The sequence below is a fragment of the Argentina silus genome (assembly GCF_951799395.1).
Source record: "Argentina silus genome assembly, chromosome: 5".
Taxonomy (NCBI): Eukaryota; Metazoa; Chordata; class Actinopteri; order Argentiniformes; family Argentinidae; genus Argentina; species Argentina silus.
Window position 1 is genome coordinate 5,627,993 of NC_139659.1, and position 69,996 is coordinate 5,697,988.

The window sequence follows — 69,996 nt, forward strand, 5'->3', positions numbered from 1 at the left end:
TATGTCTTTGATAGAGTATAAAATCAAATAGGAGAATATCTTAAACATTGTATAGTGTAGAACAGTAATTGCCAACCTGTGGGCCCCATAACTTATTGGTTACTGCAGATGGATTGCCAAATTATTGCGAAACATAGATTTTTTATAAAAATGAAAAATATTGATTTTTGAATTTTTTGATTTTAGATTTTAAGAAGTATTAAACAGATAGGCCTGTATATTTTTGACCAATATCAGCTTCATTGTTCAGAATTTCAAAGGAGTTTCGTCCTCCCTAAACTACTGAGAGCATGAGGGGAGGGGCTGGTCCTCACTCAAGCCCTTGCTCACATACACACACACACACACACACAGAGAGAGAGAGAGAGAGAGAGGCCGCAGAGTGGGGGAGAAGCGATCTTTCCTTTAATGTGCCAGTTCATTCATCCACTTTAGATTATGGATAATACAGTTGCTGAAGTGACTGAAGAAATCCTGTTTTTCCCAAGATCGTACCATGTCACCTACAGAAAATCTCCAGTTTCTACCTAACTATCGAACATGTTGGGCAGTTGTTTCTCCAGGGAAACTTGGCTAAGCCATCCAACTTGTTCCGAACTGTCCAACATTTTACCAAAATATTTGAAACATTTGTTAATCTGAGCGGCTATAGCTCAAGCATGGACTGTTAACTGATAGGGTGGTTTAATGGACTCTATTACGATAGATAGGAACCTATGTGACGACGTGCACCTGCACATCTTGAGGTGAACTTGTGGCGCCCAGGTGCTCTGTACCTCTCATTAGGTGAGTGATATGAAATTTGCGTCTGTCAGATGAAATTCACTATGAGTGTGTGCCAAAGTTCCTGAGTGAGAATGTGACATTTGGCTTATCATTACTTGCGGTCGGGGGTGTGTGATATTTTCAAGTGGGCGCTGCAAACACTTTTGATGTTTACAAGTAGGCCACGAGTCGGAAAAGGTTGGGAACCACTGCTGTAGATACTTGGAAAATATGCGTACCTACTTCATAATCATAGAAAATACGTTTGGAGAGCCTTTATGCACAAACTAAAGATGGTTGTTAGAATCATCCTGAAAGTTGTCAAATTCCACTTATTCAATCCATGGTAATATTGGGAGGTGAAGATCATATAAACTAGCATGCGATAGGCCTATGTAAGTCCACCTCCCACACTGCATGATCGTCCCTACTGATCATTGGAATCGTGTGCATCGCTGTCCGAACAGGTTTTAAACAATGCGCTACATAATGATTGCGCAATGTATTTATGTTTGTGTTGAATATTATCCACTATTGCCAGCTACCCCAAGTAGGCCTACTGGACAATAGGCTACTGTAGTAATAACCTACATTCCTGACGGCATTTACAAAGAGGAAACAAAAAGGTATGAAATTATATAAATAAATGCATGTAGGAAACTGTAAGACCACACTAACGTCGCAGTTAATTTTAGTTATGACTGGGGGTTGCTAGAGATAAAAGATAATTTCCTATTTATTTATCTTATGGAAAAGATAGCAGCTTGAATTTGGGATGCAACTGTAGGCTTGTTGAGTGCTTAGATTATGATATCATAGACACTTCAGCTCATGGTTACATGTGTTACACCCAGCCTCCCATGCTCCCTCCCTCCCTCTCTCTGTCCTTTCCCTTCCCTCCCTCCTTTCCTCTCTCACTCCATCCCTCTCTCCCATGTGCCTACTCTGTGCACTCTGCCCTGGGAGGTAGTGATGCCATATCCTGCCCAGGCTTTGTCTGTGGCTGTTGTCTGTGGCACAACTAGAGCGTCTTTAATGGTCAGGGTAACGGGAGGTCAGGGGGAAAGAGCCCACTGTCTGGAGCTAACCAGCCCAGAGAGGAGCACTGCTCCATGGGCACAGAGCAGGGAAGTGGTGGGTACTACTGCCACACATTGGTAGTGGATGAGGTGAGTGTGGTGAAACTGGGAGAAAGATAGGGATAGATTGGGAGAGAAAGAGAGAGAGATAGGAAGAGAAATAAAGAGAGAGAGAGACAGTCCAACAGAGAGTCCTAAAAGGTAATAGGCATAAGACAGGGAGAGAGACAGAGAGACAGACAGAGAGACAGACAGAGAGACTGGCGAAAAACAGAGAGAAAGACTGACAGGAACAGAGAGAAGACAGACAGACAGACAGAGAGACAGAGAGACAGAGAGACAGACAGTGAGACTGGCGACATGGGCATGTCTCTGATAACCTCTCCTTGGTAACCCAGTGCCTGGCTCCCAGTGCTAGTTTGTGTGCCAGCCCCTATTAGGACTAATAGCTGGTGCCAGTCTCACACACCACTGAGCCCAGACGACTGTAAGAGGGCACAGTCAGGTCACAGACACACACACAGACTACAGAGATAGCTGCAGACAACATGGCTGCCTTTCACAGACAAAACACACACACACACACACACACACACACACACACACACACTTTTACAGTACCAGACTACAGAGCCATCACTGCAGACAACATGACTGCCATTCATAATAGGAACACACTAGGAAGTTATGAGTTACTGAGAATAATTCATTCATGATAGTAAGGAATGTGGCCGTGGAAAACACAAATTAGGCCAAGCATGTTGATACAAACAATGGAACTCAAGCAGCACACTGTACTGTAAAAGTGTGGTACTGTCCCCCGATTTCTACCTCAAGCAGCCTGCTTTCATGTATGCCTTTAGTACCACACGTTTACAGTACAGTGACCTGCTTCACCACCCCCAACAGCAACTGTTCAATAAAGAACCAATCAACCAAGCATACAACCTGTCAGTGAAAGCCAACGGCAACCCAACAACCCCTTTGGGCGGCTGTGTTAGACAGTTGTATGTGTACTAGCTGCTGTATGTTCTTCAGAAGGCCGGGAGGCAGTAAACCGAGGCTAATGAGACCTCATACCCTGGTAACCAGTGGAGGCATCCATGTAAAACCCAATGCTATTTCATCAGCGCAACCCTGTCAAAACACACAATTTCTCTCTTGCTCGCTCACTGACTCTTTTCTCTTGCTTTCTCTCTCTCGTGCGCGCGCGCTCTCTCAGCTCAGAATCGCTCTGTTGCCTATGTCTCTGTTTACATTCTAAAGTTTGTGCCAGACAAGCATTTAAATTCTATTCCTGATCAAATGAATTGTTGATGTGTAAACTGTGGTGGCCATTGTCTGTAGATGAGGAAGGAGGCAACTAATGGATCGGGACTTACAGAGTTGTTCAACTATTTTTAAACGTTTTTAAACTTCAAGTTATAATTGCTGAGAAGGGCAGAAAAAGGCCTGTTTTCTTCTGGGAGGAGGCCAATTCTCTCCATTTTATCTAAAGGAACAAAGAAGAGATTTTATAAGAGACAAAGAGAGAGAGGGAGTGAATGAGAGAGGCAGGAGGTTATTTGCTTCTTTTCAGAAACTCAGAGACCCTTTTACTTGTAAATTATATATAACCCCCAAACTAATTTTCTAATCCAGTGATTCACCTGCTAAAATCACAATGGGCTTCTCAATGAAATACAATCACAGAGAGAAGAGACTTTCATTATCAGCTTCAATAGAAGAGCAAGGTGAACTGAGGTTAGCCTCACAACACAATCATCTTTTCCCTCTAACTCACGATATGGAACCAGGCTAGCTGTAGCTCCCTTGCCAGCGATTTGAGACACTATCACTTGTCTCAAATGGAACAGAAAGGAGGAGAAAACGACTATCGATTAGGAGGCATAAAAGAAGCTCCTCTCTCTCCCATCTATCTCGACTCTCTCCCTCCCCTCTCAACCATCTCTCTCTCAAGACATAAACATGGCACGACATAGGCGCTCGATGACTCAGCGACTTTTTTCCTGTAGCCAGTGGTGAGACAAGCCCAGCGGGGACTGAAGCTTGGAGACAAATCCTCCGCTGGTGAGCTAGCTATGCATTAATAAAACCACGTAAAAGGCTGATCACACTCTACAGATGAAATATTCCTCTAGAGACTCCACAGTAAAATATTCATGAAGCTTAGAGGGAATCAAAGCAACAACTCTCAATTAGTGGAAATCAACTATAGCAGGCCAGAGGAGTGTGGGTGTGTGTGGGGGGGAGAGAGGGAGAGAGGGGAGAGAGGAGGGAGATAGGGAGAGATGGAGAGAAGGAGAGAGGATAGAGAGGAGAGGAGGGAGAGACGGAGAGGGAGAGATGAGAGTAGGCATGGATGAGAGTGCTAAGAGAGGAAGGGAAAGGGAGGAAGAAAGAGGGGGGGGGATAAGTGAGAGATTTTTTAATATTGAGTGGGAAGGATGCATGAATAAGGCATCAATTTTATTTTAATCATAACAAAATTCAGCCGAGGGAGATGATGAAGAATGTTGAAATGCGCTTGCATACATACCCACAATACCCCCCCTCAACTCTTTTTCTCAAAAACTTGCTGTACTCTGCTGCAAACTCCAATTATACAACTTCTACCTTTGTAACTTCAGAAACACTATCTTAGTCTGTCTGCTTCTTCTTGGCTGTGCCTCTCTCTGTTTTGACATCACCCATTCCTTACAGGCTCTGTCTCTCTCTCCCTCCCTCCCTCCCCCTCTCCCTTTCTCCCCCTTCTCTCTCCCGTCATTACTCCCTCCATTGTATCATTCATGACTTCTTTCCTTCTTTTTCTCAGAGACAGCAAGAGGCAGCAGTAACTTCAGCACACAGAGCAGAGCCCCTACCTACATCAATCTACCCCAATGTTTCCCAGTCCTGTAGTCTGACAGCACTGCAACAGTCAGTTCTAAAGTGCCTCTCTAGGCAGAAGCCCACAGGCAGAGGAGAGTGTCAGTGGAACTGTTTTGAGTCCATATCCTAATAGGCAGCTCTCGCAGGGAAAAGCCAGAGAAAGGAAGCTTAAGAGGCACTTAATCTAGAAGGCCCGTTCAAGATCTGTCAAATTCAATTGCTGTTCCCAGCACATACTGACTTCCTGTTATGATTGGGTTGGGTAAAAAATAAATATGTGTGTGTCTCCCGGCTGGTACAAAAGTGTGTGTGTGTGTGTGTGTGTGTGTGTGTGTGTGTGTGTGTGTGTGTGTGTGTGTGTGTGTGTGTGAATTGTTTATAGGTTTAGTGAGAACACATTAAAGCTGTGGTTATTCATGGCATCCTCTGGAGATTGGACCAAGCAGTCAATTATGATGTCCTGTTGGGTAAAGTCAGCAAATAAAAGAGTGTGTCTGTGACAGTTTGCAGACGTGGGTGGTTACAACAGGCTACGACCTCGTTTCAGGTCAGTCTCATGTGGGCTTCTCTTGCATGACTTGCACCCCATCTGCCAGAATGAACAACAACGTTGATTCGGATTTCACCCGAAAGAAACTTGTACTCAGCACTGAGGCAGACTGTGTGTGTGTGTGTGTGTGTGTTTGTGTTTGTGTCTGTGTGTGGATGTGCGTGTGTGTGTGTGTGTGCGTGCATGTGCGCGTGCGTGTGTGTGTGTGCGTGTGCGTGTGCATGCATGTGTGTGAGGCAGAATTTCTTCCTCGTTGGACTTTAAAACCACAGGAGAATGCATTACTGGAGGCAGCCTGCAGACACGGCAGGCTGAGACCACGTAGAGTGCATAAGGCCAGCAGCTTTGTGGAGGATTTGGTCGTTTTATCATTCCTTTGTGTGTCATATCTACAAGTGAGAGGAAAGCAGCTGCTGCAGCAGAGTAATGACTCTCAGATATGTACTGCTATGATCCCTGTCAACCTCACGTTACTGGTGCACAGCTTCTCCAGGCCAAATAGACCCTTGAACAGGACATACCGCTGGTTAGTTTGAATGCTTACCAGGAATACAGAGGAATATAGAGGTTTTGATCTCATGAAATGCCATCGCTAAAGGGTGAAGGGATGATGAATTGAATTGCTGTACTGCAGCACTGTTCAAATGGTTTCAAAGCACCTCATAAAGTACATAACTCACACCCACTACTGATGTGTAGCACCCATAACCTGTGTTATAAGGGGTTCGTAAAAACTTAATGAAGAGGGGAAACATCATCTCTCTGTCATATGCTTCTCTATAACTTTTTCATAATGTTATGGTCTCAAGTGGAATTCATCGCTGAACCCCTTACCACTCCCCCCCCCCCCCCACCCCAACCCCCCTCCAGTCCCTTAATGCTCCTTGCATATTGATGGAGCAGGGCAGGTAGACATAGCTCTGGACCAGGGCTAAGGTAAACATTGCATTATTAATCAGCTTAGCCTTTTGAACGCAGGTGCATCCTCCTGTCTGTCTGATAGCCTATATGAATGATTTAGCATGCCACTAACAAGGGGGACCCTAATTACACCCCTAATGACGGTATGGTACACCTGAGGCCACTCGAGCGCCACAGCTAATCCACATCCGTCTCAGGTTCACCGTCCAGGTGGGCTGCTGCTGGAGCTTATGAGGCTGTCATGCTTGTATGATCACATTCCTGCAGTGGCAATATTAATGCTGGTACATTAGTGCAAAAGGATGAGGAGCAGGGATGAGGTCTTGGTTAGTTCTAAAGTTGCACTATGCAGAAATATACAGTAAAACCCGGAATAGAAAAGAGAATTGTCACTTGTCGCTCTGGAATTTACATATACTGTACTTAATGAGCAGAGAAAGAGACAGACAGAGAGAAAGAGAGAGAAAGAGAGAGATAGAGAGACAGAGAGAAATGTATGAACGAGAATGTGACTCAATCTCTGGAGCTGGAGCTGAGTCACCAGGAAGTTTACTGAACAGACACAACTGATTGGCTATTGCTATGCTACAGATGCACAATACAACACATACAAGCCCTTCATAACACATACAGGAAGCAATTTTGAATAAATTGTAAACCCTCCCTTGGAAGTAAGACAAAGGGAAACGCAGCACATTACTCACCGAAGGTTTTGAGAAGGAAGGAGGACTCTGTGGTGTTTTCAGATGGGTTGCCCAGGGAGACTCTGTGGTGTACACCAGGAGAGTCCATCCCTGAGTGACTCTACGGAGAGAAAGGGGGGTCAGAGGAACTGGGGAGAGGACAGAAACCTGACGCTAGAGAAGGAGAGGGGGAGAGAGAAGAGGGAGAGAGAAATGGGGGGAGAGAGTAGTGAGTAGAAAGTGAGAGAGACACAGAGAGAGAGAGAGCCGACTGAGAAGGATGGAAAGGGAGACTGAGAGGGTAGAGGAGAAAGAGAAGACAAGAGCAGACTGTGGGGAAGAAAAGAGTGAAATATATATATATATATATATAAAGAGAGAGAGAGAGAGAGAGAGAGAGAGAGAGAGAGAAGCAGCTATCCATGTCATGTCTACTTTAATCCTTTCTGCTTGACAGAGTAGACGAATCCTCCTCCAAGAGAGTGTGTCTGGTAGAGAGAGAGAGAGAAGGAGAGAGAGAGAAAAAAGTAAAGGGCAAGGCAATGCCCTTTGGACACCCAACCTGATGCATATCACTCTGATTCAATGATGGATACTTGTGATTGGTCAGGAAAAGCATTTGATTGAGGATATCAGGGGATGAGGGTGGTTCTAAAAAAAAGAGGCAGGGTCTAGTCAGTTGCTACAGGTGACAGTGGAACGACCAAGGCTTCCCAAACTACCAAAGTGTCACTTATAGCACTGTCACCATGATGGATTTGCACAGCCTACTCATGGGAGGGTGTAGCCTCATTAAGTCAGACTCTTTCTGGGATTCGGTGATTAAGGAGGCTGTTTTTTAAAGAGATTATAGTTTCTACACAGCTTAACACCTCATAGGTGAAACGTCAAGTAAAACAGTTGACTGTTGGTTTTGGCTACTGTTCCATGGGGTGTTATTTCCCCCCGATCTCCTAGTAAGACTAGTCTAGTAACCCAGAGATGACCTGCCCACTTTCTACAGGCCAGGCTGAGCTAGCAGGCCCCCTTAATCCTGATTACCACCCAGAAGGGGACCAAATAGAGCGCTTCATTTGGTACAGATGAACAGCTTTAACCCACAGTGAGAGGCTTAAAAAAATCCACTCACAATGCTACCCCCCACCCCCCTTTAGTAATATAGCACAACCTGAATATGTCATTTAATTTGGATAAATAACAAAACCCATGACTGTAAGCCATAAAGAACACTTACTGGCAGCTTCTTCCGTCTCCCCTCTCTCCTCTCTCCTCTCCCCTCTCTCCTCTCCCCTCCCTCCTCTCTCCTCTCCCCTCTCTCCTCTCCCCTCCCTCCTCTCTCCTCTCTCCTCTCTCCTCTCCCCTCCCTCCTCTCTCCTCTCTCCTCTCTCCACCAGGAATTCATCATCTTGATATTTGCATTATTTGTTTAAAAAAATAAAAAATTCTTTCACAGTCTTTTTCTCTACAATGGGCTCTTATTTATACACTATTTATCATTTCATCTCAAGAAAAAACAAAGCAGCACTTTGAAGCTCCTAGAATACTCCCTGTATGCCAGAGGGGAAGCTAGCAGAGATAAGGACAGGACAGCCAGCGTCTACTTCTGGGAATTGACCCAGACATCTCCCTGAGTCTAGCTGAGCAGGCACAACACACACACACACACACACACACACACACACCACACACACATATGCACACACATACACACACACACACACACACACACACACACACACACACACACACACACACACACACACACACACACACACATATGCACACACATACACACACACACACACACACACACACACACACACACACACACCACACACACATATGCACACACATATACACACACACACACACACACACACACACCACACATACACCACACACACACACACACACATACACCACACACACACACACACACACACACACCACACACACACATGCACACTCATACACACACACACACACACACACACACACACACACACACCACACACACACACACACACATACACCACACACACACACACACATACACCACACACACACACACACACACACACACACACACACACACACACACACACACACACACACACACACACATACACAGAGAGAGAGATACAGAGAGAGAGAGAGAGAGAGAGATACAGGATATCCCAACAACCATCTCAACTGATGTCAATGAATGGGAACAGAATTAGATAAGGAAGGACAGGACAATGGATGATGTCACCAATGTCAAGATGATTGTCAAACAAGAAATTCTAGCACTAGGGAACTGCACTGGATGACATGAGCCTCTGCCTCCCATACGTTCTATAGATACACACATGACCAGTACATGACCCTCTCAAGAGGCCCGCCAGCACAGAAAAGACGTCAAACAAAAATATGGAGAGTGAGGGAGAGATGACGTGATGGAATGATGGAGTGATGGAGTAATTGAGTGATGGAATGATTGAGTCATGGAGTGAGGTCCAGGATAATAGGGAGAGACAGTGGGGAGAGGGGTGAATTCACAGAGCTTTTCATGCAGACGGAGCAGTGGAGGCTGGCGGAGGTAGAAATCGGAGGACGGGCTCATTCTAATGCATGGAATGGAATGAGGAATGATATCAATATCATTCCATGCATAACAATGAGCCCGTCCTCCAATTTCTACCTCCACTAGCCTCCACTGAGACAGACAGAAAGAGGAGACAGAGAGAGACAGACAGAGACAGAGAGAGACAGAGAGAGTCCTCTGATATGAGTGTGGCAGGGTAGCGATGCTAACAGTGAACCTCTCTCTTTCTCTCTAGGTTAGCTTTAGCAGATGGCAGGACAGGTGCTATCTGGAAATGCTACAGTGAAACTGGCTGAACAAATGATTTAAATCTCAAGGGAATAAATAATATTGTAATAGAAAGTCCCTTTTCATCCCTTTTGAGATTATATGTGCTGAATCTTGTTTCTGGTGTTGTCAAACCTCATGTGTAGTAATTATGTTTACAATGAAGAGCAGAAGTTGACTCCCTGCAGGCCCACAACACCTACCACTGTGTACACACGCTTGCAAACAGTCATTATTAAAGACAAACAGTCCGGCAATATTACACACATACATACGCTAAGAATATACACACTTCCTCCCATATCCACACAGAACACAAAACAACAGCATGTGAGCATACACATGCACAAACACACACACACACACACACACACACACACACACACACACACACACACACAACACACACACACGACCACTTGCCAAAGGGGCTCCAAAAAAGTGACTTATCTAGGCCAAGAGAGAGAGAGAGACGGAGGAAGCAGAATAAAAACAAAACAGGATTCAAAACACCCCCCCCCCCCCCCCCCCCCAGCCTAACCTAAATCTAAAACCTAAAGCTTCCCAACCCCACTGAACCTGAGGTGTGAGAGGATGAGTCCTCGGCGAGGTGTGCCTGACGTTTATGACAGTGGGCCGGTCATGGCTGGGTCTGGCTCTGCACATCCACATGCTATGACATGATCTAATTAAGACACACACAGAGCATCTGAATTCAGAGGGTATTTCTGGAGATGGCCAGTGGACTGGCCTGTCTGTACTGTCTGTGGAAAATATGGGGTCTTTATGATGATTTTCTTTCCATAAAGAGATGGAGAGACTTCGTCACTCAGTTAGCCTCGGAGTCTGTAGTGGGAGAGAGGAGACTCTGATTTGACGGATTAAAGTGTGTCTGAAGGAGTGTCTGTTTGCTCCAGGCAGAGGAGCAGCAAACAAAAGCACTGCTACAAAAAAACAATTACATGTAGCTGCAACACAACTATACATATGACATAGCATGACATACACTTTTATGCATAACCTTTTTTGCCGATAATGGTAAAGCCAGTGGTCTAGAGGTAATTGAAGTTCACCTTCATCATTGTCAATCGTTCCAATTATGTGATAATGATAATATTGTTTTATGTATTATTGAGTGTGCTTCAGACTTCATTATCTAATGGCGATTATTCATTAATGTATTTAGGACATTGGACCAGATCATTCCCATGCAATGGCAGAATGACAATGAAACACAATCCTATCAATTGATGGCAACTAGACATACAGTTCAACTACGAGACGAGAATATCATGCCATGGAAAAACCATGCACTGACATAAAATGACATGGACAAAAAATATTTCTACAACAACAGAGACCCCGTGTGGTGATTCACCTTCAGCAAAGAGTGCACAGCCTCTATATTGATTATAAACCAACACAACCGATGCACACGCAGGGCCAAAACGTCGGTTGGATTGGGATCGGCAAAAACAGACGGTGCTTGTCAACAACCCACCCATTGATAGTGAAAGCTGAGGGCATGCTGTCCCGAAAAGAAGGGATAGTGAAAAGAAGGGATAGTGTCACAACACTCTATAAGACCCGTTAGCGTCCCTGCCAAGTGAGTTAACTCTCTTGGAGCAGTGGCTAGCGCGGCTGGTTGGCAAGAAACGAAAGTTGAAAGTTGAGTTTGATCCCCGTTTAAGGCAAGCTACTCAACCCTGCTGTTCAATATGTAAGGAAGAGGAAAGATTAATGTGAACATGACCGGAGAGCATACTGTATGTTATTCTTGTCAAAGGTATCATACTATGTAATGAACAATATATAGCTAACAGAAAATTTAAAAAAATGATTCATCATTCACCTTTAAAGTTGCCTGAAGTAAGGAAGTCATTGCATCATGCAGTGAAAGGGCATGTGTTCTTTGTTGACTGTATGTTTGAGCTGACATTTTTAACAAATGGAAATAAGCTAAACTTTCCTAAGACCAGGTGGATACTTTGGTCCTCTGTGTTTGAAATATTATCTAAAGTTCTTGATATAACAATACAACCTTGCCCCTTTCTTGCTATTTTTGGGGTGCTGGCTAATTCTCTTCCCTGGAATTCTGTTGGAACTGGTATTATTGCATCCACCACTCTTTTACCCTGTTTTGCCTGGACATCCCCTACTTCTCCTTCATTTTTGAGCTGGTTGAAAGGTTGTCTTTTTTAAGTTTACTCTCAGAGGGTCAAATGAAAGTTTATTTTTGAAACGGCAGCCTTTTATATCTTATTTAATAATGTCTGTGCTCTCTGACTAAGTGGTTTGCGCTACGTTGATTTTTTTTAGCACCTTTTTTTGATAGTTGTACGCACCAATAACATGTTTTTCTGATTATTCATGTTAAATGATCATTTTTTATTTATTTATGTTATAGCTGTGTGTTTAAAATGTTTAAATGGTAAAAAGAAAATTGGAGATGTAAAATGTGTAAACTTCAGATTTCTCCACCAATACACTGATCCTTCATGTCGTACCCCTTCTTATACCTTATTTGACTCTTTTGTTCCACTTAATTATTAATTAATTATTAATTATTTCTGGTGAAAAGCAGGTGCAAACTTTGTATGTAAATCTGGCCTTGAGTATTCTCTGTTACAAAATCACAGTAAGCACAGGGACCTATACACAGAATATTATAGTGAGTCTTCCTTGTCTCTCTGTCCATCAGTCATTATGTGTCACTCATCACTGTGCTTTTTCACACAGAAGTGAAGACAGGTCTCACTCAACAGCATTCCAGTGTTCAGCTCATTGAGGATCAGAGAGCAGTGGGGATTTCTTTTCTTATGCCTACAGGTGTGACAGTAGCCAGGTGTACGTAAATGTTAAGTGACATTGACATAAGACCTTACATCTTCCAGGCAGAAATGTTACCAAATGGGACCAAATGTTTGGTATTATTGATCTAATTTTGTTCATTCTTCATTAAGGATCTACTCATTATTAGATAGATTATTTGAATAGAAATGTAGCTTTTTCTTTCAAAAAGAGAGAGCATTTAAAAAAAAAATGTGTGTGTGAGGCAATGTGTGTATGTTGAATGGCTATAGAGCAGCCAAATGTAGGCAGTTGATGTTCAAAATCATGAGTTGCTCAGTTTGAGTTTCCCTCGGTTTTAGCCATCACTAGAGAGAGACGAGTTGTTCTCATCTCGGTGGACCTGACTAATGGTTTCTGTGCCGTACCTGCAGAATTTGAAAGAATGAAAGTTGGAATGGCACTATACTGTAGATCTACAGTATATTGTCTGAAGTCAATCCTTGTAGGAACATCCTATAGTATCTTGATCAGGTTTGTCTGTGAATAAAGGTTACGCAGCATTGTAATTGCACTGCAGAGGTATGTGTAGTCTAGGTTGAGACCAGATCACATGGTAAATAAATCCCCTATCATCCTCACCCAGGAACGTTGCAATGCAGGAACTGTCTTTCCAGGAAGCAAAATAAATAAAGACAGCAGACACTGTTTGTTAACTTAATGTTAATCCATGTTGTTCCAGTGCAATTAGAAGGGTGTGGAAGAGTGCTGCCGCCCTACTGATATACTGGCATATAGCTGGCATTTTGGTTAAAGCAAAGCAGCATGGTTAAAGCAGTGATTGGTTTACATCTGGGCAGGTCTGATGCAATGTGAATTGGCCTTAATATGCTGTTAATCAATAGATTATGACAATATCTTTTTTTTGGTGAAATATGTTGCTTGCACCTTTCCAGTGTTGTATGGTAGAGGGTTTAGCTTTGTTAACCCTCGTCGTAGACAATTCAACATCACAATGTCTTGAAATTGAATAAACCAGTGCCGCACACTAAGTGAGTGGAGGGGAAGCCAACGCTCATCAACTTCTAAGATACAGTTCCACACCTGCATAATACTAATTTACCTAGTTGACAAAAATAATACATGTTAGCGGGAAAGTGTATGGGGAAATTGAGTAAGAAGGAAATGTAGAATGCAATCTGGCTGTGGTGCATCAGTAGAATGAAGGAAACTATTTTCTCCCAACAAAATGGTATGCGGATGTGTGCCTATTTTTTAAGATCATGCTTTCAGTTGTAGACATTCTTCACAACATCTTAACATTGTATAAAACATAAGACTCAGGTCCAAGAATTAAGCATTCTACACTCTACCATCTTGACACATTTTAGAGAGCTAGAAATTGAGCCCTTTCTTTTTGTTCAGACTGTATCATTATTTATGACTTATATACACTCACTGAACACTTTATTAGGAACACCTCTACACCTTCTCATGGTGGAGGTGGTGTAATGGTGTGGAGAATGTTTTCTCGGCACACTTTGGGCCCGATAATACCAATCAATCATCGTTTGAATGCCACAGCCTATTTGAGTATTGTTGCTGACCATGTGCATCCCTTCATGGCCTCAATTTACCCATCTTCTAATGGCTACTTCCAGCATGATAATGCACCATGTCACAAAGCAAAAGTCATCTCAAACTGGTTTCATGAACATGACAGTTCAGTATTCTTCAGTGGCCTTCCCAGTCACTGGATCTGAATCCAATAGAACACCTTTGGGATGTGGTAGAACGGGAGATTAACAGCTTGAAAGTGCACCTGAGGGAGGTAAGGGTAAGGGAGGTAAGGGAGGTAAGGGAGGCCCTACCCAGTATTAGTGTAGTATTCCTAATAAAGTGTTCGATGAGTGGATATACTGAAGAATACTCTATGCTGTGGGTTTGGTAAACATTTAACTGTTGTTAAACAGTTGTCAGTTCAATGAATGAAACATTTGCAAATGAAGACCTAGAATTTGTATTTGTACTTCTTTTGAAACATGGGAGAGAGGACTGGGAGGTGAGCCTCGTACAACGGGAGACGATTTGGATTCACCAATTCAAAACTTTACGTCTCTCTGGCATGAAATTGGACTTTGATATTAGACCATTCCTGTAATGACTTTGATGTGCATACCTGACTGTGGTTTCTTCCTTGTATAATATGTATAATATATCTATATGTTTATCTGCATCCCTATGTGAGCACTGATGACTGATGGTGTTATTTCCGTCTTTAGATCCTGGGCCCCATATAGGCACATGGCCTTGTTCAAAGTTTTCCCATTGGATCCTGAAGCTATAACATATATACATATCGTGTGTTGTCATGTCCGTGAACTCACCTGACAAAGACTTCAGTTTGAAGTGAAAAAGTTGTTGTTTTGTTTGGTGCAGAATTAAAGGGGAGCATTGATATACCGTGTGCAGGCCTTTTCCTTTTCTACATAATATGTTTTACCTACCTTTTGCACCGAATATGAACGTTTTTTTTTGGTATGTGCATATTACCTCTACTCTTCATTCTTTTGAAACACAACATTATGGTTGTTGGTGCATTATGATATTCTAAACCATCCATCAAAGCTTTGCTGTGGTGACAGGATGGAGCCATTGTTGTGAACACAACCTGGAACGCAACCTCCCTCAATGGTTTGTTGCTCACGTAATCACAGAAAAAACTAACTGGAGAGACTACATGCCAGTGTAATTTGTTACCTCTAATGCTTTTTTTGGAAGGAGGAAAGCCCGTTTACTGTAATCCATGCAATATGTGACATAACAAGCTGATCAAGCTGATTAGTAATTTTGCTCACTTGTTTTTTAAATGCTCTCTCTTTTTGAAAGAAAAAGCTACATTTCTATTCAAATAATCTATCGAATAATAATTTAGTCAAAACAATTTTTTAAGAAAAGATAACATTAACATTTAGTAAATAAAACAAGTACAATTTCTCAAACATGCTCTCTTTTTATAAAAGTTATCGATGTTTATCTCTTTTTACAAACATTTTTTAACTGATTAGCAGGCCTGTGCATATGTGCTTCATTATAATGAACATGTATTTTATATAGGCTATGTTCTATTGTTGGGAGATCTCACCTCATGTTCAGAATATTTATTGATAAACTGTTGAATTATCACATCACACATGCCACATTACACATGTAGTGAATAATGTAGCTGTTGGGATTAAGACCTAATTTAATGGCACTGGAAAGTGAATTTTCCAGTAGCCTATGTAAAAGTGGAGATGGAACGCACTCAACCCATAGGCCTATTCCTCCCCCCCAAAAGACCCATAGGCCTATTCCTCCCCCCCAAAAGACCCATAGGCCTATTCCTCCCCCCCAAAAGACCCATAGGCCTATTCCTCCCCCCCAAAAGACCCATAGGCCTATTCCTCCCCCCCAAAAGACCCATATGTTTGAAGGGTGCTTGAAGCCCTAAGAATCCATAATCAAATGTAATACAAGAACCAATGCAGTCCTGTAGCCCTTCAGTCATGCCCATGGCTGGATTCGATACCATGTAAAATGATCAGTCATAGCTTACTGAAGAAGCAGCGTCACAAACATTATCCTATGAAGACCTAGGTGTTGGTTGAGTGAAAAGAAGTGATGAAATGTTATTGAAATATAGGGTTAGGGTTAGAGTCACTTAAAGAAAAACTGTATTTGACCCTCTGGACCACTTTGTGCTTTTAGTTCCCATTAAGGCGTTTTTCTCTTGTAGTTACGCAAAGCTCTCAGGGCACTATCTTGTCTTTGAATCAAATTATGAGGAAGTCTGGAACATAATGCATGTTGCCTTGGCTTCCTTGTACGATGCATGACTTGTAATGTTTCTAAAGAAGTTGTCATTGTCTAAAAAGATAAAAAAACAGAGATAGAATTGATGTATGGCACATTCTAATAGATTTGTTTGTTAACGTCATAGAATATAAAATATTCTTGAATATAAAAGTAACTACTGATAGAGGATTATTTATCAAACATACAATTTCAGTTGACGCAATATTGATTTATTTGATGGTGAATGCTTGATATTCTCAAAATGCTTGGTATTCCCTCTCAGCCCATGATCACCTACCAAACATGACAGACAACATATTTGTGGTAGGAGAGTGCGGACACTTCGTGTTAAAGGTTGTTGATAAAACAAAAGAGGAAACATCACCTAGAGCTTGTATGTTTTGTTCTTGCAAAAAGACAAAGCAAAGATGATTCAGGTGAGGAGGAGGAACCAGGAACAAGGAAACACATCCCATCGTAAGTGCACCTGAGAAGGTGACAGCTCAGGTACATAAGGGTTGAACAGACCAAAGAGAGGCACCCGGATCAATTTGGAGCTCGCAGGTAAACCCAAACACTCGCTCATCATCTCTCTTTGTGTCGTGCTTTTGTTGGATGTACCTTTTAATGTTCTGCTGTTTCGGCTGTAGTTGAGTGTCTTTCTTCTTGTAAGGCTATAATTTGTATTATCATTTTGATTTTGCTGATCTTGCAAATTGTGATGTGACTGGAGAGTAGACAGTCTTACCTGGCATCTATTTGGTTTATGTTAGAGTGAGTTAAAAGCTAGATATTGGACAAATCTGAACTGTGAGCTTCTTAGAAGTCTGGATTGGGACCCTGAGCTAGGTGCCTATGAGACTGAGTGATGATGTATCCTACATTGATATGCAAAGTGTACTAAGTGTTACCGATTTGTGTTGACAGCAAATCATTTTCACTTCCACTTTTTTAAAACCCTCAAGCTACATATTTTGCATACATTGTTTAACAACAACCCAAATTGATTTTTTCTTTTAAAAAAAGCCAGAATCTGTCAAAAAGGAATATTTTTCTTTCTTAATAATTGACAACAACAGAAAATGATTTGTTTTGCGAAAAAACCGGGGCCTAAATAGGGCCCATGATTTCGTATGCTCCAAATCTGTAAAATCACTTTGAAACTATTTTTATGACACAGGTAGTGTCATGACAAGTTGCACATGCCAAAATGTAATGTTAATCAAGACTTCACCTCCCATAGGCTGAATTGGGAGAACTGTGCCTTTTTCTGCTCACCTATAACATTTGTAATTTTAAAATTTGACACCATATAAAATAATTTAGAGTAGTTTTTCAGTTCAGAGCATTGTTTTTTTTTTTTTACCCTCAATGTACCACTTGGGGTCTGGCCAGACCCCTGTTGGTAGTTTTAGGGTTAACTTCTAAAATAAATCTTTAATGGGGATGAATATCACAGCAGAGTGTGTTGTTTTCATATTGCTGCTATATACACATATAAGTATTGCATGTTTGAACTGCTTATGATAAAAAACACTGTGTGTGTGTGTGTGTGTGTGTTTTCAGAGATGAAGTGTATTCTCTGCCTTCTGGCCTTGGGTCTGTACCTGTGCCTGATGAGCCAGGTTAATGCCGGTGAGTGACATTTTCCACATCACTTTTGTTCCTGAATGATCGAGCATGACTGCAGAGCTGTGCATTGTCAACAGAGAGGAGAGAGAACAGATGTAACAGATACATTGGTTAAGCGCTTTTGTTACGGTGCTCTCATCCATATTATCATATCATAATGTTATCATTAGATTAAATTAATTCAGATCATGTCTTTGTTCACGTTTTTTGTTATCACTATTTCAGTAAATTTGTTTTACAAGTTATTTAAATTAATATATTTAAATTTCAATGGCTGTGTTCCAAAAAATGCATTCTTGCACTCTATCTGGAGTGTATACCAAGTACGGTACTGTACAGTATATGCTGGAGATCGAGTGCCAGAACGCATTTTGGAACACAGCCAATTACTTTTGACAAATATACTAACAGTATTTTGCCCTTCAGTTATAGAAATTGAGAGAAGGTTGTTTATTTTCTCCCCAGAATCACACTTGGACAGGAATTTCATCCTTAATGCTGTGAATGAAGTCAAATTAAGAGTGGACAAGGACTATGAGTACTCCAGGAAAGAGTAAGTGTGCAAACCCTTTGACATTATCAATAGTAGCCTGCGGTATAGCACACGGCAATCATATACTTTTAATTGTACCAAAGATGTACGCATATCTATTTGAGTGTGTATTTACACATACTGTACCAGTTGTCTCCTTCACCATCTGTGTGTGTCATAACAGCCGTGTGTCTCATTAGGGGAGAGAGTAGAAGGGTGTGGTACTGTATCCTCATTTCCACTCTGCTGCAGGAGCTTAGCGCGAGTGAAGAAGAATGTAGACAATCCTTCAAACACCCTCCGGTTGCTGAAGCAGCCGACCGGGGACACCCGCACAGCGGTGCGTTCTGCAGACTACATGGAGAACACCATCAGACTGATCGAGGAGAGGTCGCTCCACAACCACCGCATTCAGAAACGCTCCCTCAACGCCACAGGTCTGTTGTTTCCCACACACACACAGTCACATCTCAGCTGCATCCGTTTCATCTCCACATCACACAGCTCACTTACTATTGACCTCCTACACAGATCTGATCTCTGCTGAGGATCTGGAGACTATTGCTGATCTGGTTGGCTGCTCTGGCAGGGCGCGCCCCCCTTCATGCTCCACCCTTGCCAATCTGAACATTTTCCGCACAGCCACCAGCGTCTGCAACAACAGGTGAGCCAGCCAAGCTACAGCCACACATACAGCACCAAGGCATGTCAAATGTAAAGATATTATCCTGTTACACCAAAATGCAATCAAGATAACAAAAACAAGGCAAATATCAATGCCCAAAACGTTAACATAATCCTTTATTAATATTCATAATAGAACAGGTTTTGACATTAGTCATTCATATCTGTTTTCCCTTCACCCCTCCCTAGAGAAAATACTCGCAAAGGCTCCTCCAACACCCCTTTTGTCCGCTGGCTACCTGCTGAGTACCAGGATGGCATCTCACTGGCCAAGGGCTGGGACCCTAAGCTGCAAGTCAATGGAAACATACTTCCTCTGGTAGGACAACAGTGCCATCATTAACTACCAAATATCACATGATTATCACTAACATCCTTGTCTTTATAAGTGGTAGTTGAAGTATCCACTTTCTACTTGTTCTCGTGAAGAGATAAGCCTTAGTGGTGCATGTAATATTTTCATCACTCTCACCAGTGTGATCCCTTTCCCCATCTCTCCAGGTGAGGGAAGTGTCCAACCGTATCCTGGCCACAGCCAACGAAGATGTGGAGAATGATAACCTCTTCACCCACCTGGTGACCATCTTTGGCCAGTGGACTGACCATGACCTGACCTTCACCCCCCACTCCCCCAGCATCCGCTCCTTCAATGACGGCATCAACTGTGACGAAAGCTGTGATCGCACTGAGCCCTGCTTCCCCATCACGGTCAGTTTCTTCTCCTAGACACACGCATGCACGCTCGCACACACATGCACTCTCATTACCCTGGACTCTACAGTAGAGTAACATTACATGTTCATTTTAAATGGCTTAGTACAAATGTATTGTATTTACTTGTATTGACTTTTCTCCTGAAAACAAAATGGCACTACCTTTTTGAGAAACCAATGTCCTAACTACTCCCCTTCTCCTCTGAAACAGATCCCAGAGAATGACTCTCGTTTCCGCAAGGAGGAGTGTATACCCTTCTTTCGCTCTGCCCCAGCCTGCGGCACAGGCACCACTGGCTTCTTCTTTGGCAGCAGCAACGTGCGTCAGCAGATGAACTCTCTGACAGCCTTCATCGACGTGGGCCAGGTGTACGGCTCTGAGGAGGTTCTGGCCCGTAGCCTGCGAGACCTTACCAATGAGAAGGGCCTGATGAGGGTCAACACCCGCTACACCGACAATGGACGTGAGCTCCTGCCCTTCTCCACCATGGAAGCCAACATGTGTGCCAACCGCGCCCGCATCACCAATGACAGCAATGCAGAGGAGGTGCCCTGCTTCGTGGCAGGTGAGTGAAAACATAACATTCCATACATAAACTTAATACACACCATTATTTCTGTTAGCAAGCCACTCAGGCCATTACTCATGTGTGATGTACAGTAGTTAGCATTCCCATACACACAGATCCAGGTGGTGTGGATTTCAAGTTGGATTCATCCTTGGTTAAACATCCTTCAAAAGTCCTAAATAAAGATAAAACATTTTCTTGTTGTGTCCCAGGTGATGAGCGTGTAAATGAGAATATTGCACTGACCTCCATCCACACACTGATGGTGCGTGAGCACAACCGCCTGGCACGCGCCCTTGCCAAGCTCAACCCCAAGTGGACTGGAGAGAGACTCTACCAGGAGTCCCGCAAGATCATGGGTGCCTACTTCCAGGTGAGCTCAATGAGATGATAATATAACGCATGTGGTAGCCACAATCACACCATTATGGTGTTGTGAGACACATGTACACACATGGCTACCTGTTGGCTGATTGGGTAATTGAAGTGTCGCCCTCCCCCTCTCTCATAGGTCATCACATTCAGAGACTACCTGTTGCACATTGTGGGCCCAGACTTCGTTGCCAAGCAGCTGTCAACCTACCCTGGCTATGATGAGAATGTGGACCCCAGCATCTCCAATGTGTTTGCTACTGCCGCTTACCGTTTCGCTCACTTGGCTATTCAGCCATTCTTTTTCCGACTGGATGAGGAGTACGCAGAGAGCACCAAGTACCCCAGCCAACTGCTGCACAGGGCCTTCTTCACCCCCTGGAGGATTGTCTTTGAAGGTACAACTCTCAGTGGCATTCACCTTCAGTTAACTTTTACATGGCAAAGTGTAGACCCAAAATATGTGGTGAATATTATAAAATGAGAACTATATGGATATATACACCTTGACAACTTGTGTCTGCTTATATCTGCAGGTGGTTTGGACCCAGTTTTGAGGGGGCTGGCGGGTCGCCAGGCCAAGTTGAACAGACAGGACCAAATGATGCCCGACGAGCTGAGAGAGCGTCTGTTTCAGTTTGCCAGTGACTTGGCTCTAGACCTGGCCGCTCTCAACCTGCAACGTGGCCGTGACCACGGACTCCCTGGTAGGACCCTCTGTCTCAGTCTCTCTCTCTTTCTTGCTTTATCTGACTCATCTAAAACCTCTCATTTTTAGGGGTCTTTTAATTCATAAAATGAACATGAACCTTTTTTTTATTCTACAAATGTAAAAACTACAAAATCATTTTAGCTGGAAGTGATGATGGGACGGGTAAAACTAGCTGGGCTGGGTCAGGTACAACTATTTCACCCAGGCCTGTATTAGGATGACTGTCTATATTTGATTTTCCATTTCCAAATCAATTAGCCTGATACAGCAGCCTATTGGTGAACCACCACAGCTCCCCACATTGTCTGCTCTGTGATATCTTTATGAGAGGCGGCAATTTTAATCCTCCTCCATTCCCTCACCTCTTAGGTTACAACAAATGGCGTGGGTTGTGTGGGCTCTCCCAGCCCCAAAACCTGGAACAGTTGGCTAAGGTGTTGAACAACACAGTACTGGCAGAGAAACTGCTGAACCTTTATGGAACTCCAGACAACATTGATGTGTGGCTTGGTGGTGTGGCTGAGCCATTTGTCCCCAATGGCAGAGTGGGGCCCCTCTTCGCCTGTATGATCGCCACTCAGTTCCAAAAGATCCGTCAGGGAGACAGGTGAGCAGGGGGAGAGCTGAGGTCAGGTCTGGGTCTATTTAGAGACAGGCACTATTTCCATATGTATTTTCACGAGGCATTTTCAGGAAAGATTCAGCCCTGTCAATATCAGTAAGTCTTGTTTTAGAGTTAACACATTTTATTTTTCTTTCAGATTGTGGTGGGAGAAGGATGGGGTCTTCACACAGGATCAGAGAGAATCTCTGAGGAAGACATCCCTGGCTCGAATCATCTGTGACAACACTGGTATCACAGACGTCCCTAAGAGACCCTTCCAGTACCGACCCCGTGGGAATGGTTATGACCGTTGTGAGGACATCCCTGCCTTCGACCTCAGCCCCTGGGAGGGTTAGTTCTATAACTTCTGATATTATCAATACGTGACATGCTGTTCTGTCTGTAATATTCCCAATGTGTGGCATATTGGTGTGAAGTAGTGTGCTCTCAGGACATAAATATTTGGTCAACATTTGGGAGAAAATAGTAATGTTAATTGTGATTTCTCATTGTAAAGGTTCTTCATCAGGTGAAGGAGGGCAAGGACAACAAGGACCACCAGGGCCAGCAGGTACCAAGATCCCATCCTCTACCATTCCTTTTCTCCTCCATGAATACTCACAGATATTATTTGTATGATTTCTGATATATTCCACTAGTAAATCTTGAATGTTGGAGGCTTGCCCTAGTGATGGTAGTTGCTATAACCATTAAAGACTATAATAACAGTAGTGTTAACGTGATTCATAACCATGTCTCCTGTCACACAGGTCCCATAGGGCCTCGTGGTCTGACTGGTCCTGCTGGACCACCCGGCTCCATCTCTCCGAAATCTGCCTTCGCCGTGCGCCTGGGCTACAACTTCCCTAAACCCGGCCAGCCCATCATCTTCCGTGAGGTCATCTATAATGGACAGAAAAACTATAACACCAATTCAGGGGTCTTTTCCTGTGTAGAGCCAGGCGTCTATGAGTTTGAATTCCATTGCACTCTGTACCAGAACACCGGCAATATCGACCTCAAGCGCAATGGAGAGCTGGTGCTGCACTCTTTCACTACCCAGCAGCAGGGCTACACCACGGCCACTGGGGGCACACTGCTGCAGCTCAAGAAGGGGGACAAGGTCTGGCTAACAGCAAACTACGGTGGCAACGGCCTGACTTCTGATAGCTTCTTCTCAGGCCACCTGCTTTTCACTGTCTAGACCTCCCCACCCTGGACACTGTTACAGTGTTTTAGAAAGCCCTCTTTTGAAATTCAGGACATGCTCTTTAACTTAAAATCTTAATCTCATCTCAAAAGAGAGGGAAAATCAATGCCCTAGTTTCTTCTACGTGCACTGATAAGAGGAGAAAAAGAGTGGGAGAGTGCATTCCACATTTGTCTCTCCCTTTCTATCTTCCTCTGTGTCCTCTAGCTTCCGCTTTTTTAACCAAACCAACACCCATATCTGACAAACATTCCAATGTTTGCCAGACCCACTAATGTTCTCTTTTCCATTCAATGCTGTTCACACAGATTAATATAATCATATCAGTGAATTTAATGTTTTGATGTGTTGTATGCATTATTGATTTATAAATGTATTTTCATTGGTCATGTTCTTTGACTTTCTTTGCTTTTTCTCAACATGATATCAATGACTTCATATTCAAGGTTTTCATTATTTCATCACTCACATACACGATAAGCTAATATATAACAGTTATATACAATGATATAGGCTAGGCCTACTTTAAGCCATTAACATCAAAGACCTTACTTGATTAATACTTCATTAATGACCGAACATTTTTAAAGTGAGATGTTATGTTTTGTCAAAAGCCGCAAAAGACAGGAAATGCAAAATGAGCACCACCACCCATAACTTCACTCACTAACAAGGTTTTTCAGCACACAGCTTTGATACCTGCTATAGTATTGTCTGTTGGTCTACTGTACTTCAAACAACATGCACTCACCACTGGGTAGGTTGCTTAGGATTCAAGGCTTCTCTCAAACAGCCTAATTCATACTCCTCTGAGTGATATTACAAACCCATAGAGGTCAGGCTGCATACAGAAAAATATGCTGGTCAACATTCCATTTAATGGGGCTGCTGCTGTAGGTCTGACTAAGAACACTTTTTGATTGTTATGCTAATTTATTAAGGTACCTGGTAACCGCAAACGGTTGAACTAATGGTTTCAATATGCTGGGGATGTGTAGACATTGACACAGTGAGCAGACATACGAAATGACATACACAACGGCTGAGAAATTAGCCAAACCCATTTGGAATTTCCAATGGTTCAGGCCATAATTTGGCAATCGCCCAATCCTGATTCCCCAGACTGCACATACTACGCTTGCGTCTCAAATGGACTCGGTTTCCAGGACAACAACGCTGTCAACGTGGTTTATTTACGTAAAACAAAAATGGCCTCTTACATTGAGTTTGTGTCAATCTCTTATCTCTAATAAAGGCAACATATTGCATTATTCTTCACAACGAACAAAAGACAACTGCGGGAGCCTCCGTCTCTGTACAAGTGAGTACAGTTAATAAGTACAGTAGGTTACGATCTAACACTAATATATGGCTATCCCCTGAACATGTTTCCTACATAGCTAGCTTAGCTAACGTTAGCTAGCTTAGCTAGCTAACAATGAGTTCAGGGGATGCTTTGCTAGCCACATGTTGTCACTCTGAGCCTGATGGCTTAGTTTACACCTTACTTCACAGAAGTACATGCACTGGCTTAAATTAATGCTCCAATTTATAGAACATTACACCCCCTACAGAATAATGGAATTCCTCCCTGTACTTGACCCAGAGGACAGACCACGGGAAGGAATATGGTAAACAACATATCAGTTACACACTAAAACACAAACACTGTAGTCACTTACTCATCAGTACAGGCCATTGATAATACATAGTTTATACAAGGTGTTAACTACATGTGGTGGCAGAATGATGTTGATGAGTGTTGTTGTCCACAGGTATGCCCTGATCCCCAGAGGTGGAGGTCCTGGGGTTAGTGTGGGCCACACCTGCACATACACCCCCGCAGAGAAGGATGGAGGCAAGGGAAAGATCCTCATTATAGGAGGAGCCAACCCAAATGGGAGCTTCTCAGAATCCCATGTCATTCATCTTGGTAAATAATTATGACATCAACACACCATATGATGTCATGTTTTTACTATTTTCAGTGTTTTCCTTTTCTTTTTTTATCTCTATGGTTACATACAATGTCCAAGGCCAGTGGTATTCCACAGTACTTGTGTGACAGTGCCTCATATGTCTCTCTTGTCTCATAGTCCATGTCTTAGACTTGTAAACCCTAATTCACACTACAGAGCCAAGCTGAGCTGTACTGGGTGGGCCTGGTTACGCATCCACCATGGTTGCTGAAACAGTGCTGGATAGGAAAATACCCAAACTACCACAATATAGTTTGGGTCGGCCCTGTAGTGTGGAAAACCACTAAATGTATCTAACCAAAAGGCCTACATCACTTTCACTTTAATACATTTTAACCAGCTCTAGTCAACTCTCATATCACTGGCTCCTTGGTTGACAGTTCCTTTCTTGTTTGTCTCCCTGCTATCAGACGGCCACGAATGGGACATCCCAGAGTGGGCGGGACTGGAGGCGCGGTACGAACACTGTACCTTTGTGCCTGAAAGCTGTCTTCAAAGCCTGTGGGTGTTCGCTGGGGCACAGCAGACTGGGAAACTCAACTGTGTACAGAGTGTACAACTCACAGGTAGAGGGAGAGCAGAGTTTGCTGAGTGATATACTGAATGTCAGTTTGTACTAATAACCTCTGTGTGCAGAATCTGTGTGCATAAATAAGCGCACACATAAATAAGTCCTTGAAGAGAGATTTATGCAACTGAATAACACTGTCTAAGTCTAACAGGAGTGTATCATTGTTAACTTGTCTGTGTAATATGTTATCTCAGACCTTCCAGTCTCATTATTATATGTTCAGGGGAGGCTGGTGGAGGTAGAAATCAAAGGACGGGCTCATTGTCATGCATGAAATAGAATTAGGAATGCTATCAAACACATGAGGAATAGAATTTCTACCTCCACCACCCTCCCCTGCAGCTGTTTAATGGTCAGCCTGTGTGTTTGTATATGTGTCCAGACGGAGGGTCCTGGAGAGGGGTGGAGGTGAAGGGGACACCCCCCTGTCCCAGGACGTACCACACTACCACAGCCTGCATAGGGGATAGATTGTTTGTCTTCTCTGGAGGAGACACAGGGACCACTCCTGTCTCTGACCCCAAGCTTCATGTCTTTGACACAGGTCAGTAATCCAATGACACATTCAATGAATCAGTCAATTTATTTTTATTTGAGCCAACATTAACAACGATTCAACACATCTGACACACAACTCTGACAGAGAGGCCACATCATGAATAGACAGCACACACACCATCCATCCCAAGTAATGCTTGTCTTTTGTATGTCACTTAATCTGTTTTCCTGTGTGTGTTGTTATTGTCCCCTCTCTCTTTAAGTGAAGTCAGGTCTTCTTTGTTATCCCTAAGAGGGAAATTTGGATGGCATTTATAACAGGCATTCAAACATACAACATGTTACAATTGGAAAATACAGAACAAAAACCCTCTGTAAATCTCTCTACAGTCTCCTCCACCTGGTCCCAGCCAGACACCCAGGGCAGGGCCCCTCCTGCCAGGCACGGCCATGTGGTAGTAACAGTGGGGACCAAGCTCTACATCCATGGAGGCATGGCAGGAGAGAGGTTCCACAGCGACATTTACTCACTGGACACCAGTAAGCATGACTGTACACTTGAAAAGATAGGTCTTGATTTAGTTGTATTATAGGACAATTTCTTTGATAACCAACACTCTGAGATCACACACACACACACACACACACACACCTGTTTTCTGCTGGGCAGCCTGCTATGTGTATGACACACACACACAATTTGCAACTGAAATTTGGCATTCCATGGTGTGTGTGTGGTGTGTGTAAACTACTTGGGTCTGTTTTCTCTAGGCAGTATGAAGTGGGAGAAGGTCCAGGCTAAAGGAGACATCCCTTCAGGAGTAGCTGCCCATTGTGCTGTGGCTCTGGGGAAAAACATCTACATTTTTGGAGGGATGACCTCAGATGGGGCCAGCAATTCCATGTACAGGTTTCACTGTGGTAAGGCCACATCATTACTCTGCTCTGTTGGAAACGGCCCTGAATGATGTGACAGAACACCGCTGAACGTTTGACAATTCCACCCCTGGTGGGTGTAAAACCATTAACATATGAATGCAATCTCCCTGTCAATTAACTGATCATATATAAGCATCAGTCTGAAATCTCTCTCTCTCTCTCTCTCTCTCTCTCTCTCTCTCTCTCTCTCTCTCTCTCTCTCTCTCTCTCTCTCTCTCTCTCTCTCTCTCTCTCTCTATCTCTCTTTGCAGATAAGAGGCGTTGGACCCTGCTGAGGTTTGAAGGGGACCTCCCCCCCAACAGACTGGACCACTCAATGTGTGTGTTGCCCTGGAGGTTGAGGAGGGCTGAGGGGGGTGGAGAAGGGGCCCAGGCCCAGGGTGACCAAGCCCAGAGCCCAGCATCAGAGACTGTTCATTTAGCCTTCGTGTTCGGAGGCATGGACACCCAGGGAGTCATACATAGTGACTGTGTTGTAACTGTACTAACGTGACCCTGATAGAGCTGGATTGACACGTACAATGTGCCTGAATGTAAACATATTTTTGATTGTTTTTGTTGTCAAATAAACACCAATATTTTGTAAAATACCATCTACTTTTGTAGTTATTACTATGTTAAATGGTGGATATGGTGATGGTGGGTTACTTTGATGTATGTGTCTGCATCACAAACAAGAAGTTATATGATGACCCATCAGGCTTTTCCAGACAATGCAGCAGGAAGCCAGCCTGCGGTTGTGGCTAGATAGTATATATAATGTATGTGGTGATGTATTTCAGAGAGATGTTCCAAGTTAACCCTAACCCTTTAAAATAAAAGCATGATGTAAGAGATGTTGGGTAAAGTGATGGGATCACAATATTTTCAGAATAAATTACTAAATATTATGGAACCAATTTTTTTTTTTTAAAGTAATTATAATTATTATTTCATTTGCATATTTGTGCAATTTAGTGTTTAAAATAAATGTTTGGGTCTTGGACTGTGTGATAGAAAATGTTTGATTTTTACTGTGGCCAAAACAGCTCTATCTGGACTGCATACAATGGACCGCACACAATATTTTCCCAAGGCTAAATTTTATATTTAGACCTGAATACACAGACACAGTCATGTCTTTGATTTAACAACTTACAGTTACATGAGAGGTGTGCGTTTCATTTTCGTCAATTGTATCGTGGTTCTGACTTAACTGGTATTTGTTTGATTTGAAAGCTGAGCATTTGTTCATTCAAGAGAATAGACTTAAGTTACTACTTTTTATTTGAAGCTTGCTTTTTTCATTCGAATGTCTGTGAGTTTCACCCCCCATAAAAAAAACTGTTCCACCGAAAAGATAGCTGGTAAACATACAACAGTGCCCAGGTGAAATCTTGAATACGTGAATCTTTGGCACCACGTTACCAACACGGAAATCGGTCGAGTACGTCATCTTCGCAATCTCACAAATATCTCTAACTGGGGGAAAGGCCACTGACGCTGTCATTCTTGCAGCCCTGGACCCATACAAAGTAGCATAGCTTGATGTCCCTAGTCCTGTGAAGTTGGAACTAATCTGCAGTTTGAATCTTGCGAACGCAAGTGTAAATAGTCCTCACTTTGGAAAGAACGTTCACCAGCATTTATCCACATTTTCTCCACCCTCTGCAGAGATCAGACGGTCCAGAATGTTGCAAAACACAGGGTAAGTTTAACTCGCTATCTTGCATAGCTAGCTAGCTAGCTAACGTTAGCTCCTCTCCTTCAAGATCTTTGCTGACGAAGTTTTTGACTGATTGTATACGCTTATGATATGTGTTGACAAGCGATGGCTACAATGAGAAATCCAAATTATAGCGTGCAGTCTAAAGCAGACTAGGCTATGGAACTCAGCTGCCAGTCTCCAGACGGAAGAACATTGGACACATCTTGCCTGTGAATCTCACCTGCTGGAATAGCTAGTAGTTTCAACATGTGTTCCACAGGTAGCCAGTAGTTGCAACATTCAATTACATTGTTTATTTCCAGGTGGCATTAAAATAGCATGTATTATTATTATACTTTTAATACGGATGAGATGCGGGGCAAAGGTCACTGACTGAGTGTCGCAGCAAATGACCTCTGCTCTACAAAACCATAATAGCTACAAAGGTAGTCAAGGTCTTATACACACGGCCTCCTCATGAATGGCAAAAGGTAGAGGGTTTTCCTTTTTAAGTTATTTTATTAATTGTTATAACCGTTATTGCTCACAAAATGTGTGATGAGAACCAAAATGAGTTGCAAGAAAATTGCATGGAATTGAGTCTATTAACTTTAATATCAATCAAAATGGTACCTCCATTATGGATTTGACCCCATTGCTGACAGACCCTTGACAGGGTCTATGTTTGTTTCAGACCAATGATCAATTGAATGATAATATGATCAAAATAAGTATTTGGACAGGACTTGCGTCTCTTGATGAGACCATGATGTTGCTCTGAATGTGTACTGATTGTGATTTACAGAAAACTTGCAGGCTGTACCCTGTTCATCACTGGAGCAAGTCGTGGTATTGGGAAGGCCATTGCCCTCAAAGCTGCCAAGGATGGTGCCAATGTTGTCATAGCTGCTAAAACTGCCCAGGCTCATCCCAAACTGCCTGGGACTATCTACACAGCTGCAGAAGAAAGTGAGTTGCTAGTGCTTTGTCTTGCCAAAAGGTCAAAGGGATTTTTCGTTATGCAAATGTAGCTCTTGCTTACTGTGTTCTTAACCATTTGGCCCTGTGTGTTCCTGTTACTTGTAACCTGTGTTGTGGCAAAGTTATTTGCAATAACACAGTATGACTACACTACCAGTAATTCAGTTTCATGACAATTCAAATTGAATGCCTTCTAGACTGCATGAGAATGTAAGCAATTGTATGTGCATATGTGTACATATGTACCTCATGATCAGGAATGAAACTGTAAGCTGGTTTCAATACCTCTCCCTGTCTGTGTCCTAGTCGAAGCAGTGGGAGGAAAAGCCTTACCATGTATTGTTGATGTCAGAGATGAGAAGCAACTTGGAGATGCAGTGGAACAGGCAGTGCAGAAATTTGGAGGTAATCTACACCCACACACCTGATGGAACACCGCTTTAAATGTTATTATAATGGTCATATTGATCAATGGAAAATGTCATAATAGATCATGCTTATCCTCAGATTATCAATGAATTCAACAGACAGTTAATGCCCTGTCCATCGATGGATGCTCAGTACATGTATTCATTATCTCATATGCTTGTTGTATTAATGTTAACATTGTATTGTGTTCTGTCTTGGTCGTTTTATAGGTATTGATATTCTGGTAAACAATGCTAGTGCGATCAACCTGACAGGAACTCTGGAGACGTCCATGAAGAAAGTGGATCTTATGTTGGGTGTCAACCTTAGAGGGACCTATTTGACGTGAGTCAATCCTCATTATACATATACCAGAATGGTTGTGCGAATGGTTTCGTCAATTAATACTTTGAGCTGGATTGTGGTATTGGACTAGAAAACCGCACTTGGAGATTGAAATGAGTTGCTTAAGTGAAAGGTTACCGTAGTTATTCTAGGCTTTGTGGAATTTCCCACAGCCTGCTTTTGTCACAATTCCTTTTTCACCAATTGGGGATCATTGATTTAAGTAGGAGTAGGACTCTCCTGTGGCCATGTGCAAACAGGTGGCAATGCAAACTTGGCTACAGCGCTCAATTCTTGCCATCTGATTATATTTGTTACACAGGGTTAGGGTTAGACACGTCTTGACAATGTTATACATCTCAAGGGATTTAATCCTGTCACCAGAATTTCAAATACATGACTTGAATGAACAGAATACAGTCGTGCTGGATCATATAAGCGGATGATGTCCATGGGACAAGTAGCCGCCTGAACTTGACAAATACTATAGGTCCTGTCGTGTTTGTGCTGCTGTTGTCTCAGGGGTGAATAAATGATGGATGAAGTGCTCCCAAATGTATTATTTCTATTGCAACAATGTCTCAGTCCAGATGTTGCTATAAAAACACACAAGTTGGGTATGGATCCTACTTTTCGTTATTTCTCTTTGTACTACTTGTTGTTTTTTATATTCTGATCTTGAATTGTTGTTTTATCAGGTCAAAACTGTGCCTCCCACATCTTTTGAAGAGTAAAAACCCTCACATCCTTAACCTCAGTCCACCACTCAACCTTAACCCCATCTGGTTCAAAAACCATACAGGTACGCTACGTGTTAGTTGGGTTACAGAGTGACTGGGAGGCCTTATTCAATCTAAACCAATAGCTGAGTTTCTGGGGTCAGTCAACGACAATGAATGTTTTGAACTGTAAGAACGCAAGGTTGGATTCATGTTTACAATATGAAATAGAAAGAACATGGACTGCATGATGATTCAAATATGTCCTCTTGCAGTACAACAATACTGTTGTTTGCGGCTTACCACAGGAACCTGTTTACCGGTTTTTATTGAATATGGCCTGTTGTGTCTGTGTTGGAAAAGGCTAATTAATTTACTTTTATAATGTTATAAACATTTTTATTTTTTTAAATATATTTTTTAATCTAGTGTACTTTTCCTTTCTCCAACATTCTCTCAGCATACACAATGGCAAAGTATGGAATGTCTATGTGTGTGCTGGGCATGGCTGAAGAATTCAGAGGGTCGATCGCTGTTAATGCCTTATGGCCTAAGACAGGTAAGTGCTGCTTTATGATATCTTTTACAGTATTACTGGTCTCGGTAGGCATGAACAGGCTATTCGGCCAGGAGTAAGATGATTGTTACTTTTTCCTCGGTATGAACACCAACAAGTACCTTCAAAATAACTTTTACATTTGTTCGGCCTGAGAATGACAATCACAGGTGTTTGCTGAAACACATACAGATCTGGGATCAGGCTGGTCCTCTTTGGTAAAACTGTTTTAAACTCAATGTTCCTGATTGTTGTATCATGCTGTCCTCTGCTCCAGCCATCCACACTGCTGCCATGGACATGATGGGCGGCTCTGATATAGGCAAACAGTGTCGGACGGTTGACATCATGTCAGACGCTGCCTACTCCATCTTCTGTAAGCCTACCACCTACACTGGAAACTTTGTCATTGATGAGGAGCTGCTGAAGACAGAGGGGATTAAAGACTTTGATGTATATTCAGTCTCTCCAGGTACGTGCACAGGGATGCTGGCAGTGAAATGTTGAATTTAACGTTGCACATATTGGAAAAAAGTATTTCTGACACCTATAGGTAGAGGCTTGAGTAGGAAGGACGCCACCGATCGTAAGATAATGGTCTGGTCATTTCATCAACATGCTTCCATCATTAGCAAGCAAATATCTCCCAAAATCCAATAAGTACTCCAAAATAACAAATACCTGCCACAATGTTGCTGGTCATTTGAGTAATTATGTACTTATAATCTTATTATCTTAACATTTAGATAATAAATGTAGGTAAGTAATACAATAAAAAAAAATATACTGTAAATATATTAGTTCAGTGTCTGTTGAATGACTGGCACATACTGTACCTGAATATAGGTGAAAGTGTAATTTTGAGACATGTTTTGGTTGTGTTCACAGGACATCCACTACTGCCTGACTTCTTCCTGGATGAGGAGCCTGAGGAGCTGGTGAAACACATGGAGGATCATGGTGAGCACAGAGAACTTTTGGACCATACCAAGAGAAACATGGGATTCATGAGTGTACAATGCATCATAACATTTATTTTTGATAATGGCCAATAAAGGCCTCATATGTAAACATTAGGAGATATATATATGTACGCAAGTCCCTTGTAATTAATATATTGTGATGTTGCTTATTCTGATTTGTGTCCACAGGTGCCACCCCGATTTTTAAGGCTGGGAAAACCAGTACGGAATCGCCAACAGTGGCTAGTGGACCCATACAGGACACGTTCAACATCATCAAGGGTGTCCTCAATCCTGACATTGTCAAAAGCACCCAGGGAGTGTACAAGTTTGATTTGTCTGGTGAGATCAGTCTTTTCAACCCAAACATTTGCTATTGAAAATTATGTTTTTAGTAACATTGAAACTCAAAATGTGAATATATTTATCTAAGTAAATGCTGGGTCAGTATTCGACATTTGGGAATGTACTGCTACTGTATCTATCTGTCTACATCCCATCTGATCCTTCCCATCCTGGTCACCATCTCTTCCATAGACTTCCATCTCTGGGACTTTCCCCCACCCCACCCCACCCCACCCCACCCCACCCTGTCGCACACACACACACACACACACACACACACACACACACACACACACACACACACACAATGCAATGACAGTGTAATTTATAATTATTTTAAATTATTCTAATTTATAGTGTACATGCCCCATACCCATTTCACAGCCTCTAGCCTCATTGCCACTTAGCCTCGCAAGCCTACAAAATGTATTGTTTTATTGTCCTATTTTGTACATTTGTTATTGCTGTTTTGTTAATATTTTGTAAATTTGTCAATGTTTGCTATTGTTTTTTATGTCCCTTGCACCAACCTCACCAAGTCAATTTCCTGTATGTGCAAATATACTTGGCCAAATAAAATAATTCTGATACATTGTGAATTTAAGGTGAGCATGCAGGAATCTGGTACCTTGACCTGAAGAACGACGCAGGCAGTGCAGGAAGTGGGGAGCCTCCCTTCAAAGCCGATGTGATAATGAGCATGGACAGTGCCGACTTCATCAAGATGTTTTCAGGTGTGTCAGACAGCTGTTTACTCGCAAGGAGTCAGTGTTCACATTACAAACCAGCACATAATCTTATATCATACTACAGGACATTAATTCTTACTCTAGTCTACGTTATAGTGTTTTTTTTTCTCAGTATTGTTATGCTTTGTTTACAGGTCAACTAAAGCCAACCATGGCTTTCATGTCCGGAAAGCTGAAGATCAAGGGAGATATGACCATGGCTATCAAGATGGAGAAGATGATGTCAATGATGAAGTCTAAACTCTAATCGAAATAATAAATAATCTAATGAAGATTAGATTCCAATTAATGTGCACAGTTTAATCCTAATGTGTGTGTGTAATAAACTGTCAATCTTTTCTAACATGCAGTTTCTAATAAACTAGTATTCTAATTGTACAGCTGTTTAAAATCTATTGCAACAAATCTTATTCTTGGGTTTTCCATTCTTTGGGTTATGCAAATAAAGACTCAAGGAACAATGTTGGAGTAATGGTGTAATATTACACTCATAGAAAGTTAATATAAATTCTCTAATAGCTTTTCATTTCTGGTGATGGCACCCTTGACATCATGGGTGGAGAATAACTTGTATTATTGGATGGAAGAATTTGAAGAAAATAAAGGCGATGATTGGTTCAATTATTGACAACGCATTACGTAATTAAATGTCCAAGTACATCCGGTGGAGGCGGAAGAGGCAAAGCGGTCATGCGGAATATATTATTTTAATGTATTTTGAAAAAAACGAAACATTATCGCTATCGAAGTGTCTGTCATGCTTTGGCAGCTGTAAGAAACGTACATACATGTTGGTGTTATGAAAACAGTTGATTCATGTATGTATAAAGAAGTGCATTCTCCGCTATAAGGTAAATGTTCCTGACAGGTCTTTGTTCTAGCTATCATGAATCTGTTAGCAACCATGCTAGCAACCACGAACCAGTCACGTCGCTAGCCAGCTGATCGGCTTGGTTGGGAATTGAAAATATGGATTATTATATATCATTATAACTAACGTTACCCTGCTTCAAATATCTACTGGCAGCAGAATTATACCGGTTGCTTGGTGATTACTGGTATTTGTCACTAGCAGCTCAAAAAGTAATGTTAGCTAGGTAAGCAATCAAGTCAGCAACGTTAGCCTTGAATGACATGCAGCTCGCCACCTTGGGCACTTCTTATAAATCACCTCTGCACTTAGCTGTCTTCCAAATCATGAGGATCATGTTTATGAGGGTTTAAATTACTTTCCCAGTTCGCCATAAGTAGCTGGAGACCTATGTTGCTCGCTATCTTTCCAACAACGTTAGCTAGATATATGTAGCTAAGCTAGATAAATCACATCATGTGAGTCTGCAGACCCAAGCTCATGTTACCTTTTGTCAGAAGGTGCTTTTGATATGGATAATCTTGAAATGTCTGTATTTCTGTAGGGGGAAGACCTCACGATGGAAGACTGCTTGCACACATCTTCAGATAACCTGTCCAAGTTGGTACGCTGGGCCCACAGTCATGGTACCATCTGTGCCCTCATCCCCAACCTCAAGCATCTCCTCACAGAGGGTTCCCATGGCAACCTCACCGCTATGTGGGGCTGCAGTGCGGGCCATGCCTACCATTGGCCCCTGACAGCCACCTGCAAGACGGGGCAGAAGGAGCGGACCTCGTGCTACCAGGACAACCGCAGCATCAACTCTGACAGCCTCAGCCTCCAGGGAGGTGCCTCGGCTCTCCAGAGCCCAGCAGGAGAGAGGTTCCTGGGCAGGTCCACCAAGTCCAAGGGGGACAGCAGCCAAACCCATGACGACTCCTGTGACTTCTCCAACTGCAGCGAACCCTCCGAGGGGGACGACAACACGGAAGAATACAACAGCAACCTTTTTGACATTGTCTGCGAATCCTCTGCAACTGACGAGGATGGAGATTATGAGCCGCACCACAGTTCTAGGAAAAGGGGCCGCCCACCAGGGGCCATGCCTGGCCAACAGAGGCCGGGGGACAGGACTGGGGACAATTTGGTAAAAAAGATCAAACAAGAGACAGCTGAAGACTATTACACAGTGGCCAACGCTCAGCTTGCAGCAGGTACTGACTCTGGCCAGGTGTCTCATTCAGTGTCCCAGTTGCAAAAGCCTAACCCCCAGTCACAGTCTTCCCTCTCCCACACATTACCTCAGAAATCCTCACATGTGGATGGGGACTCCCTGGGTGTGTCCGCCTCACCAATGGAGCGGTCTTCCCCTCACCCAAACTTCCCCACACCCAAACTGCCCCATGGTCCTGCTTCCAGCTCTCAGAGCAAGCCACCATTGAACCACGCTTCTCCCGGACTCCAGGATCTATCCCTAGGGCCTACCCAGAGCTTCAGCACTGCCGGGGCAGCTTCTCAGCTCCCAGGCCCCACTGAGCTGATGGAAGGCCTGGCCTCTGATGACTTGTTGAAGTCTGGAGGAACCACGGAGGCCTTCGGGGACCTGTCGGCCTCCCCAGATGGCCTGAACTCAGACCTGGACCTGATGGCAGCGCAGGCCCTTTGTGCTGCTACAGAGCCCAAAAGAGAAGCTACAGGTACAGTTCATCTGTTTCTTTCTACTAACAGCCCTGACAACAATGTCAAAGTCACTGGATCTCTTTACTGACATACTGTGTAATGTAGCACTAATTTTTTTGTCATGCCTAATCCCAGCTTGTTTGGTCTTATGACAAATCAATGAAGTGAGTGATTTATCCCTCAGAAGCCTTATTCTCCAAAAGTGACTCTGTATATTTGCAACATTGATAGTAATACTGTTGATATTCTGCTTGTTTCAAGTGTGATTGTTGTCGTTAACTGTTAACCAATGTTAACCAAGTTAACCAATGGCTGCAGATATACCATTGTTATTTCTGTGATGAAACCTGCCAATTGCACTAGAAGCATAAATATTAAATGCATGTTAAAAGTCCATGACAAATACCCTTCTAGAGGCTAATGTACTCACAGGCTACACTGTGTGCAAAGGTAATGTAAGCGATATGTCTGTGTGTTTTTATGCTTGGATGTGTGTGGGTGTCTGTCTGTTTTCACAAGTGTTTCTTCATCAGCCTTTTCCTGTATGTGTCTGTATTAACATGGCTACCCTACCCTGCACCTTGAACAAGACTGTGCATCAGATTTACAATGCTGCTCTCCAATTAATTTAAAAGTCCAAATATTGATGGACCAATTACAGATTGGTCCATCACCTTTAAGCAAGAAAGAATATAAAATAGTTATATAGTGACAGGTGTGATAAATCCATAATACAACATATTTCTCAGATATCATTTTGAATGTGGAAGAGATGAATAATCCCTCCAAAAGACATCTGTCCGTGCTACATTTCTGGAAACTTGAACTGCATGTAGGTGGATATGTTTGTTTAGTATTTATATGGAAGGAAGCAGGTGTGAGTTTCATCAAATAAGAGAGCACCTCGTTTCATCCATATGGGGTCTAACAGCCCAACAGTGATACAATAGGATTGGCCTAGTTGATAATGGAGCCAGACCGATGCTGATTTATGTGGGACAACAGTCATTCTGTGGGATGCTGTGGGAGACGATTGATGCAAAGTAAAGCCAATGGCTACGCGCCGTCCGTTTTCGACAGTCTTTCTGTTGGCTTAATGAAGGCCAAGTCTGACGTGTTGGTCCACCAGACCTTTCGCGCATTTAAGCGGAAGTGTCTGGGAACGAGACTCATTATGAACATTTGTCTGTGTTCTCCCCATAGAGTTAACCCATAACTAAAATCCTAGCGTTCTTCTTCCATCGTACACACACAACCTTATGCATTTTTTTTTTGTTGCTTACTAAACCTTATTTTCTCAGTAGATGCAGCGTGAACTCTTAATTAAGGTTGTGCAGTGTAGGATTTTAGGGCTGATATAAACATGCGTTTCTAACTCGGAAACACACGATTACGCTGTTCCCAATGTTGTGCATATTTTGACGTTTCAGTTTGCGTAAAATGGAAATGGATGATACCTATACACATTTTTCTTCGATCTGACCAGGACATTTGAAATGAAGGTGAGTTGTAAAGGCACTAGTGAACCTTCTGGCTCAAACATGTTAATATGTTATGTAATTCATTAGAATGCATGCATTAGTCTGGTTCACAGACCACCAGTAAATACTGCATAATTTTACTCACAATATGGAAAATAGTGAACTGAGTTTTTGATCACATTCGCAGGTTCACCAGACTGCAAGATGGAGTGTGGGCTATTTGAATTGTCCTCTTGTTGAGTGACATGGTTAGTTTGTGTGTAACTCTCCAACTAAAATACTTAAAACAAGACTAGAAATTGTTTAGCAATAAAACTGTTAAATAGTTTCTCTGTGATTCTTAATTAGTTGTGGATGTTTTATTGTTGTGTTCATCTTGAGACAGATGTTGAGGTTTGGTTCACTGCTGCCTAGTGTGCAATGTTTAAACCCTATTGAAGGTTGTATACTGAGCAACCCATTCTTGTACATTGCAAGTTATGACAGTTCATTGTTTGACAATTTCTGAGATATTCAAACCATAGAGGGTTGTTTTTTTGTGCAGTAACATGTACAGTAAATACTACTACACTGCACTAGGAATGGACTATGTTATACGATGTGTAAATATACTGGAATAAAGGCTAAGTTCTGAAATGTTTCATAGTCAAGCATTTTTTAAAACATTTATTTTTTGTCATTGAAGACATTTGATGGAGAAAAAGTTAAATTAAAACTAAAAATGTATGTATTATTTATCTTTCTTTACAGACCTGCTCTGGCCTACCTCTTCAACTCCATGCTCAAGCAGTGAACCTATTGAAGAGAGAAGGAGGGTTGAAGAATTTGTTGCTAGTATAGGTAAGTGGCCATATGATTTTATGAGGTTAGCTTTCAAGTGGCATTATTGTTGAAAGCAAAAATGTAATCTTAGATTGAAGACACCTACAATGCTGAAATTGATTGCCTGTAGCACTCGGTGTGTTTTAGTTTTTATAATTGTCCCCACTCGAATCCACAGATCTTGCCCAGCTGCAGAGTCTCCAGACAGTCATCTGTCGGGTTCTGTCCTTCCGTGAGAGGACAACGCCAGTAGGGGAGGTCCCCAGGCAGGGACTCCAGCATTTGCCCCGACCCCACCAGCCTCGACCCCACCAGCCTCGACCCCACCAGCCTCGGCCCCACCAGCCTCAGCCCCAGCCCCGCCAGCTCCACCAATCCCTCCAGCTGCAGCCCCACCAGCCCCAGCCCCAGCCCCAGCCCCACCAACCCCTGCCCCATCAACCCCACCAGCCCCAGCCCCACCAACCCCACCAGCCCGAGCCCCACCAATCCCACCAGCGCCAATCCCACCAGCCCCAGCCCCACCAACCCCACCAGCGCCAGCCCCACCAATCCCACCCCGACCCCCAGCCGCAGCACTGTCAGCAGGGCCAACAGGAGCTGTACCCAGACTCAGGGGTCTTTGTGTCCTCCCACCAGCTGGCAGCCATGTTCCAGGAGGCCAGGGGGAACTGCATGCGCCTATTTCACCTGCTCTTCGAACACTTCTTCAGTGAGGATGACCTACTGGGGGCTGTGGCCTTCGGGAGGAGGGGCAAAGTCCCCTCAGGCAAGAAGATATTGGATCGCCGAACAGTCGACGCAATCATAGGTGAATATGAGAGTGCTCTCTCACACTATCATGGCAACAAGTTTAAACTCTGCTTGTATATGTTAATGTCCATGTAGTGAGCCCTAATAAATGTACAAGTTGCGTGTACTGCTCTAGGCATGTTATTAATTGTAAACATCTCAAATTGTTTCATTAACTGTATCATGGCCTCTACAGCTTTCGTGCTTCACTGCTCTGCGTTGGATGGATGGACATCTGTGGAGTCATCCAAGCTGAAGAAAGCCTGCATCAACAAGTGCAGGCTGAAAATGTGCCAGAGGAGAAAGTTAGCAGAGGCTCATTATTATTTGTCCTGATTTACCGTAGTCATAGTGCAAATTGCAACTTTTTTAGTTCTCACCATTGTGGTGGTAAAGACTTTTGTTGTAGTAGCCTTGTGGCTTTAGATGATAGGCCTTTTTAGGAGAAAAAAACATGACCAAAGGGAATTAAGGTAATTACTCTTAATGAGATCATACCAATGAACAGGGATATTTCTTTCCCTCTTTTTGTGCTTTGTTTTTCTTCTTGAAATGTTATTTAAGTTATTGGTCCTTGCTATGGTTTAAGGCTATTACATAATCAAATGTTTGTTACACTGAAATAAATGGTCCATACCCCCTCCTATGGTTTGTCAAGAAATTATTTGCTGAACATGAAAAAAGAAAACTAAGCACAGTCGATCAAGTCATCTATACTTGATGTTGCATACTTGAAATTGATATTTTTGTGAGAACTATGTTTTGGAAAAGGTAAAGTACGTAGCTGCATGGTATTGCTAAACTTTACTTACATTCTAGAATATGAATAGGGCAACACTTTAGGCAAGAATTTCCCCCACTCCTCAAAACATGTATTTGATACAATATTGAGTCATACTGCAGCTCTCCCTTTTATGGAAAAATGCATCCCATGGCAAAGATTATTGCAGCAATGTTGTCTGTCTTGATTTGCAGGTGGGTTCCAGTTTATGATATTTTATTTTGGGATATTTGTATTACAAATATCCCAAAACTATCTTCAATTTAGTGAGTAGTGTCACTTTCAGTGGTTTCAATGATTGCTATTTTGTTTAACATTTGCCTCTTCAAATAAATAATGTGAGGCTTTACAAATATCCCCTATGTGTATGTAATCGGGATGGTTTTCTGCTTACTTTTTCTATAAACTTCACCCTGGTCATTCTCTGGAAAAAGTTGTCCTCATAAACCAACGTCGTCAATGCCTCAAACAATGTCAACATTGTACTGTACATGTTCAAAGTACATTGTCTTCCTCAGAGTAACCTGTGGAACCTGTGATTGTGTCTTTCACCAGCGGGCCCTGCTGTGTATGAGGTTGAGAGGCTGCGAGCGCTGCTGCACGCAGAGAGGAGTCGCAGCGTCCAGATGGGAGAGACTATCAGCAGCTTGAAGCAGGACAAGGAGCTGCTTCAGCACGAGCTCACCAAGAAGGCCGAACTCATCTGCGACTTCCTCTCAGACCAACTCCGTCCAGGTAGACACTCACTCAGACGCTATAAGAACTGCATAGCTCCAATTGATTACAGCTACACCTAGCACTCTTCTGTAGAGGGGCAGCCAGTCAGAGTAGAGCAGACATTGACAGAGGGTGTCAGTCTGATCAATCAGCGGCATGATCTGCAATCTGCCCCTCCCACAGACTAATTGTGGGGAAAAGCATGGGGAAGAATGATAGATGAGATGGCTTATCATGATTTTGTTTCCTTCCCTTCAGATAAGAGAAGGGGTCATTCGTCCAGTCAGATGGAGCCGAGCAGCTCCCACATGGTCCCCTTCACTGATGATGGGGGAGCGTTCGAGTCCCCCGCTCTGTTTGACTCTTTCGAGGAGGTGGAGCTCCACCCCCTAGACCGCCACAGGATTATGAAGAGCTCCAAAAGGAGTAGAGATGGGGAGAACACCAGAGTTAGGAGTAAGTCACGTACCACATTATCCAACAGCATGCTAATATTGTCAACACAATACATAAAACTAGTGTCCCACTATTTTAAACATACTATATAATATAATATAATATAATAATACTAAATAATATAATGTCCAAATTCAGTACTCATGTTTAGTATTCGGTCGACAATCCTTTGCATACAAACGCCTGAAGTCTGAGACTCATTGACCCCACCAGACGCTGGGTATATTCTCTGGTGATGGTCTGCCAGTCCTGTACTGCAGCCATCTTCAGTTGTTGTTTGTTTTGAGGTATTTTTGCCTAAAATCCTATCATCAGGAAATGAAATGCGTGTTCAATGGGATTTAAATTTGAAGATTGACTTGGCCAGTCAAGAACTTTCTGATTTTTGGGCCTGAAAAACTCCCTAGTTTTCTATGGCAATATGTTTGGGTCATTGTCTTACTGTATGATGAAGCATACATTTTCTTGTACTCGAGCAGACAAGATGTTTCTGTACACTTCAGAATATATTCTGCAGCTGCTAGCAGCAGTAACATCATCAATTAAGACCAGTTAGCCAGCTCTTGTGGCAGCTATACGTGCCCAAACCATAGCATCCCCTCCACCATGTTTCCGAGATGAGGTGGTGTGCTGTAAATCTTGGACAGATCCTTTTTTCTCCAAACTGTCCACTTGCAATCACTCTGGTACATGATCATATTTGTCCACAAGACCGTTTTCCAGACCTCTGCAGGCTTTTTAGATTTTAGATCACCTCCTGGAAAGTGTTCCAGATCTGTGGGACAGTTTTTTTTTTTTAAATTAATTATGGTGAGCATTCTTTGGTCATCCACTGTAGAAGTATAAGGTTTTGGCTATTTTCTGATTTATTTTTCTGATATTTCAGCCTCATAATGGCTTCCTTGACTTTCATTGACGTCTCTTTGGTCCTCATGTTGACAGACACCAATAGCAGACTCCAAAGGCAAATGCAAAGCCTAGAATCAATACAAGACATAAACAGCTCTCTTATGCCTGCACAAATTATATGACGGAACACACCTGACTAACCAGAAACACCTGTCAAGCCCTGAAATAGGGGAGAAAAGGTTTGTAATTTCTAAATGGTGAAACCTATCTGAAAAAATAAAACATTGAATTAAAGCTGAGAATCCATTAAGGAGAATACGTTAACCTCATAGTAATTGTTTGATTTCAAATCCAAACTGTTGGAGTATAGAGCTAAAAGAAGACAGCAATCTGCTTCCTCTTTCCAATACTTATGGAGGGCACTGTATTTCTCCCAAAGTGACTGCATTAGAGGAATACTTGAAACTAGTATTAGATACTAGCTTATGTATTTATCCTTCAATATGCTTACATCGTTTATTTTATGTGATACTTTTTTACCCTAAAACCCTCACTCACATTGGAAACCTAGCATAAAAGATGTATGTGTAATTAACATTCGAACGTGAATGTAGTTGAAAGTAATTCTGTCATTGTTTTCCACAGTGAAAAACGTTGTCGGCGTCATAGCGCGGTACATGGCGGCACTGCAGGAGTTCCGGCGGAGCGTCTCCATGAAGGTGGCCTTCGACCGTGTCGGAGTGGACCGCAACACCATATCCCGGACGGCAGCCATCGCTGAGCTGAGCCTGGCCGCCCCGGAGGTGTTTCACGCTCTGGCGCCTTGGGACGAGAAGGAGGAGACCCTGGCCCACTACGCCCACCGGTGCCGCCAAGCCATGGATGACACCATCAAAGCCAAGATCAAAACCATGAAAGCCAAGGGAGACCTGCTGCCCATAGTCAGCAAATGATGATGAAGAAGAAAGACTGTGTCCTGTGTTTGTTGTTATGGGGCCATGGTGGTGTTCTAATGCCTTTTTGCAGTGATCTGTCCTTATTTCTCCATTCCATCCCTGTCCACCCCTCCACCACCACCTAATACACTTGGATAAGACTCTACAACGATAACACAAAACCATGTAGGATAAACACTATTAAAAAATATTGTTGTGCACATAAATGGTTGATATATATTTTTGTTTTATGGATGATGTGTCGATGCTCGGCTGGTGCAGACCGCTGGGAGAAAAGCAAAGCATCAAATGATATGTTTTTGAATGCATGTTCTCCTTTTCACTATTTACTTGGCATATGATATCTTCAACTGTCTCTCCGCTCCCTTTTCCTCCTATAACTCGCAAACTAGTGTCACGCTGTATGTCTGTGTATGTAGGTGCATTGTGTACAATGTTTCCAACTATTGATTGTGTCAATGGTTGTAACCTGCAACACGTCAAGTGTTCTGCAGCCTCTCTGGTTGTTAATGTTTAAAAATAAAAGCACCCACAATCTGAAACAATGCAGACTTATCTGTTTATACATTTCACTACATTGAAATCATGAGGAATGGAAGCTTCTAGCAAAAAATAATAAATGAACTTGATTAAACAACATGAAAACATTCAGACTGCTAATATTCTGTGCAGCTACGAAGCAGACTTACTAACAGATCTTCAACATGAAGCCCCATGAAAATCTAATATATAAGAACCCTGAGGAGTATCAGATGGATTTAGAAAACATTAACAGTGAATACCAGTTGACCCAGTTACAACAAACATGTTTTACAGAGAGACATACAGCACTGTACAAGTCTCATCCACAATGTTTATACACATTTATGTGTATGTTACTGTAAGTGGAATGAATATCATTTCCATGACCTGTAAACATAACATCTACAGTGGTAAGTGTAAAATGTCAATGTCAGCAATATGACAGTACAACACTATCAGATTTTGTGTTCTTCCATAAGATCAAATGTCATCTGTTTAATAGTAGATATTCCTATCTACAAGGTTTTAACATTCCATCTTACTGAATAGCACAGAAGCACTAGAAGTGCACCATGAGCTGTGTACAATGTAACATTGCAAATGCCTCAAGGCTAAATTGAAGGTCAAGGCATACATGCAGTCATTCACAAAAGTTCATCAAGAGTTTGATGAACTGCTTCTTTAGAATGGTCTTCTTTGTTTTTCTGCCATCAATCAACTAAGTACTACTTACTGCATCTGCCTGGCTAAGATAACCATGATAATTCACAAATATTTCCTCAGCTTGGTTTTGACAGAGATGGACGAGAGACAGGAGGAGGCTAACCGTGAGCAGAATGAGAAGACCATCCGCAGCACCCAGACGGCGCTTCGCAACTTCCGCGACTTGTCAGGACTTGTACACAAAGTGTAATGCATGTTATAAAGTAATTCATATTATTACAGTGACTTACAGTCTTCTTTGGTGCCATAAATCTCTCCTGTATTTGTGGACCAAGTTCTCTGAATCAGTGTAGTGTCCTGAATCACAAACACGTAGAGTAAATACTTTTGCTTAAAAGTTGACTACACTAGTGTGTGGGTCAGGTTACTTCCACTTCCAATGTAATAAGATTGCATTGTAATACTGTATCTAAGCTATGCAAAAGTGCACTATGTTGTATTCAATATACAAATTGTAAAATGTCTTTGATAGCTCATTGACTGTTGTAAAACCACTGCTGTTTGTATCAATGTCCCATAAAACTGGGTACCTCAAGTGGGTTCAGAATCAGATTTGTAATATCGCAGACCATTGCAGTTTCCGGATATATCCCTTATTCTGGCTTAGTACAGGTGAGGGGGTATGAACTTGATGGTATCAGTGCAATATAGCTTGACAGATCCTCCTTCATGAATATAATGTGAATGTGTCACTTTCAGTCAGTATGAGGATTATGCAATATATACTTCATATCCATATACAATATCCACTATTCTGAATGTTACTGAGACAATTAAATCAATTCCCAGTCCTGTGTATTATTACTCTGATTGTGCATGTGTGCAATGAAAAAAAAAATAACATGAATGTGAAGATGTGGCCACTGTTTAATACATTTTGTTTATTTGAATATGCCTAAAAAAAATAAAAAAATAAGAACAAATACATCTCTCCTTGCCATCTTTCCAACCCACATGATCAGCACACTGTACCATAAATAGCTGGACAAACTGGTCTGAGAATTCATAGCGATGCGAATACCTTGGACCTATACCAATTCATGAGTCTGTTTGTTGTCATATGTGTTAGTCTCCATTTCTCTCATTCCGCCGGAGGGCCCGGATCTAGTCTTGGCAACACTGGAAGGATGAGGTTTCCAAAGGAGGAATCCTGGGTGATGAAGAAGCCGGAGGAGTGTGCATGAGCATGCTTTAACAAAAACAAAGGGAGAATAACACATTGAGTACAGTGACCTCACGCAATATTTAAAAAACTGAAATTAATTTTAATTTTTAAGTTGGAATGCTTGTCTGTCTCCACTGAGCCTCCTTCTGTGGTAATGCTATGACGCGACATTAGTCACCAGGTAGAGTGACATAGGGAGACATGCTGTAGTCCAGTAGATAGTGGGTGTCCCGATATTCTGTCCTCTGTTCCTTGCATCCTCCTTCCTCGCTTCCCTCTCAAAACACATTGGAGGAGAAGATCCTAGGTTCCTTCCCTTAGATATTCTTCTCCAATGCTTTTTGAGAAGGATGTGAGGAGAGAGAATGTGAGGATCAGAGGAAAGACTATTGGGACACAACCAGTGAAACTATGAAGGAAACTCTCAGATAAAGGAGCATATAAGGGATAGGGGGGGGGGGGGGGGGGGCATATAAGGGAATGCTCCCAGATAGGATACAGCATGTGAGGGAACACTCGCAAGAAGAAAAACAGTTAACGTGTACCACAAGGAACACAGTCATCAGTAGAGGATTAAAGAAATAGCCACGGATGATTTCAGCTAAATTGAGGGAATTAAACGACAGCATGCTAACCTTTGACTTGTTGGTCTTGATACAATCTACTAACCGTGACCAGTTAGGTCTCACCTGTAGTGCAGCTTTCTGCTGGGCAGCAAAGTGCTGCTGCTCTGCATGGTCCCGGAAGTCTTTATTCAAGGCTGGTCTGGACATAGGGATGCTGCATAAAAGACATAGCGGTCACACACAGAATCATAGAATTTCACTGAATTATTGCTCTTTCAGTTGAAGAATAGGCCTACATTCTTACATACCTAGCTCCAGGATTGTTCAAGGATTGATTTTGTATCAAGCGTCTCTTCTCCTTATCCAGCTCAGCCAAAATTGCAACCCTATTTTTATTCTGGAATCCTGTTTGTAAAAAATCCAATACATCAGTGATGAGAAGCAACATACAGTACTGGATCCTGTCTGTTGGGATTTGCAGTGCCACAAGCACCCAGCATCATGTCTAGCTATGGTATAGATAGTATTAGTCCTCAGTCTCAAATTAATGGAAATGGTAGGCCCCATCTAGTTCAATAGGAAGATTAGATGGTGCATTATCTTCCCCATCATTTTGAAAATAGCCCTGCAGATTTCTCCTACATAATGCAACACAGTGTCAGATGTGGAGTTAGTTGAACTAAGTTACTTGAACTACACCATGTTCGAAAATCGTTGGAACTATTTAATAGCTGGCATCAACGGTGCTTTACTCACCCTGCCCAGGGGCATTTGTGGCCATGTTAGTGCTGCTAACAACCGGTGGGTAGCTAAGATAGCTAGCACAATTTTTGGCCAAAGTGGATGGGAGAGCTTCGGAGTGATGTACGGTATTCCCTGTGATGCAGCAAATAACGTGCACCAGTAACGTTATAGTTCACTTTAAGCTTATACAGAATAGAATATGATCGCTATCTTCTTGTCAGAATCTCTGAAGCTGACACTTTCATTGTTGTGTTTCCTCATTCACTTGTGGATCAACATTGACCACGTGACATGTTTTTATTTTATTTTTTTATTTTTTAACGAACTTCCGGTACCAATATTGTACTTCCGAAATTGCGCAGTGCAGGTCAGCTGACAGCTGTTTGCAGCCAGCGGGTCCAGAATACACGGCATTGGAGTAATCACACAACTATCCACTCCAGGCCAAGGAACAGTGATATTTTCGGAAAAACCCGTTTGCGGCGTCCCCTTGCTTGCACAATGAGTGCTGGCACCCCTAAATCACTAGCATCATCGGGTCAGAAACCCATTCAAGATGTATGCCACCCTCTCTCTGCCGAGGATTCAGTTCTCACACCCAGTCCAGATGTAGGGAACACCACTAGCAGCATCGGGGAAAAGGTAAGCTACTTTTGTCCTTGTTCTATACTTTTTGGGAGGACAGTCACATACGTATTTCATGTCATATCATGTCTTTTTGCTTTTTCTCTCTTTAGAGTCAAACCAATGTTGCATTGATTTTAATAAACAACCTGTACTTGGATGGTCGCAGCACTGCAGACAACTGGCTAGAGACCTCTGGCTATTTGTTGATGTTATTTGTCTTGTAGATATGTACTACAGTTATATAACGCTAGTTATATGAGTAGCATTATTGTTGAAACAACAACATCAGAATTTTATCATCAGATTGCTCTACATGACAAGGTGTACCTTATGGTAAAACTGGCCAAATCATCAGGGTCAGGAAATACACAAGAACATTAATTGATGGAACACTATTTGTTTGTATTTAGTGTCTTGCATTTGGCATGAACTGATGTTTGAAGTATAATGATGGAATTGTAGCATCAAGATTGCATCCAAAACCCCAGAAAAACTAATAATTAAGTACTTTATGTTACAGAACCAGTTATCTAGATTGATGACAATTTGTGAATTCAGATTTCTGGAAAATGAAATTATTTTGTTTTGTTTAATTCGAAATGGACATAAAAGTTTTATTGTTAGCTTTAGTTGGTGCGGCAGAGGCTGGGGATCTTTGCCAAATGCTTGACAATGGAGCCGTGTTCTTCTCTGGGATGTCTCATTTTCATTTATTGTAATGGTATTGTCTATTGTACACAAATTGTATGTAAGAGGGTTTAGTTAGCATTGCTCATAATTGCGAGGCTGTGTGTTTTGCAACCCGTTGTATGGCACGTGCCTACATGGCCCCATTTAAAATACACTAAAACTGGGTAGATTGGCTGCTTATGTGCACAGTGTTTCGGATATTACCTTAACACTCTCCATGTGGGATATGATTAGTGTCAATAAGTTCTATCAAGGTGGTATGCAAAGAGCTATCAGGTTGTTGACGTGAGGTGTGTGGGTAAAAAACATTTCACTATTTGGACCTCAACAGTTTGCAGTGGTCAACCCCAGCTTTACTCAAGAGGTATGTGTGTATGAGATGCTCAACAAAGATCTTTATCATTGTCAGAGGACAATTAACACTTAAAATGGCATTCATATCATAGCCTAATCTTGGTTCAGGCATTCCTAACACTTCACAGTTTGGTGCATGACTAATGTTGATCCTGTATTTTTCAAGCTTTAGATGACTTAGCCTAGCCTAGATAAAGTTCTTTACTACTTTGAGTGCAACACTGAGCATAGCCTAAATTAATTTGTTTTATTTAGGCCTGCAATGTGTAGCCCCATTCCAAATGGGAATTATAAGGCCTACTCCTCATGCTTTGAAGGCGATCACAGTTTGGATACAGTGAGGAACATCCCTCCTGTACTGTGTTTTCACTTTCCACTCAGGACATACCAGTGTCTTCCTGATAGCATACAAGCCAAATCCAAAGGTATAGAAATTAATTCATGCAGTGGTAGTAGGTACAGTATGACCCGAGTCTTGTGATTAAGACGGAGCCAATTATGTTTATTCTTAGCTTGAAGTTTAACCACGGCCCTAAAACCTGAGGGAATTCCATTCTACTGCAGCATGACTTTGACCGAGCTGTTTTCAAAGGTCCTGTCAGAGGGCTAATCATAGAAATGGCCCCACTATGGGGGAGAAAATAAGTCTTTGTTCTCATGTACTATGAAAAAGAAAAGGGAGACACACTCCTCCTGCCATGACTTGAGCAAAGACCATCCTACTGTATTTTAGTCTGTTTCCTCGTAGATTCATATTGAGGTATTTTTCATTTGGTGGACAGATTCTTAGTCAAGTTCTTAGTCACATGTTATTTCTGACTAGTGAAAAAAATACCTTAAATCTAGAAGATAGGCATGTCCCTCCACCCCTTAATACTGTGAAAAGATAGGCCTACTCATCATCATCATCAACATTAGGCCTGATAGATAGGCCTACTTAGTGAATCGCAGGTAGAACCAATTAGGACCATTTTCCAGTGTAACGTGTAGCCTTAGCATTCATACGTTCATAGTTCCCTGCAATTTAGGTAGGACCGGCTCTTGATGAAACATGTCACAGCTGGGCAAGCTACCAGGAAAGTGTTGTCACTGTTTCCAGCACTAATCCATTTCAACGGATGTCATGTTATTCATATTGCAAAATGCACTTACAACTCTCCTACACTGTTACGATGCCATTTTGATACACTAATCGTTGAAACACTTAATCCCACACCTCAGTAGAATGTTATCTCCAATTAGTTTCATGAGTGCAAATGTTTAGGGTGCGTGTTGTTTAGAAGGAGGGGTCATGTGGAAAATGGCGGTATGGTAACACATTAGCCAGATGGTCAGTGTGTGGTTGTTTCCTAGCTGTGGGAGCTGTTCTTGTTTGCTGCCTGATCGTGGTGATTTCGTACTTCAGGACTCTTTCTCACTTGGCTTCAGGCTGGCAGCATGATGGAACACAGGTGAAAAATAGCTGCCTGCATCCTTATAATCTCAAATCTTGTATGTGAATGTATTGGTGCATAGGCCTAGCCTATTTCAAGAAAATTGGAGGAAACAAAGGGTGAAATACTGGGTTTGTGTGTGTTAAACTGATTTGAAACCACTCCAGGTTTATGATTTAGGGGCTGCAAGATGCTGACAATTGACTCTGTGTTCATTTGGGTGAAAACAAGATTCTATACCCTCCTTGTTTTTACTTTTCCTCTGGCAATTGAAGCTAGTAGGAGAATCTACTCATTGTGTTGCCATTTTTTGCTATTCCTCTCTACATTCCAGGACTTGAGTTTGCCCAACGGGACGCCGGTCGAGACCTCAAGCCCTGCCTCCTCCTCCTCCCTGTTGAACCGTTTGCACCTGGACGATGACCTGGACGGAGAGACCCGTGACCTCTTTGTTACTGTGGATGACCCGAAGAAGCATGTGTCGACCATGGAGACCTACATCACCTACAGGGTCTCCACCAAGGTCCTCCCCCTTATCTTTCTCATTGGCTTTGTCCTGGTTATATTCCTGTCTTCACAGATCAGCAGATTATTATATCATTACAATGTGGTACTTCTCCAGGTGCTGGCAGATCTGATAATATAGATGTGCACATTGTGCAGAAGGACTGCAATGAACCAAGCAACCTTTGCTACTTTGTTTAGCTTCTCACAATCTGTTTACGTGCTCCTTGTCAATGATATGGAGCTGTCTGGGAAAATAAATACCAAAGCGGTTTCTCAATCTGTTATCTGATAACCTCAGATCTATAAGTAGAATACCAGTATGTGAATAGGGGTATTGTGGTACAGTGTCATGCACAAACCCTTAACCCCCTTTAAAGAGTTCTGATCTATTAAGAAAGGCCAATTGAGCCAAGGCAGCACAATCAATGTTGACATCCCTTTTGCTCCTCAGTCCTCACGCTGATCAAAATGTCACAGCTGAAACTCGACACTGGGCGCTAATTGAAAGAGTCTTTCACACTGAAGTGACAAAAACAACTCCTCATCTGGAGTATTATTGGGTGCTGTGCTGAGTCAGCTAGCTAGCCTGCCCATTGTGAAAAGGACAGAGTCGCTCAGGAAAAACAGCTAAGTAATCACAGCTCCGAAGGACAGATATGGGACCCGAGTAGCTGGATGAAGTGTATCGTGGCAACCGTCCAGCCTTTCTGATAAGGGAGGCATGGTAGCCTCTGCTAACAGTTCTCTGCTGAAAGGGAGCCTGATAAACATTGCTCATGGTTGAGTGTGTTTTTGTTTACCGGTAGAACTATGGTTGTGGTCTTTCTCTGAGAATCAGAGCCTGTTTTTGCTGTTGACACATAGGTAAACAATAAAACAAAGAAGATCCATTCATACTGTAGCCAAAAACAAATGGGCCTTGTTAGCGCTAATGGAATTTTAGGCCCACATGCTTCATGAAGATATACACTTTTACTTTTGTATATTCCTAATCATGATGGTGACCTTTCTTTGTTTACTGAAGAAGTAGTAGTGTGAAAGCGGTTTCTCTGCACAGCTAGTGTTTGGTCTATCAGCGCTGTTGCTTCGTGTAGGAGGAAAGTGCGACAGGGTGAGGGGTGATTACCTGGTCAGCCATTAACCTAGTGTCTGAACACATACCTCATGTCTTCTTTGCCAGTGTGTATGTCAAATGGGTTGCATTATTGCATTATATGCCTCTCTGTTTATCCTTTTAAATGAGGTTGTCAGTTAGTGTTTGCCATTAGAGGTACATTCCATTTATGTGGCTTCCTGTAGTAGGGAAGTGAAGGAAGTTGTCAGTTAACACAGGTTACACCTTGTATTTTTTTTCTTCCCATTTTTCTGTAATTGTGCATGACGTTCTATATTTAATAAAAACGTTTTTTTTTTTTGTTGTTTTTTTTTTTATCTCCAGACCACCCGGGTGGAGTTTGACCTACCAGAGTACTCCGTCAGGCGGCGCTACCAGGACTTTGATTGGATGAGGAACAAACTGGAGGAAAGTCAGCCCACCCATCTCATTCCAGTAGGTACAAGGACACCAGGGCCGGATTCTCTTTGAGAACTGAGGAACTATAGTGGTGTCCCATCTTATTCAAAGAGGGCCGGTGTGGACCCATGCTTTCCTTCCTACTAAGCACCTGATTAAATTAATAAAAGTGTTGATTGAAGACTATGATTAAACCTAGTTGATTAGTGTGATGTAGCCTTTTTATTTTTTAAGAGTATACCCTACTGTTTATCATAATGTGATTGATGCCCAATGTAGAGATTGTTTCTGGACACTGTCGCTCTCTGTGTGCCCCCCTAGCCCCTCCCTGAGAAGTTTGTGATGAAGGGGGTGGTGGACAGGTTCTCTGAGGAGTTTGTGGAGGTCAGGAGGAAGGCACTGGACAAGTTTCTGAAACGAGTGGCTGACCATCCTGTTCTGTCTTTCAACGAGCACTTCAATGCATTTCTCTCCGCCAAGGTGAGTTATCCAGTAGGCATTTCACAAGTGTAATTTTCCTAGTACACTGGATGCTTCAGACCCTGGTGAAATCCATATGGCAAAAACTTGAGCTGTACTTGTACCATGGAACCAATGGAATAATTACAAAAGTGCAACATTCTAAGCTAAATCAGGAACACCTAAAATACTTCGCAAAAGTATTTGACCTACAGAATATATTTCAACCAGGTCTGTAGAGATTTCAACTATGGCCTGATACGTATAACCCCTAAGGTGTTTGACCAGATATGCTACTCTGAGCCAAAGGGAGACTGGTTGGCATTAGATCAGCATGTGGTAGTCTGTGCTGTGATGTATCATTCTTCGTAATGGAGGTGTTATTATTGAACCACTGTTAATGGGCTGGAGGGAGTTATCCGCTGAGACGTTCAACAGCAGTTATTAATGAGGGGTGTTGTTCTCTGCTGCAAGACATTATTTTTTAATGGGCGTGCAGACATAGATTTTTTATTAGGTCGGAATCCACTGCTACTGCCACACCTCAGTGTGTTATTACATTGATGACTTTGAGCTCAACCAATGAATGCTTTAAAAAGTGTCCCAGCAGAATCTCTCAGTATAATTGTGGTGGTGGGATGGAGGTTCTAACCTGTGTGTTTTCTTTTCAGGACCTGAATAAAAAGCAAGGATTAGCCCTGCTGACCAAGATGGGGGAGTCAGTGAAGTACGTGACGGGGGGTTATAAGCTGAGGGGGCGGCCGATTGAGTTTTCTGCCATGGGTGAATACCTGGACGTCTTCACACAGAAGCTGGGCACCATCGACAGAATATCACAGAGAATAATCAAAGAGCAGTCAGGTATGGATACAGATAGCAGGTGTTGATGCATGTGTCCCCCATACTGAGTCTCTGTGCTTCTATCCTGTTCTGTGGAGCTCTAGTAAAGCTCTTTTTTACCTCTCTGACTCCACAGACTGATCCCTGCCTTTGTTGTGCACTTACTCTGACCCCAGACTGCTGACTCTGACTCCTCCTGCTTCTGTTGTGTCCATCTAGTAGAGCTCTCGCTCTCTCTTTACTCTGACTCAACTCTGACTCTACTGACTCTTGCCTGGTATGTCCCTGCTCTGATCCCTGACTCTGACTCCTGCTTCTGATGTGTCCATCTGGTAGAGCTATCTTTCTCGGTTGACTACTCTGACTCCACTGACTGCTGACTCTGACTCCTGACTTGGCTGTGTGCAGAGTACCTGGTGGAGCTGAGGGAGTACGGGCCAGTGTACTCCAGCTGGGCGGGGTCGGAGGGTGAGCTGCAGGAGCCTCTGGAGGGCGTGGCCAGCAGCGTGGCCAACTGCTCCAGCGCCCTGGAGGAGCTGACGGAGGACATGAGCGAAGACTTCCTCCCCGTACTGAGAGAATACGTCCTCTACATCGAGTCCATGAAGGTAGGACTGGGCCATTTGGATCAAAGTCCACGATATTGATTATCACTTTTTATCCTAACCTGATTTGTGGTCAATTTAACTGAAATTATTGAACAGAAAGTGCATGCAGAGTTTGTGTATTTAGTGACTAGGGAGAGGTAAAACCTCAAATGGGGTACACTATCCCCTTATCATGCAACCTATGATTGGATCATGGCCAGATTTCAGCATGATCCCATGTTGGTGACGGGGGTAGATTCGATTGGATTCAGTGATTGTGATTGGATTCAGTGATTGTGATTGGATTCAGTGATTGGATTCAGATCGGATCAGGCTTACCACCTAGATCAGGTAGATGGCGAATCATCGTGTTCACACTTTTTTTTATTTTTATAAACACATTCCCTTATACAGTTTCCAATATTAAACCCTATATTAAAGTCTAATTTTCAAGCACAACAGCAACCCCCTGTCACTATGTTCAGCTAGCCTTATCTCCAATACTATGCTTGGTTCTAATCTCAGATAAAGATACCATCGTGTTCACCTCACTCAAGGGAGAAAGTTCCCAGGTGCCTCTAACTAATACAGTATTGTTAAGTATTATTCGTATTGTTTACAGAGTTAAACAAAAACAGAGGTGGTTCACTGACAGAATGACTCCCAACATGTCCTTTTGCGATTGTCAGTTAATTTCTTGATGCAGCAGCAGTGGAAATAAATGGGCACACAGGAGTTTTGGCGGACAGCTTTCCCCAGTGTCTGCTGAATCTACTCTTAGCTTCAGACTATGTCCTATCTCGCCAAAACTTTAGTCAGCTCTATCCGTAGTCCCTTTTTTTAGTCAGTCACAGATAGAGATTTCTGCTTACTCAAATAACCTTTGACCCCGCCAGACCAGTTCTGAGGAAGCAGAAGAGCGAGAGAATGTATTCCCACTTCCTCTCTCTCTCCACTGACTTTGCATGGCAACACACGTTTGTGTGGTTGAGAACAGGAATTGAGTTTCAGTGTGCAGTATTGTCAATATAAGCTAGCCTTAGTATGATCCACTGATCCTGTTTATTTCTGGCTTGATTTATGATTTCTTTTTCTTTTTTTCTTTTTTACTTTAATTTTTTTAAGCTCTTTTTTGACCGAAGAACTAATAATACTGAGTGGCACTGACACAAATAAGTCATATTTAATTGACCTTTTGATTTGATTGGAGATATAATGCGATATTATTGAGATTTGTGTGGTATCATTTTCATTTTTTTCATTTTAATCTTTTTTTTTTTTTTAATGCCAGTGCCTTCAGACAGAATGGGTGTTTTTCTCTCAGAATGTCTGCTTATGAAGAGTGCTGTGGTCTGTGAGGAGTTTCCTAGTGAGGGTGTCTGAACCTCAGTGTTTCTCGGCTGCTAATTGGTTGTCGGTTGCTTTTTCTCACCGGCCCAGCACAGCCATTCCTCTTCTCGAGCCGCCCAGGGCAGACATCTCAGGGAGTCAGGCAAGGATTTATGGGAGGAGGGCGCTAGATGTCTGTTAATAGCTTCCATATTGGAAATGTTGCTGCATACAAATGTCCAGACAAACACCACACAGCAACTGCAATGCCTAGTCACTCCTGGAAATAGATGGTTCAAATCATAAGCACAGAATGAAATCAGAAAATTAGACTGTGCTCATCTTTTCAGTTTATTAGACCAATTTCTGAGGTCTGAAACTTTTCAAATAAAAAAAATGACATATTTTGAGAGAACTAACTCTTTTGGAGTTAACACATCTGGTGTCACTTTTCCCCCTCCAGAATGTTCTGAAGAAGAGGGACCAGGTCCAGGCTGAGTACGAAGCCAAGCTGGAAGCCGCAGCGATTCGGAGAGAAGAGAGATCAGCTGTAAGTCTACTGAACACTCGAGTTGAGATGTTGAGAATTTATATAAATCGAGTTGATATAAAGTTATGTTGAGAGTTTAGTTGAATGGGTCATAATGACTACTCGGTACTAGACTTTGTGAGTTACCACAGTTTGTTTTACATTCATCACATTTGTGCCAATTGTGATTCATAAGCAGAGAGATACAGTGCCCTGCATAAGCAATGGGACAGTGAAGCATGTTTGCTGCTTTTGACTTTATGACTCTGAAAGTTTGCATTTGAAATCAAACAATTACTGTGAGGTTAAAAGTAGATATTCTCTGCTTTTATTTGGTTGTACACAAAGACCTATTGGTTTCACCATTCAGAAATTACAACAGTTTTTATGCATAGTCCCCCTATTTCAGGGTACCCAAAGGTAATAGGACAATGGGCTTGACAGGTGTTTCTGGTTCCTCAGGTGTGTTCCGTCACATCATTTGTGCAGTTATAAGAGAGCTCTCAATGTCTAGTGTTGATTCTAGGCTTTGCGTTTGCCATTGGAGTCAGTCAAGTCACGTCAATGAAAGTCAGGGAAGCCATTATGAGGCTGAAATATCAGAAAAAATCTTTCAGAAACATAGCCAAAACCTTAAACCTACCAAAATTGACAGTTTGAAACATCATTAAAAGGAAGAAAAGCATTGGTGAGCTCAGAAATCGCAAACAGCCTGGTAGGCCAAGGAAGACTTCTACAGTGGACAGCTGAAGAATGTTCACCATGATTAAGAAAAAACCCAAAACAACTGTCCCACAGATCAGGAACACTCTCCAATAGGTATGTGTGAATGTGTCAGAGAATACCATCCGCAGAAGACTTCACCAGCAGAACAACAGAGGCTATGCTGCAAGCACTTAGCCACAAAAAAACAGGATGGCCAGGTCACAGTTTACTAAAAGGTACTTAAAAGAGCCTGCAGAGTTCTGGAAAAAGGTCTTCTGGACAGATCAGAACAACATGTATCAAAGTGATGCCAAGAGTAAAGAGTGGAGAAAAAACTCCACACTGGAACTGGCTCACTTGCCTTCATTGATGATGTAACTGCTGAAGGCAGCAGCAGGATGAATTCTGAAGTGTACAGAAACATCTTGTCAGGCCAAGCACAAACAAATGCCTCCAAACTCATTGGACGGCGCTTCATTATACAGCAGGATAATCACACAAAACATACTGCCATAGCAACTAGAGAGATTTTCCAGTCAAGTTGTTGACTGGCCATGTCAATCTCCAAATTTAAATCCTATTGAACAAGCATTTAATTTGCTGAGGAGGAGACTTAAGGCAAAACATCCTCAAAACAAACAACAACTGAAGATGGCTGCAGTACAGGACTGGTAGAGCATCACCCAGCGTCTGGTGGGGACAATGGGCTGCAGACTTCAGGCAGTTTTTGGGATTGTTAATCAAATACTTAACATGAGTGCTTAATTTGCACATTTGATGCATCTGTCCTATCACTTTTGGGTACCTTGAAATAGGGGGACTATGCATAAAAAGTGTTGTAATTTCTGTATGGTGAAATCAATATGTACACAAACACCATCAAATAAAAGCTGATAATCTCTACTTTAACCTCATAATAATTGTTTGATTTAATATCCAACCTTTTGGAGTGTAGAGCCAAAAGAAGAAAAAATGACTTACGCAGGGCACTGTATAATGATAACAATTAGTAACCGAAGGTAATTGAATAGGCCTTTAGGCTCTTCACTGATATTTACATTTTCCTATGCTTAACATAATATATTTCCCTCCCCCAACCATTCCCATAGTCCCTAGAGCACAGTAGCTCCATACTCATAGCTCTATGCCCGTAGTGCCATGTTCAGATAGCTATGTGTCCCCTCTAGGTGCCCACAGATGTGGAGAAGTGCCAGGACAGGGTGGAGTGTTTTAACGCTGACCTGAAGGCCGACTGGGACCGCTGGCAAAACAACAAGAGGCAGGACTTTAGACAGCTCCTCACTGGCATGGCCGACAAAAACATCCAGTACTATGAGAAGGTAAATAGGGCTGTTTGGTTATTATGTATCCATATTGTATATGATTTTCATGCAGACCTGGGTCTGACACATACTTTATGTCAAGATCAGATACTTGAGCTGTGCTTGATTTAGTTTGCCTGGTACAACGAACCAATGGAATAGTCCCAAAAAGTGCTTCAAGTTAATCAAGTGCACCTCATGACTCGAGTATCCAACATTTGCATTGTCCTCAGGTCTGTTTATGTGTACAATATGATATCAATCTATAAATGCATGTATTGAAACCTTGGTCATGGTTCATTGTAAGAGAAGTTCTCCTAACGACTGGATCAACATAATGTTTCTGAGCCTGAAACTAACACAGGCATGCAACATTCCAAAAGCGCTGGCGAAGTGGGAAGTAGCCGAAGACGAAAAAGGGGAAGCTATTCCTTAAAGTTGAAGAATTCAGAATCCAAGCAAGAGCTTAGATTTTACTGTACTGATACAGACCAGGATATAGAAACTTAAAAATGTTATGACAAAGAACTGGTATAGTGCTGATGGAATGATATGTCTCTGTCTGCCTGTCTCTCTCTCTCTCCCTCTCCCCCCCTCTCTCTCCTCTTATCTCACTCCTCTTATCTGACTTCTTGCCTTCTTGTCTCTGTGTTGCAGTGCCTTGCAGCGTGGGAGTCCGTCATTCCATTATTACAAGACAAACAGGAGGCCAAAACTGAATCGAACTGAAACTTTTTCTCACTTTCCTTCTGGAGTGTTGCTGTTACAGTGCATTTCAAACACTTACCAGTGTCTCACACAAACTGCTTGAAGGGAGTTTGCCAAGGAAAATTGACTTTTTGGGGCTACAGACTTAAGTATATCCTTTTTTTTTCTTTTTTGTTTCTCTTTGTGAAACCCTGTCCAACCTGAATCTTCTCCCCTCCTGTTATGTGTGCAAGCAGTGGATGATTTTCTCTCTGAAAGCCCCACTCCTCCCCACACACCAAACTAGCCATACCATGGATTGGCAAGGAGTTGCTGTCGAACTGTCAAACTGGCCAAAGGATTACAGAATGGAGAGAGAGAGAAGAAGAGCCAGGAAAAGTCAAGACAACTAATATGTACAGCTTTTTTTCAGTTTGAAATTTTTCTAGGTCTCTTGAATGGTTGCCATTGCTTCTTTTTGTAAACGATGCTGGTCTTTTACGAAAAGCCCCTTGAAGAGCGAAGCGATATCACAATTATGTTAGTTTGAATCGCACTTGCAGAGGCTGCCATTTCTAAGCAAGCCTCTGGCCAAAGACTTGGGGGGGGGGGGGGGGGGGGGGGGGGGGACCTTACATGTTGTGTGCTATATTATGGTTGGAAGCCATTGTAACTACAGTACGTATAATGCCAACTACTGTTGGGGTGTCTCCTCCTTACCATGAATAACTTGGTGTGGATGATGAAAGGTATTGGTCAGGTTGTCGTCATTGCAGTCGAGCTGCATTGATCCACAGATCACTATGTCACATTGGTGTGGTTCCTGAGTTTAACACATCCATTGTGAGATATGATAATCTGTGTAGTGTGACTGCAATAAAAAAGGATCTGGAATGTGTCCTTTGACAATGAAAACCTCTCCACTGGTTGAGCAGAATAAGACAGCATACAAATGGGGAGGTTCTCTCATTCCAGGGGGACTGGTTTAAATGATGCACTCGAAGGAGAAGGCGGGTGAATGTATGTCCACAGCCCTCCCCCCAACTTTCTATTCTTCAGTGTTTGTAGATACGAAAGGATTGGATAGGCTAGGTTTGGTAGCACTTTATTTTACGGTACTGTTATTGACCTAGTAGTATAGTATATGAGGAAATGATGTGGTAAAAATGAGTACTTTCAGGTACCCCCTTCATAACGAAGTACAATTGATAACTATCTGCTTGGTATTAAATGTTGCCTTGTGGGAGGCGCTTGTTGAGTTAATGAACCTCGGAAGAAACAAAAGAAACAAACAAGGGAATTATTGTGTAATCATTTACTATTCCACCATGTAATATCTAAGATGGTACCTGTTCATATTGATACCGTAAAATAAAATGCTATCCTAATCCTAAGAACCTATGCCTTATTACCTTCATATATCTGGCCTAATCCTTCCAGATCTATGAACAACAAATGGCTAGGGACAGCGAGGGAACCAGGCAAGAATGGATTTCTGGGTAGGAAGACACTCTGCACTGGTTTGGCATGGAGGTTTAGGATGTTTGTTTTGTCAGCTCTTCCGCTTGTTTAATTTGACAGTCTCTTTATTATGTTTCTTCTGCATCACGCTGCTTGTCTGTATTTCACAAAGGACAAGACAACGGTTGTGTCCCAATAGTCTAAAGCACTATGGTGAATTCCTATTTGCTTTCCCCAGTCACACTTTTTCATATCAGTGCACATGAAATTATGGAGAGGAAACTTTAGACTACTGGGACACATCCCTATGTTTTTTTCAGAATTGTGACACATCTGCTCTCTGCTTGCTGGGCGAGTGTTTGGCATCTACACAACTTCTCTCTTTTGCCGTTTCCAATTTAGATTTACTCTGTAATTATGGCCGCAAGAAGCTACTCATCATGGAACAGCTAGTTCTTGAACGAACAAACATTTGTGGAAAAAGCTGTAGGAACTATTCTGATACAGTATGTTTTCTGGTTTATATTCTAAAATGTTTTGGACTACAACTTATATTGTTAAAGGGAGAGTGCACTTTATTTTCAACATGATCTCACATGTACCTTGGCTGTGGTGACCAAGGCAGTTTTTGGATATTGAGTTTCCTAATTGAGATACTGTACAGTCATATCTTGTTGGGTCAGCATCGCCATAGGGCCTCATTCATTCTGAAAAAAATTCCAAAACATCTTACAAACATCCCACTCCTATCACACTAGTATGCCTTTTCTGAATTGTATGTCTAATTTATATGTTTGAATTTGTATGTTTTGATGACGTCAAAATGTCATCAATCAATGATTTCAACTAAATATCCCAAAACGTGATGAATTTGCCCACTGCCATGGTATGTGAGATCATGTCAAGTTGAAAATAAAGTGCATTTTTACTTAAAATCGTTCTCACATGTTGATTGGGAATATGTTTACTTTCATATGAGAGAAAGTGCTGATAATAAACAACACATGTACTCGTTGTTGCCCCCTGGTGGTCGGGAAGGGGTGGTACAGGGACACAAGCTTGCATTGACTTGCACACTCACTCTACCCTCTCTGTCTGTCATGTAGTAGCAACAAGTAGATCTGGGTAAAATATCTAAAATACTTGAAAGTATATGAAGTGTGCTTGCATTATCTTGGAATTTGCATTTTGGGGGCTAAGCAAGTTCTCCTTTCATTTGAGAATAGTTTGTTATTTTTCCTCTGGCAGCTAGACAGAGATGTTTCTCTTGTTTTGTAAATGGTTTAAATGAATTTATCACTAAACCAATGAGGAGAATGAGCCCTGAACATGTGCAAAATGGAGGAATTGGAGATCCATAGCTGAATTTTAAAAAGCAACTGAAATGACAAGTGCATCCACTCCTAATTCTGCTGTGTTCACCAGTTTGAACTTAACTGTGCTAGGGGACGGTTCAGTAAGCTGAAATATTCAGAACATGGCAAAAATATTTCTAATGTATAAGTTAATATAACTTCATATTATTACATGACAGAATCATCTTTCTATCTGAATGTTCATTGACGTTGCATCCTTATAAACATATCCAAGGAAGCGATCTGTCGATACAATGTGATCCCAGATCTATCCAGTTGTTAGGTGATGAGGTGTACGCTCTGTTCTAATGCAGACCAAACTATACTGAAGGATACATTATTGTGTTTTAATAACCATTTATAATTCACTGTTTTCTCTCTTAAAATAAGAATTATAATTTAGTGATGTCTTACAAGGGTGTATACATATTGTTTAGGGGGTAAGTTCATCAAATTTGTTTAGGACATGATGTGTGTGTGTGTGTGTGTGTGTGTGTGTGTGAGGAGGGAATCTTTAAAGAAAGTCTTTATATTTTCCAACCCAAATGTTTCCAAGCCAAATGCCGTCTTTTTGCCCTTCTGTCAGTCTATATACTGTTGTCCTTCTCAGTGTGCATTGTTTACTATTGAATTCCTAATATTATGTACATTTTGATGTTGAAATTAACAACATATTTGAATAATAGCCTGTATATGGATGTTGTTTTGATGCAATTATCTTTACCTCAAATGATTTTAGATATTGGACCAATAAAAAAAGAATGTATTTCATCTGTTCACCTCTTGCGTCATGTGTTTTTTCCTTTTTGAAAGCGTCATAGACACCTACCCAGACACCTACCCAGACACCTACCCAGCCAGGAGAGAGACTTTTGCAGTTCAATTACTGTATTCATTGCCACTGACATTCAAACATTGGAACATCCTGTGATCATCCCCTGTCAAAGTTGACAGCAATTGGCCCTTTCTGTTCCTCAATTTCTCATTTTCCATGATGGGAAACAGAAATGTCTGTGTTGTGTATCTGTAATAGATTACTGTAATGAAATAGTTTTGTGTGACAAAAAAAGGGGACAAACTTTAAAAAATATTATAATTTATTCAAATATGAGGGCATGCAGTCATTCCATGTTATCACAGACCTGGTTAATGCTAGTTACAGTAAGGTTAGACACAGACAATACTGTCAATTACACATGAATAATAAGGTAAATACAAGTCACTTTAAAAAGCTAGCGTGTGAATCAGCTTGTCCTGAGAGTTACAACACAATAGAACCAAGCCAATGGCCTAACCAAACTGTTGATAATGCCAATTCAATAATGCCATGTTGTCAGTGATTTATCAGTTATTTGTCTCAAGTTCGTAATTATGAAATCATTATCAGCATCTAGATGGTATGATGACATCACTCTCTCAGTCTCTAGTTAGTATAATGACATCACTTCATCAGCCCCCAGTAGGTGTGGAGTAGACATCACTGTATTGCTGTGTCCACATTGAAAGTGCAAGAACGCAGAGGAATCAAAAATCAGCAAGCCCAATGTGGACTCAGCTCATCAGTTCCCCAGTAGGTATGATGACGTCACTCTGTCAGTCCCCCTGGATTCTCTGATAACTGCTTCTCTGGCCAAGTCTACAGCCCACAATGCTTTTTCAGGAGAAGAACAGAGAGAAACACACTACTATTAATGGGTTTACTTAACCATGTTAGTAACAACTATACTGTACTAATTTACAACATTTAGCAGCTTGTCATTGTAAATCACTCTGGAACTTGCAGTCAGGAAGGTAGAGGCTATTGCCTCCTTTGCCTCCTTTCAATCCCTCCATCTGTCCATATCCTAATTTGAATTCCATGCTGTTTTTGTTGCTGTTTTCCTTGTCAAACTTCACATTGTTGTTATCTATCGCCACCCAGGTCAGCTTGGCGACTTCCTAGATGAGATGAATGTCCTTCTCAGCTTCTTCCCTGAGGAAGGCACACCGCTCACTCTCCTGGGTGACTTCAACATCTAATCAGAGAAGTTTTACTCTTCTGGATTTCTTAACCTTATCTCCTCATTTGACCTTACCCTGTCTCACTATCCCCTGACTTATAAGGCAGGCAATCAGCTTGACCTTGTCTTCATCACATCCTGCTCCACCTCCAACCTAATTGTTACCCCTCTTCCGGTTTCTTACAGAGGTACTTATTGTAAGTCGCTTTGGAAAAAAGTCTACTAAATGCAAATTAAAAATGAAAATAAATAAGTTGTTAAATGTTAAATAAATGTTTTTGAATAAAAGTCAAATGAAAATAGATAATAAAACACTGAAATCCTCTGTCACTGTCAGAACCAGTGGAGGTATATCTAGAGGCTAGAGAGCTTACCTTATAGGAATGGTGGCCAGGACTGTGATAATGCTGGACAGGATGAAGACGAACCCAGGGAACCAATCCAGGGTATGCTGGTAAATCTTGGTGTAGACAGGAGTGTAGGCCAGACTGGCAACCTTAAAGGACAACTGCAGCGAAATAAGAATGATCCCTGTAAAGAAAAAAATAACCTTAAGTTATTTCTGCCACTTCCAGTTCCCTAAAATAATCAATAGAGGGTGCTATTGCTCTGTATAGTCAATTATGACGTGGCTCTGAGAAGAACACATTGGTCAGCCGGTTGTGACACATTTTCAATGTTGACTCTCTGTTGCAAATGAATTCACAAACTTTTGTAACTTTCCAAATATGCCTAAATATCATAGAGTAGACAATAATAATGGAAGTTTTCACTGTAAAACGTTATAAAAACACTTGATCTGATCTGGATGTACTGGACATTGAGTCTGGCAAACAAAACTAGGCTAAATGTGTGGAATAATATGGATATAGTGAGCTGTGCATTGTTACATGTGGGTTCACACATCTGTCCTGACATCCACTAAAATGTGAAAATAATTCACACGTGTGCAGGTTACAGTTTTTTTCAATCGTTTGCAGCATTTGTATGAAACTGGATTTCACATGCCCAGCGCAGTGACGTACAGTATGCACACACATGTTTAGCAATACAGTTTGTCATTTCCCATTGCTTTCACACAAATGTAAATGTAAACACATTTTTGCAAAACAATTAACACAACTCTCTACATTAGCAGATCCACTGAGTGAGTGTTACCAAACAAAACAGAATTATTTCCAGCTAATTATCCCATTATAGTGAATCTATACTCCATACATGTAAACTCTCATCGCTCAACAGTTCAACTGACCATCAGCCTGTAATCACATATGAAACAGGTAATCAGAAATGTAACATGTGTCCTGGCAGACAGGGTAGTGTTTTTACTGTTAATGTTTCTGTTGAAACCTTTTCTGTCCTACAGTAATGCAATTTTGATTGTTGTAACTACCAACTTGATTCTGAATATTTTAGGTGAATTTAATTTATATTTAAAATAAGCATGCATATTCTCTGTAACAGGCGCAGTACTACCTATAAACTATATACTACATATAGAACGTTTTTCTGTTGAGTGATATTTTGACTTTTCTTCTTTTTTTAATTTGTTTTTCACCTTTGTTTATTGATGGTTATAGTTACTATTTAGTGTTTCATTATTAAATTAATGGTGGATTGAACTTTTCATTAGATGACAAAGGATATTGTTTTGATGCACTGATTCACTTTTGTGACATGTTATTTAATTGTAGAGTTATAGTGTATTTTGCTAAAGATATGTGGTGTTTTGGCAAACATTTGGTTAACTGTTTCGGGGAATGTGTGAACTGTTTTGAAAAGTTCAATAATGTGCTCAAGCAATCGAGAAAAACTGTAACTACTCTGCCAGTTCATTTCCTCAAACTAGAATGAGGAAGTGTCTTGTCAAAGTGTGCCATGATTGGACCACTGACTGAAAGCTTTATTATAGCCATTTCCCCTGTGATAATCAGCCTGTTGAACCAGATATACCAGTTCCAGTAAATTATGAAAGACACAAACAGGGAGAGATAGAAACAGTGAGTCAACTTCCACATATTTACAGATCTACTCTTGTTTACCCTGAGTTGTTTAATCTACTCTTTACCCTGAACACACCCAGAGCACTTAGACTCTTACTGACGTCAGATGTCTATGTCTTACCAAACCCTTGTTGGATGTTAAGGGATGGTTCACTCAAAATACAAATGATCATGATGTCATTCGTACACTTGTACAATGGCTGTGGTCAACATATGGTTATCAAGTATATCAGTAAGATAACTAAGAGGAAGAGCTGATGTTTCAATCAGTCTTTATTCTTCAATAGGCTTGTGTAACTGGCAGGGATCAAACTGTCAAACTTTTGCTTTGTAACCCACCTTCAGGGAGCAAGCGGCTAGCCTGCCACTCAGTGAGCGACAGTGGGTACTTAACTGGGACTCTTCTGGCGATGTCTACTGGCTAACAACTTTCAATCCACCACTCTTGCAATACCTTAAATGTGTTCTTTGTTTTCATCCATTGGTTTGTGCTATTCTACATTGACTGCAGAAACCAGGATGTACTGTATGTACAAATGTTTTTGATTGGGACTTACCAGTCGATGAGTCATTAACCTGTTTGGACAGGAGGGAACGTATGATGGGCATTGGAATCAGTGCGAACAGGGTCAGGGCTCGAGCTGAAAAGGATGTGAAAGGGTTAGAATGAAAGCATAATCCATCTTGAGTTAGTGACGAATCACAACCATTAGTGATATTGTGTCCAGATTGTGTGATTTCATAGAAAGCAGTGTGTGTGTGTGTGTGTGTGTGTGTGTGTGTGTGTGTGTGTGTGTGTGTGTGTGTGTGTGAGTGAGTGAGTGAATGTGTGCGCACGTGCATGTGTGTGGGTGTGTGTGTGTGTGTGTGTGTGTGTGTGTGTGTGTGAAGTATGTTTAAAAGAACATTAAAGACAATCATGAAATAACTGTTCTACAAACTACTATTCAACAACGTTATTGGTTTTCTAAACGGACATGTATGACTATTGCATTACCAAAGGCTACTTACTGGTTTTAACTTAAATAAAACAAGGATAATGGATCCCTGACCACTGTAGGCCCTATAGGTGTACTATTTTCATAATCTACAACCATCAATGCACATAGAAGAAAGTCCTAACTCCCGTGCGTACAGCCATGTTTTACTCTTAGTGGCTCGCGTAACGTTCAATTAGGGATTTCCGATTCGGGCCAAAGGATTAGATGCAGTGGTAATATCATTAGGAGCAGTAGTATGCCAATATATGATTTCACTGCAAAAATGGGAAGTTAATTCAAACTAAAGATACTAAACAATCAAACTTCTTACCCAAGAAGAACATGTAAGTTGCTGTCACGAATGACATGAAATATATTCCAGCCGCGAATGACAGCATTCCAATAATGATCATGGTCACGTCGCCGACGCGCCTAGACATCACCATGACACCCAAGAAACTTGTAAGGAACACTGCGAATCCTGCCGCGTTGCCGTAGCCCACCTGCGTTGCGTTCCAGTTGAGGGGCTCCTTCATTTCAAATACCACCAATATGTCTATACCTCCTCCAACCGCGATGTCATACAGTATTCCGCTTGCAAAAAGAAGCAGGATGTTCACAGTATTGTGAGAATTTTGACCGAGTATCCCATTGCTTTCTTTGCGCTCTTGGGCGCTCACCGACACATAATCGAAGACAAACGTGGTGTACACCAGGCACCCAAAGTACAGAATTACGCTCAAACTCACCAACAACGTCCCCTGTTTGAAGTTTGCAGTGTATAACTGAAAAAGGTGACCAGAGGCCAAACTACCGACAAGACCGGCTAATCCGTACATCAGTTCAATGCGCATCATGTGGAACGACCTGTTCTCCTCAGGAGAGCTCAGCGACACGAAAGCCATAACACCTGCCCAATAGGAACAGAACCCCCCGGAGAGTCCATGGAACACAACCCCACCGTACATGGCCTCAATCGGCAACTCCATCACAATGACCAGAAGCAGGACCAGTCTGGAGACCAGGTAACCTATTAAGGGGACAGCAATGGGAATCTTCCTGAACCCCCTGTCTCCAACCTTTGCCAAAACAATTGCGGGGAGGATTGGAACAAACTTCGACAGCATATGGTAAGTCATGTAGAAGTTCGACATGGCTTTCTGTCGGCTTTCCATCGTGGATATAGGGTAGATGGAATCGGTGGCATTACCGCATCGCTCTTTTACAATCATCTGCAAGCCGGTGTCGAAGAACGCAGAGCCGATTTGGGCACATATGATGACCGGCTCAATACGTTTCCGCAGGGCCCCGAGTTCCATATTAATTACCGACCAAAATGAAAATGCTGTAAAATAAAGAGTCACTGACTGAAATGAGAACAGGCGTTATGTTTGCAGCATGCAGACACAATTGGACTATCTAACAGCTAAAGGAAAACGGAAGTGAGCCTTCAGAAACATGAAGCCTACTGCATGAGGCACGTCTGATTGGACGAATCCTTTTGCAAAGATGTTCATGACAAATGCTCAATGCAAGAAGACTTTCTTGTTTATGTATCTACATACAGGTATACATAACAATATGCTTAGGCTACTAGAGAATCCTATTCAGAGATTGTGCTTGACCATAGACGCGTCAATATGGTTTCCTAGCAGTGATAACATTGAGGGTGATTCATTGTCATCAAATAAGGAAATACATTATTCCTTTTAGAGACCTCCCCTTGAACAAATTTGGTAGCACTGTACAATAAGAAAAAAACGAGTTTGTTGTCCCCCACCGATGAAATCAGAGAAGGGTCTGTGATTTGGTCTCTGTCTGTTCGTATGTCACAAGCTTTTTCTCCAACACTGCCAGTTGGGACAATTTTGTTTAAACTTGGGTGAATGAGGGGTCTTTCTATACAGATGGGACATTTACAAAACTAGAAAAGAAGTTCCAGAAGAAACTTACCATCCCCGCATGAGGGAGCGTGCCCTCATGCTTCACTATACTGAGTCCCTCACGTGGACACGCCTCTACGCTCCACACAAGTGACATCCCCCATTACTCCTTCCGTGTCATGGTTACACTCATACTGTATGTCAAAGTGAAACAGACAGCCACAGAATCAGGGGGCCTCTCACTTTCACTCGCATGATTGGGCCACTGACTAAAAGCTTTATTATAGCCATTTCCCCTGTGAGAATCAGTCTGTTGAACCAGATATACCAGTTCCAGTAAATTCTGAAAGACACAAACAGGGAGAGACAGAAACAGCGAGAGAAGACAGGAATCTCAAGTGGAGTCAACTTCCACATATTTACAGACCTACCCTTGTCTTACCCTGAACACACCCAGAGCACTTAGACTCTTACTGACGTCAGATGTCTATGTCTTACCAAACCCTTGTTGGATGTTAAGGGATGGTTCACTCAAAATACAAATGATCATGATGTCATTCGTACACTTGTACAATGGCTGTGGTCAACATATGGTTATCAAGTATATCAGTAAGATAACTAAGAGGAAGAGCTGATGTTTCAATCAGTCTTTATTCTTCAATAGGCTTGTGTAACTGGCAGGGATCAAACTGTCAAACTTTTGCTTTGTAACCCACCTTCAGGGAGCAAGCGGCTAGCCTGCCACTCAGTGAGCGACAGTGGGTAGTTAACTGGGACTCTTCTGGCGATGTCTACTGGCTAACAACTTTCAATCCACCACACTTGCAATACCTTAAATGTGTTCTTTGTTTTCATCCATTGGTTTGTGCTATTCTACATTGACTGCAGAAACCAGGATGTACTGTATGTACAAGTGTGAAAGGACACAGTGGTTCTGATGATTTTGATTGGGACTTACCAGTCGATGAGTCATTAACCTGTTTGGACAGGAGGGAATGTATGGTGGGCATTGGAATCAATGCGAACAGGGTCAGGGCTCGAGCTGAAAAGGATGTGAAAGGGTTAGAATGAAAGCATAATCCATCTTGAGTTAGTAACAAAGCACACCATTAGTGATATTGTGTCCAGATTGTGTGATTTCAAAGAAAGCATTGTGTGTGTGTGTGTGTGTGTGTGTGTGTGTGTGTGTGTGTGTGTGTGTGTGTGTGTGTGTGTGATGAAGTCTCCAGGGCAGTGGACCTTTCCCCATATTCTGCAGTAATCAATCATTGACACCCAGTGTAGATGGCGAACAAATACAGATATGGACCACAGCATCAGGGCTTGTCTGGTGTGTTTGCAGCGTGAAGATAAGGATTGTTGTTTTAGTACACAAAGATGCCAATGTTTGTAAAAAGTCAAACATCCTCTGCTAAATCTCAGTTCCTCATTTGTGGTCCTGTTTATGGGTTGTGTAATTCAATGGGAGGAATCTACACAGAACTGTCCAGACCTCTGATTGGATGCAA

The 69,996-nt window shown here is 42.1% G+C and overlaps 7 protein-coding genes across 9 annotated transcripts; 5 read left to right on the forward strand and 2 right to left on the reverse strand.

Annotated features, from left to right (window-relative positions):
- The first annotated feature begins 16,839 nt into the window (after positions 1–16,839).
- LOC310805261 (eosinophil peroxidase-like) lies at positions 16,840–23,765 on the forward strand. The gene is made up of 15 exons (XM_083670858.1): positions 16,840–16,914; positions 17,917–17,985; positions 18,448–18,535; positions 18,767–18,951; positions 19,046–19,178; positions 19,388–19,517; positions 19,700–19,906; positions 20,123–20,477; positions 20,693–20,853; positions 20,992–21,250; positions 21,389–21,559; positions 21,934–22,171; positions 22,326–22,519; positions 22,686–22,739; positions 22,939–23,765. The coding sequence occupies exons 2-15, from the start codon at positions 17,919–17,921 to the stop codon at positions 23,370–23,372; spliced, it is 2,676 nt and encodes an 891-aa protein (XP_083526984.1). The 5' UTR covers positions 16,840–16,914; positions 17,917–17,918; the 3' UTR covers positions 23,373–23,765.
- Positions 23,766–24,581: 816 nt separating this feature from the next.
- Positions 24,582–27,955, forward strand: rabepk (Rab9 effector protein with kelch motifs). Its single transcript, XM_083669826.1, has 8 exons — positions 24,582–24,699; positions 24,953–25,009; positions 25,154–25,311; positions 25,768–25,923; positions 26,311–26,472; positions 26,817–26,966; positions 27,198–27,347; positions 27,617–27,955. The coding sequence occupies exons 2-8, from the start codon at positions 24,957–24,959 to the stop codon at positions 27,856–27,858; spliced, it is 1,071 nt and encodes a 356-aa protein (XP_083525952.1). The 5' UTR covers positions 24,582–24,699; positions 24,953–24,956; the 3' UTR covers positions 27,859–27,955.
- A 916-nt stretch (positions 27,956–28,871) lies between these two features.
- hsdl2 (hydroxysteroid dehydrogenase like 2) lies at positions 28,872–34,495 on the forward strand. The gene is made up of 11 exons (XM_083669466.1): positions 28,872–29,052; positions 29,858–30,021; positions 30,340–30,438; positions 30,672–30,786; positions 31,485–31,588; positions 31,966–32,064; positions 32,339–32,533; positions 32,950–33,021; positions 33,213–33,365; positions 33,974–34,102; positions 34,252–34,495. The coding sequence occupies exons 1-11, from the start codon at positions 29,036–29,038 to the stop codon at positions 34,362–34,364; spliced, it is 1,260 nt and encodes a 419-aa protein (XP_083525592.1). The 5' UTR covers positions 28,872–29,035; the 3' UTR covers positions 34,365–34,495.
- Positions 34,496–34,793: 298 nt separating this feature from the next.
- On the forward strand, positions 34,794–44,032 carry kiaa1958 (KIAA1958 ortholog). 3 transcript variants are annotated; one of them, XM_083670193.1, is made up of 5 exons: positions 34,794–34,968; positions 35,533–36,667; positions 41,082–41,261; positions 41,502–41,699; positions 43,194–44,032. In XM_083670193.1, exons 2-5 carry the CDS (start codon positions 35,548–35,550, stop codon positions 43,499–43,501), a joined length of 1,806 nt encoding a protein of 601 aa, XP_083526319.1. In that variant the 5' UTR covers positions 34,794–34,968; positions 35,533–35,547; the 3' UTR covers positions 43,502–44,032. The 3 variants fall into 3 exon arrangements, with proteins under 3 accessions (XP_083526319.1, XP_083526317.1, XP_083526318.1); XM_083670191.1 differs by lacking the exons at positions 41,082–41,261; positions 41,502–41,699; positions 43,194–44,032 and adding exons at positions 38,882–38,971; positions 39,132–39,764; positions 39,942–40,389; XM_083670192.1 differs by lacking the exons at positions 41,082–41,261; positions 41,502–41,699; positions 43,194–44,032 and adding exons at positions 38,882–38,971; positions 39,132–39,764; positions 39,942–40,389 and having other exon boundaries at positions 34,805–34,935.
- Positions 44,033–45,598: 1,566 nt separating this feature from the next.
- On the reverse strand, positions 45,599–47,500 carry inip (ints3 and nabp interacting protein). The gene is made up of 4 exons (XM_083669827.1): positions 47,237–47,500; positions 46,789–46,885; positions 46,604–46,694; positions 45,599–45,938 (listed from the first exon to the last, which is right to left on the reverse strand). Exons 1-4 carry the CDS (start codon positions 47,259–47,261, stop codon positions 45,831–45,833), a joined length of 321 nt encoding a protein of 106 aa, XP_083525953.1. The 5' UTR covers positions 47,262–47,500; the 3' UTR covers positions 45,599–45,830.
- Positions 47,501–47,657: 157 nt separating this feature from the next.
- On the forward strand, positions 47,658–59,404 carry snx30 (sorting nexin family member 30). Its single transcript, XM_083669478.1, has 9 exons — positions 47,658–47,866; positions 50,663–50,851; positions 52,274–52,384; positions 52,670–52,828; positions 53,479–53,668; positions 54,056–54,255; positions 56,027–56,113; positions 57,985–58,137; positions 58,777–59,404. The coding sequence occupies exons 1-9, from the start codon at positions 47,726–47,728 to the stop codon at positions 58,846–58,848; spliced, it is 1,302 nt and encodes a 433-aa protein (XP_083525604.1). The 5' UTR covers positions 47,658–47,725; the 3' UTR covers positions 58,849–59,404.
- Positions 59,405–62,701: 3,297 nt separating this feature from the next.
- On the reverse strand, positions 62,702–68,023 carry slc46a2 (solute carrier family 46 member 2). The gene is made up of 4 exons (XM_083670685.1): positions 66,937–68,023; positions 66,183–66,266; positions 63,997–64,153; positions 62,702–63,273 (listed from the first exon to the last, which is right to left on the reverse strand). Exons 1-4 carry the CDS (start codon positions 67,922–67,924, stop codon positions 63,216–63,218), a joined length of 1,287 nt encoding a protein of 428 aa, XP_083526811.1. The 5' UTR covers positions 67,925–68,023; the 3' UTR covers positions 62,702–63,215.
- Between the last annotated feature and the right edge of the window lie 1,973 nt (positions 68,024–69,996).

Bases quoted from the DNA above. Each gene is read 5' to 3' on its own strand.
- rabepk (XM_083669826.1), top strand. From the start codon at position 24,957: ATGGAATTCCTCCCTGTACTTGACCCAGAGGACAGACCACGGGAAGGA. The intron at 25,010-25,153 runs GTAAACAACATA...TGTTGTCCACAG, and splicing joins AGACCACGGGAAGGAATATG to GTATGCCCTGATCCCCAGAG. The intron at 25,924-26,310 runs GTAGAGGGAGAG...ATATGTGTCCAG, and splicing joins ACAGAGTGTACAACTCACAG to ACGGAGGGTCCTGGAGAGGG.
- slc46a2 (XM_083670685.1), bottom strand. From the start codon at position 67,924: ATGGAACTCGGGGCCCTGCGGAAACGTATTGAGCCGGTCATCATATGT. The intron at 66,267-66,936 runs GTAAGAAGTTTG...CATCCTTTTCAG, and splicing joins AACTTACATGTTCTTCTTGG to CTCGAGCCCTGACCCTGTTC. The intron at 63,274-63,996 runs GTAAGCTCTCTA...CTCCTGAAAAAG, and splicing joins CTGGCCACCATTCCTATAAG to CATTGTGGGCTGTAGACTTG.
- LOC310805261 (XM_083670858.1), top strand. From the start codon at position 17,919: ATGAAGTGTATTCTCTGCCTTCTGGCCTTGGGTCTGTACCTGTGCCTG. The intron at 21,251-21,388 runs GTACAACTCTCA...TTATATCTGCAG, and splicing joins CTGGAGGATTGTCTTTGAAG to GTGGTTTGGACCCAGTTTTG. The intron at 22,520-22,685 runs GTTAGTTCTATA...CTCATTGTAAAG, and splicing joins CGACCTCAGCCCCTGGGAGG to GTTCTTCATCAGGTGAAGGA.
- hsdl2 (XM_083669466.1), top strand. The intron at 31,589-31,965 runs GTACGCTACGTG...ACATTCTCTCAG, and splicing joins CTGGTTCAAAAACCATACAG to CATACACAATGGCAAAGTAT. The intron at 32,065-32,338 runs GTAAGTGCTGCT...CCTCTGCTCCAG, and splicing joins TGCCTTATGGCCTAAGACAG to CCATCCACACTGCTGCCATG.
- snx30 (XM_083669478.1), top strand. From the start codon at position 47,726: ATGAGTGCTGGCACCCCTAAATCACTAGCATCATCGGGTCAGAAACCC. The intron at 54,256-56,026 runs GTAGGACTGGGC...TTCCCCCTCCAG, and splicing joins TCTACATCGAGTCCATGAAG to AATGTTCTGAAGAAGAGGGA. The intron at 58,138-58,776 runs GTAAATAGGGCT...TCTGTGTTGCAG, and splicing joins ACATCCAGTACTATGAGAAG to TGCCTTGCAGCGTGGGAGTC.
- kiaa1958 (XM_083670191.1), top strand. From the start codon at position 35,548: ATGGAAGACTGCTTGCACACATCTTCAGATAACCTGTCCAAGTTGGTA. The intron at 36,668-38,881 runs GTACAGTTCATC...CTTTCTTTACAG, and splicing joins GCCCAAAAGAGAAGCTACAG to ACCTGCTCTGGCCTACCTCT. The intron at 39,765-39,941 runs GTGAATATGAGA...TGGCCTCTACAG, and splicing joins AACAGTCGACGCAATCATAG to CTTTCGTGCTTCACTGCTCT.
- inip (XM_083669827.1), bottom strand. From the start codon at position 47,261: ATGGCCACAAATGCCCCTGGGCAGG. The intron at 46,886-47,236 runs GTGAGTAAAGCA...TTTTACAAACAG, and splicing joins CACAAATGCCCCTGGGCAGG to GATTCCAGAATAAAAATAGG. The intron at 45,939-46,603 runs GTGAGACCTAAC...TTTTTGTTAAAG, and splicing joins AGCAGAAAGCTGCACTACAG to CATGCTCATGCACACTCCTC.